At 38.9% G+C, this 72,089-nt stretch overlaps 3 protein-coding genes across 3 annotated transcripts; 1 reads left to right on the forward strand and 2 right to left on the reverse strand.

Moving 5' to 3' along the window:
* Positions 1-2,997: 2,997 nt before the first annotated feature.
* Positions 2,998-21,269, reverse strand: LOC137281305 (trafficking protein particle complex subunit 14-like). The gene is made up of 12 exons (XM_067812478.1): positions 20,897-21,269; positions 19,760-19,982; positions 18,339-18,425; positions 16,752-16,860; positions 15,501-15,648; positions 14,909-14,988; positions 12,547-12,624; positions 11,865-11,965; positions 9,050-9,128; positions 8,009-8,078; positions 6,986-7,284; positions 2,998-6,445 (listed from the first exon to the last, which is right to left on the reverse strand). Exons 1-12 carry the CDS (start codon positions 21,257-21,259, stop codon positions 6,310-6,312), a joined length of 1,773 nt encoding a protein of 590 aa, XP_067668579.1. The 5' UTR covers positions 21,260-21,269; the 3' UTR covers positions 2,998-6,309.
* Positions 21,270-24,514: 3,245 nt separating this feature from the next.
* Positions 24,515-38,976, forward strand: LOC137282285 (PCI domain-containing protein 2-like). The gene is made up of 15 exons (XM_067814020.1): positions 24,515-24,570; positions 24,889-24,930; positions 25,893-26,014; positions 26,510-26,575; positions 27,827-27,923; positions 29,843-29,946; positions 31,217-31,292; positions 31,602-31,696; positions 32,508-32,554; positions 33,641-33,741; positions 34,202-34,275; positions 34,828-34,953; positions 35,168-35,237; positions 36,555-36,611; positions 37,391-38,976. The coding sequence occupies exons 1-15, from the start codon at positions 24,535-24,537 to the stop codon at positions 37,478-37,480; spliced, it is 1,203 nt and encodes a 400-aa protein (XP_067670121.1). The 5' UTR covers positions 24,515-24,534; the 3' UTR covers positions 37,481-38,976.
* Positions 38,977-44,051: 5,075 nt separating this feature from the next.
* Positions 44,052-51,827, reverse strand: LOC137281306 (SPRY domain-containing protein 7-like). Its single transcript, XM_067812479.1, has 5 exons — positions 51,690-51,827; positions 50,640-50,756; positions 48,324-48,484; positions 47,154-47,256; positions 44,052-46,573 (listed from the first exon to the last, which is right to left on the reverse strand). Exons 1-5 carry the CDS (start codon positions 51,799-51,801, stop codon positions 46,476-46,478), a joined length of 591 nt encoding a protein of 196 aa, XP_067668580.1. The 5' UTR covers positions 51,802-51,827; the 3' UTR covers positions 44,052-46,475.
* Positions 51,828-72,089: the final 20,262 nt, after the last annotated feature.

Consider the following 72,089-nt stretch of genomic DNA (forward strand, 5'->3'; position numbering starts at 1 on the left):
CTGTGTAGATCTGTTTTACTGTCCACCCTATAGTCATTGTCATTTGAGCTCCAAGCCGTGACTGATATCTCGCATACATCTTATCAATCTCGTCAGCAGGCATTTTCTGATGTGTTATTTGGAATGATATTATCACCAAGGTATTGTTTGACCTTGCCGTCCACAGCCAGCGACACCAGTCTGTGTGGCTTATCTTCCGACACCTGTTCGAGCAGCTTGTTTCACTCCATTGTATCATGTAATGTGTGGGGTAGATCAATATGCATATATACCATACAACCTTTCTTCATGTCGCACAATATTCCCCATATATGGTCAGGACCAGACAATCCAGTGATAAACAGCATGAGCATAGGCCTACACAGTTGGGGTGAGTGAGTGAGTTTAGTTTTACGCCGCACTCAGCAATATTCCAGCCATATGGTGGCAGTCTGTAAATAATCGAGTCTGGACCATACAATCCAGTGATCAACAACATGAGCATCGATCTGCGCAACTGGGAACCGATGACATGTGTCAGCCAAGTCAGTGAGTCTGACCACCCGATCCCATTAGTCGCCTCTTACGACAAGCATTGTCGCCTCTTGTCGCAAGCATAAGTTGCTGAAGGCCTATTCTACCCTGGGACCTTCACGGGTCTCTACACAGTTGGGATACCATAACCAAATCAGCGAGTATCACCATCCAATCCTGTTAGTCTCCTCTGACAACAAGCATGGGTTGACGAAACCAGCCCTAACCCTGATCTTCACAGGTATCCGGAGAGAGGTATGGTGGTGTGCTTCATGCTTACAGAGGGTGATTGTCACAACATAAACAAAACACAGACACTAATTGTCACATAAATACATTCTATTAAGAGTCTTGTTCCCCTGGTAACATTAACATCAACAATACATCTGTTGAAATAAATACAACATACTAGAAACAGAGCTGCAGATGCGCTGTAACCCTTGGAATGTCGTCACAGTAACACTCACAATGTAACAAGTTGTAACCAATTCTTTCATGAATACGACGAGATCTGTCACAAACACACAAGATTACCAAATGATCCCTACAATAAAGTTCAATATTAGCATACAAGCTCACAAAAGCTATAAAAAATGTATGACAGCTACAATAAATAAGTAATTAAATTTTCTCATCAATATAGTATTTCTCATTTTGGTTTCCATTTCCTATGGAGTCCATTTTCATCCATAAAATGGGAATTATCTGGGATTTCATTCAAAGATGACATGTTTGAAAAGGTAAAATGTTCCTAAATCCTGAGATATTTTAACCTCAGAAGGAGCTGAATAATATTTAAAAAAAGCTCATAAAACACTGTTGCTTTTGTTATCGGTGAAATCAATGTCACCTGTACATGACAGGTATGAAAACTGACAGAGTTTGATTTTCAATTTTTGTCAACATTGAGCAAATGATCCAAAAATTAACAAAAACTGTTCCATGTCTTTAGATAATCAAACACTATCTCATTCAGTGTGTTCTGAGGTGGTCATGAGCAAAGAAATCCTGAAACATGAAAATTAAAGGCACACTATCACATGACACTTCTCTAAAAATCAATATTGCACTTATCTCATTAATACTATCATCCCCAAGCAAAGCCACCCTCTTATTTATTCCAGAAAAAAATACATATTAAGATAACAATATTTTAAAATTCAAAAGTTCGAATGATCGTTGCATTAAATCAACTTTTACACCCTCAACCAATTGAACTTTACTTCAACTGACATCCCAGAAATATGCCTTAAAACGGACATGCACATCTTGAGACAATCTCAAAACATAAGCATGTTCACAAGTTTCATACAAATAATCACTGTTCATTGATATGTGAAGGTGGCAGAATGTGGAGTGATTTGCATTTTACACTGCTTTTAGCAATATCCCAGCAATATCATGGCAAGGGACACCGAAAATGGGCTTCACACATTGTACCCATGTGGGAATCTGAACCCAGTCCTTCAGCGTGACAAGCAAATGTTTATACCCCTGGGCTACCCCAACCTCCACAACAGAATGTGGAAACAGGTCAACCATTTCAAAACACTGTTGCACCAAAGCTAATAAGGGCAAAAATGGTTCAATAAAAATGTACAAAAAAAACAAGCAATAAGCAAAAATAAATATGTCATGGCTGAATTCTTGATGATAAATACTTAAACATATGAAAAAAACTTAAATGAGCAAAACATAAAACAAGCATTTGTTCTTTGCGCCACACCTGAGATTTTTCATATACATGCATATTGGAGGTGTTTTTGTAAACCTTGATGTACTGTACTACTGTTCTCAACAAATTTGGTTGCACCTCACCAATAAATGTTTGATTTGCAATAACCAACATCAGAAACACCTTTCTTCTGAATGATATCCAGCAGAGTATATTTATCATAAATTCATGAAGTGGCACAGATAAAAGACAGGTGAAACCCTAAAGCAGAGGTATGATGCCAAAAGAAAAAGAGTTAAAACTGGATCAATTCTAGGATTCCTACCCTCAATGAGCAGATACTTGCACAGCCAGGGGAGGCAACTTGAAATGTGTCTTCTTGCAGGGCCCTCCATGCCCAAAAGTGCAAAAGGGAAATGGGAGTATAAGCACAAGCACAAAGACAAAAAGATGGAGAATACTGAAACAATGTGGAGATTCAGTTTAAGGTTATTTCCTTCACACTGTGACTCCTCACCACTAGTGTCTGGACATATGGGAAATATAAAAACTGGAGTATTCCATAAAAGAGTAAATTGTTGGACTCAAATTATTTCTCAGCATAATCAGTCATTAACTCATACCCTATACTTTAGTACATTCCCTGCATTTGAGGGGATTACAACCTGAGTAAAAAATGTTTGGGATATCAACTCCTACTTTTGTGAAACACAATGTTTAGGATATCAACTTCTATTTTTGTCAAACACAATGTTTAGGATATCAACTTCTATTTTTGTCAAACATTATGTTTTGGATATCAACTTCTATTTTTTGTCAAACATTATGTTTTGGACATCAACTTCTATTTTTGTCAAACATTATGTTTTGGATATCAACTTCTATTTTTGTCAAACATTATGTTTTGGATATCAACTTCTATTTTTGTCAAACATTATGTTTTGGATATCAACTTCTATTTTTGTTAATCACAGTGTTTTGGAAAACAATTTCTATATTTATCAAACATGATGTTTTTGAGTTCCTCATATGCATCATAATCAATCTCATGAAATCCTACCATCTACACCAATACATTGAATTTCTAACATCCTGAGTTAAATTTTGTTAGATATCAATGTCCTTAATTGTAAAAACAATAGTTTTGGCGTTAAATCTTACATCTTCTACAGTGGCATTGAGAGTTGTCAACTACAACTTGCAACTAAATGCAACATCAACTTATTCTTGCACCAGATTACAGACGCCATTATGACATTATGAATCCTGAACCACATCACTGAACTGAGAAATGAGGACAATATCAACTTTCTATTTTTACCTCATAAATTCTGATAAAAACTCACAGGTTAGGTCCGATGTTTTGAGTATGATAAGCATTTCATTGAGGACTATATGTTTATTAGTTTTTATGTTAGATCGCAATTCATCTGTCCGCTTTTGAGCCAAACGGAGTATACGTCCCAGCAATGTACAGTCAGCTAATCCAGGCCATTTAAGAATAACCCGTCCCCACTCTCTAGCTTTTATCATTACAATCGTCAGTAATGTCAACATACTGTACGTTAACCTATTCCACTGGATTTACTTAAATACAAATCATGTATATATTCTCCTCGCGCATAATGTTGTGTAGCATTTACATAATAACAGTGTTTGCATCTACACCATCGCAGTATAGAAGTTGACTATCCATACAACGTTCCTCTTCATAACACCAGCTTCTAAATGTCACTTAAAGAGTGAGTAACAATTACTCATATCTGAACTCTATATTTGAAAAACTGAACATAAACAGACAGTTCCTAATGCACATTATAAAGGTCTCGCCATTATGTTGGGGATACAGTATATGGGTACCTATATTTTTTTCTGTGTACCCTAAACGGTTGTCCTTTGTGTAAAGTGTACCATACTGGGGAAAATTTCAGATTTTGATGGCATTAAACATGTTACAGATACATAATTACACCATAAGAATATACTTCACACAAATAAATTATAAGCTTTACAGGATAGTTGACAATGGGAATGATCATTTGTAAATACATATTTTTTTCAAAATGTATATTGCACAAGCTGTAAAAGAGATTCAAAACAAGAATTACATCACAAGAATATCACCAACACAAACACTGTCATTTACAGACTAGAACAACACTAAAACAGCACTAGAACAATAAAACAATACCAGTGTCGATGTACATCAAGACCCAGAAATGGCCGACTGGAATTGACAAGTTTCAGATTCGTACTAGTCTTTGTTCCAATAGCAAATAAATAAAAAACTGATTTTTCGAACATCCAATAAAAATGAGCTATTTTATTCTAAAATTTTCAACATCTATGTTATTTATCTCTAGATTCAGCTGCTGTTTGAGTGAATTCATGTTTGATGTCATATTGGCTATACATGTACTACATTTCAACTGTACTATAATGCAAGCTATTATACTGTAAAAATCAGTAACATTTTACAAACCTTCACCTGACTTATATGCTTGATGTTGTTAAAAGTTTAAAAAGAAGGGTTAAAAGGTGCTGTGTTTAATTCTCAAACTGTGACCAGAAATCCTTAAAAGTGGCCAAAGACTTCCTTTTTCCCACATCTGACCAATCTAGAGAACCAGGGTCCTGTTCGTTAAAGCGATGGTCATGCTATGACTGTCATAAATCTATGTGACAGTTACAATCAGTTTGGCGCTAGGATAGGTACAGAATCAGGAAATCAAAAATCATGTCACCTCTCACCAGTGAAGTGAAATACATTTAATCATTTCTTTCAGACACTTATGGCATTTTTGCTGAAAGTATAGTCTCTGTTATTTAACAATAATCAATCACTATTTACTTATGGATTATCAATGCGTATGATCAATATAGATAAAGTCAGCCCTTTTAACACTAAAAGACATTGATACAAAAATGCTCCTGGTGTACACCACATTCTGATGTGTAAATGACATAATACTATTATTCAATCACTATAAACATAACAAAGGACGAATATATATTAAATACTTTCTTAAATACCTTCTTTACAATAAATAATTCAGCAAAAATACTGACAACACATATTCACAACCAGCCAATCACAATATCTTCAAATAAATATCACATAAACAATGGTGAGATTGTTTATCATAAACTATGCTAAAAACAAGGACAAAATTGATTGCACATTTGTTTAAAGTTAAAGCCTTTAAACAATACTGACAAGTACTTGAAAACATGTCTAGTGATCTCCATTTGGAAAGAGACAAAGTCACTTCACAATAACTGGCAACTGCTAATTTTGAAAAGATGAAAATGTAAATCACTTTGGGATTCAAATTTTAGGTCAGATTTGTGGCATTTTTTACCCAATTCAAAATGCCTAGGAACCAATTCCAAATGGGCTTTGAAAACCAGATCTATCTGTATCCGTCGTATTCTGTATTATGCTGGTTTGCCATTTATAATGGTTTTCTGTTTGACAGTCCGACATGATGATGATGATGATGACGACGACGACGATGTTGATGATGATGTTGATGATGATGATGATGGTGGTGGTGATGATGATGGTGGTGGTGATGATGATGGTGGTGGTGATGATGGTGATGGTGATGATGATGATGATGATGGAAAAGAATTATCAGAAAGTAACATTCGTGATGTTACATGAAGATACACAGCAAATCCCATGTGATGATGAGAAGAGTGAGTGAGAGAGTGGCTCGGTGGGTGGGTGGGTGAGTGAGTGAGGGAGTGAGCAAGGGGGTGAAAGAGTTTAGTTTTACACCACTTTTAGCAATATTCCAGCAATATCATGGCTGGGGACACCAGAAATGGGCTTCATGCTTTGTACTGATGTGGGGAATCAAACCTGGGTCTTCGGCATAATGATCAAGCACTTTAACCACTAGGCTACCCCGCCTAGTCATGATGGTGATGATGATGATGATGATGATGATGATGATGATGATGGTGGTGGTGGTGATGGTGATGATGATGATGATGGTGATGATGGTGACAGTGATGGTGGTGACGGTGATCGTGGTGGTGGTGATGGTGGTGGTGATGATGCAATTAAAGAAGTGTCGGAATGTAACATCCAAGTAACTTGATGATACATGAAGTCACGGTACATAGATCTCAAAATTTTTCTTCAGGAAATTTGCTGGATTTGTGACATCTCTTTCAATCTGCGTCAAAAGACGTGGAGGAGGAGGTCGAGGGGGAGGGACTGCTGAAGAACGCTTGATTGTTTTAAATCTGAAAAATAAAATGGAAATGTTTACTATAAATTGTATATTCATAAACTTATCCTAACTCATGCCCTATACTCCTTCTTCAATTCAACCTGCTGACTGGAAATGTATCGCAAACAAAAACCTAAAAACCTTCGTTTGACGGTTGAGGTAACTCCTGGGAAGCATGCAGCATGCTCCACTACCTGCCAGCATGACAAACTCATTACTTACAGACCACTCTATATATAGCTGGAATACTGCTGACTGGAGTGAAAAATCAACTCACACACTCAGTGCCTGGGGACTTGGGAAGTAAGAAAGGAGGTGAGTATGGTTTCAGCAGTATTTCAGCAATATCACAGAGGGGGACACCAGAAATGGGCTTCACACGTTGTACCCATGTGGGGAATCGAATCCATGTCTTTGGCATGACGAGCGAATGTCTCAACCAAAAGTTTTCTTTCAACAATCAAGGAGCAAGCCCGCATTCACTAAAACACAAATATTTCACACTAGTGGCCATTGAACTCAACACATGCCTCTCACAACACAAACCACCTACTTGATTCTCTGAGCCTCATCTGAATCTGTTGACAGAGTGGGTCCAAGATCTCCAAAGGAGTAGGACTTGGTGGCGAAAGTCTTTCGTCTCTCCTCTGCGGAGTGTGTTGTAGGAGTGTGGAGTGAGGAAGTGCTTCCGCTCCGGTCCCGCCATAGCTCCTCTGATGCAGCCAGCTGGTCCTCCGCAGATAGAGTGGAAGGAGTGTCAATGGAGACAGGAGTGCCGACTGAGTCCTGCTTGAGAGTGCTCTGGGAGTCTGGGAGTGCATAGCGAAGATTCACTTTCATCATCTCTCCAAACTGAAATATATTAGCATTTTCTTACTTCTTTCAAGTAACAAAGATTTTAAACTCCACATGCTATGTTAACCATTTATGTCAGTTTTTGACAGGTACCCCTTCTCACTGACCAAGTAAATAAGGCAGAAGTAGTGTAGAAATGGTGAAATCAGTTTCATCTTATATAGATCAGTACTGCATTCCAGAAACTGTCAAGTCAGGAAACTTGTCTAATGACAGAGTCCATCCAGGCCATCCAACAACCAGGGGAGGTAACTCTAAAGGTACAACCAGCCTTCTGGTACCTATCAAGTCACAAAACCTCTCCAATAATGAAATCTATCAAGTCCATCTTCAACCAAGGGAGATAACTCTAACTAGGTACAGCCTGTCTCCTGCAAACTGACAAGTCACAAAAGCATTCTAATATTGCAGTTATTTAGTCCCTGCAAGAAGCAAGGGAGAAAGGTCTTATTAAATAGACAGGTAAAGCCTGCCTTCTAGAAACTGTCAAGTCTCAAACATCTCTGATGGTGAACTCCATCCAACAGCCAAGGGTGGTAACTCTAATTAAATAGATAGGTGCAACCAAATTTCAACAAACTTTCATGTCAGAAAACTTCTCCAGTGATACAGTCCATCAAGGGAGGTAACTCTAATTAACACTTCCAGTTAGGTAAGTACATACAGAAGGTCAACAGTGACCAAAGTTTTGTATTTCAACTATGTATGTCGTACATCTCACCTCGTAAAGTCCTGTCTTCAGCAACTGGAAGGACACACTGACTGGCATGGTACAGCCTCGTGGACAAGCCCTGGAGAGGTCAGCATAGGTCACGTACTCATTTAACACAAAACAGAGAAGTATACAATCTGTTGATCTCCAAAACCTTCTGTCAGCAACTAAATGCTAATAGCTGAATCTTAATTTGTTTGCTTACTTTTTGATGCCACACTGTTCCATCCATATGTCAGAAGTGTGTACACAACCGAATACAGTGATCAACACCATCAGCATCAGTCTACACAAGTGGGATACGGTGACATATTTCAACCATGTCAGTGAGTCTGACCCCACACCCATCTTTCGCCTCTAACAAGTATGGTTTCCTGGGGACAATTCTGAACAAGATCTTCGCAGGTCAATTTGTCATCTTGACATTCAGGTGAGACTTTTTAAAGTGAAGATTAGCTGATCTTCTAACTGTGCAGCTGTGTCGGCTAGTATTACAATTACAGTTGAGTCAGTTGAGTCAGACATACAATCATAAGACACTGGCAAGTCCAAGGGTTGAACAATGAATAGCATTCCTTTGATACATGGGACAATGAATAGCATTCCCTTGACTCATGGGTCAAGGTCATGAGTGAGTGAATGAGTGAGTGAGTGAGTGAGTGAGTGAGTGAGTGAGTGAGTGAGTGAGTGAGTGAGTGAGTGAGTGAGTGAGTGAGTGGAATTTTTCACCACACACAGCCATCTGTAAATAACTGAGTCTGGACAATTAAGTGATCAACAGCATGAGCATCAATCCATACAAGTAAGATATGATGTCATGTGTAAACCAACCCAATGAGCCTGATCATCCAATCCTGTTACTTGCCTCTTACAAGCATGGGTTACCGAAGATCAGTTCCAACCAGGATCTTCATGGGTCAGGTCAGTTATTGGAAAAAAATAGCAAATGATGACTCTTGTTAATACAGTCATGCACATAAAATTTAATATTAAAAGTTCCTTGACAATAGTATGAACACTCCACAAGCCAGGCATGTAAGACCGACTTACCCCACATAAACATCTGGGTCGTGACACACCACAGAATTCTTCAAGTCTTCCAAGTGTTTCCTCGGCAGAACATCCTCTGCTGAGCAACGAGAAAAAACATATATGGTAGACCTTAATTCAGCATTACATTTACAGTCTTAGCACTGAGGTTGATTAGTATGATGACTCTGGGTATAGTTACCAACATAGGGATGCTATTTCACAAGCTGTACTTGTGGCAGTAGCCTTGAGATGTCTATGCTAAAAGAAGGAATTGTGTCCACACTGTTGCTGGTCTTCATACACCTTGAAATGAGGTGAAGAGATTTAGACTGACTCATCAAGATCCCTCAATGTGGATATAGACTAACCAACAACCCGGAATGTGGACACAGAGAGACTCACCAACATACCAGAATGTGGAAACAGAGAGATTCACAAACATCCCTAATGTGGACATAGACTAACCAGCATCCCTGAGTGTGGACACAGACTTACCAACATACCAGAATGTGGACACAGAGAGACTCACAAACATCCCTAATGTGGACATAGACTAACAAGCATTCCTGAGTGTGGACACAGACTTACCAACATACCAGAAAGTGGACACAGAGAGACTCACAAACATCCCTAATGTGGACATAGACTAACAAGCATTCCTGAGTGTGGACACAGACTTACCAACATACCAGAAAGTGGACACAGAGAGACTCACAAACACCCTAATGTGGACATAGACTAACAAGCATCCCTGAGTGTGGACACAGACTTACCAACATACCAGAATGTGGACACAGAGAGACTCACAAACATCCCTAATGTGGACATAGACTAACAAGCATCCCCGAGTGTGGACACAGACTTACCAACATACCAGAAAGTGAACACAGAGAGATTCACAAACACCCTAATGTGGACATAGACTAACAAGCATCCCTGAGTGTGGACACAGACTTACCAACATACCAGAATGTGGACACAGAGAGATTCACAAACACCCTAATGTGGACATAGACTAACAAGCATCCCTGAGTGTGGACACAGACTTACCAACATACCAGAAAGTGAACACAGAGAGATTCACAAACACCCTAATGTGGACATAGACTAACCAGCATCCCCGAGTGTGGACACAGACTTACCAACATACCAGAAAGTGGACACAGAGAGACTCACAAACACCCTAATGTGGACATAGACTAACAAGCATCCCTGAGTGTGGACACAGACTTACCAACATACCAGAATGTGGACACAGAGAGACTCACAAACATCCCTAATGTGGACATAGACTAACAAGCATCCCCGAGTGTGGACACAGACTTACCAACATACCAGAAAGTGAACACAGAGAGATTCACAAACACCCTAATGTGGACATAGACTAACAAGCATTCCTGAGTGTGGACACAGACTTACCAACATACCAGAAAGTGGACACAGAGAGACTCACAAACACCCTAATGTGGACATAGACTAACAAGCATCCCTGAGTGTGGACACAGACTTACCAACATACCAGAATGTGGACACAGAGAGACTCACAAACATCCCTAATGTGGACATAGACTAACAAGCATCCCCGAGTGTGGACACAGACTTACCAACATACCAGAAAGTGAACACAGAGAGATTCACAAACACCCTAATGTGGACATAGACTAACAAGCATCCCTGAGTGTGGACACAGACTTACCAACATACCAGAATGTGGACACAGAGAGATTCACAAACACCCTAATGTGGACATAGACTAACAAGCATCCCTGAGTGTGGACACAGACTTACCAACATACCAGAAAGTGAACACAGAGAGATTCACAAACACCCTAATGTGGACATAGACTAACCAGCATCCCCGAGTGTGGACACAGACTTACCAACATACCAGAAAGTGGACACAGAGAGACTCACAAACACCCTAATGTGGACATAGACTAACAAGCATCCCTGAGTGTGGACACAGACTTACCAACATACCAGAATGTGGACACAGAGAGACTCACAAACATCCCTAATGTGGACATAGACTAACAAGCATCCCCGAGTGTGGACACAGACTTACCAACATACCAGAAAGTGAACACAGAGAGATTCACAAACACCCTAATGTGGACATAGACTAACAAGCATCCCTGAGTGTGGACACAGACTTACCAACATACCAGAATGTGGACACAGAGAGACTCATTAACATCCCTAATGTGGACATAGACTAACAAGCATCCCTAATGTGGACACAGACTTACCAACATACCAGAATGTGGACACAGAGAGACTCACTAACATCCCTAATGTGGACATAGACTAACCAGCATCCCCGAGTGTGGACACAGACTTACCAACATACCAGAAAGTGGACACAGAGAGATTCACAAACACCCTAATGTGGACATAGACTAACAAGCATCCCTGAGTGTGGACACAGACTTACCAACATACCAGAATGTGGACACAGAGAGACTCATTAACATCCCTAATGTGGACATAGACTAACAAGCATCCCTAATGTGGACACAGACTTACCAACATACCAGAATGTGGACAAAGAGAGACTCCCTAACATACCAGAATGTGGACAAAGAGAGACTCCCCAACATACCAGAATGTGGACACAGAGAGACTCCACCAACATACCAGAATGTGGACAAAGAGAGACTCACCAACATACCAGAATGTGGACACAGAGAGACTCACCAACATCCCTGAATGTGGACAAAGAGAGACATACTGACTTACCTGAATGTGGACACAGAGACTCGCCAACATCCCTGAATGTGAGTACAAACAGACTCACTAAAGTCTCTGAATGAGGACTGAGAGACAAACTCACCAACATCCCTGTAGGCTGACAATTGGGTCTCCACGTTCCAGTACAGCTTCATACTTAGGAAATCCTGGAGTCTGTTGACGATGTTGTATGTCAGAGTGAAGCTGAAGCAGTCAATGGTGATGACACAGGTCACATTAAGCATGAGATATATCAAACTGAGTATTCAGTCCTGAATATTCAGGAAATGAACTACTGGCAAACAAGGATGCAAATGTAGGCTAGTGCAGGTGCAGTGCATGATGATGTAATTGACTGCACACAGCTGCACATGCCTTGCTCATAGGACTCTCACATGGTCTGTGTAGCTTCACCCATCGCACTACATTTGATGGCAGACAACCTGGGGCCCCTCACTCACAATGGCAAGTGCCAGAGGGCGGCACTCATAAATGCAAATGCAGTTCAATTGTCAGGTGAGTGTTCAACTTATCCAGTTTGCCAGTAGTGAAGATTATAAATGTTTTAAGCACATGCAAACTGTACAGATAAGGATATGATACATCAATCACCTGATAAATTGGTCCTTTCATCCTGTACATACTTTACCCCAAAACACCATACTTCATAAAACATTAACAAAATAACCACATATTTAAGACCACAAATGTTGAAGATCATGAATGATCTTCATGTTTTCTGAATATGCCAGCATGGAAAAATCAAGTCTAATATTTCAGCCTACCTTTCCCCAACCTTGGGCTGGGTGTTGCCAGTTATCGACACTGTAAACGGGGCTCTTCGTATTCGCAGTTTGGGCAGGCTGGTGAGAAACGAACACACAAAGTATAGAAACATTTTCTTTATGTGACACTATGGTGCTATTTGTTGATGAAATAAAATGAATTATCTTCTGTTCTGTTTTCATCACCCAAACAGATACAAAGGAGGAGGTTGGTCAAAACAGTATCAGATGGAAATGTCAGATGTGCAAACTACAGAAAACAAAATATTGATATATTAAAATGGCTGTGATCTGACTTGTGCAAATGGTAGACTAACCAAATCTCTTTTTCACAGATCCAATTTAAGTACCTAGGTTGTGACCAAGTTCATTAGTTTTGCATAATAAGTGAAAAGTGCATGTTTCTAGTCTCAAGTGAAAGTCTATGAGAATGTTTGTTGTAAGTTTGCAACATCTTTAGCAGCATCTTTAGCTACATCGTCTGATACTAGCTGACACACTGATACTAGCTGACACACTGATACTAGCTGACAGACTGATACTAGCTGACAGACTGATACTAGCCGACACACTGATACTAGCCGACAGACTGATACTAGCTGACACACTGATACTAGCTGACAGACTGATACTAGCCGACACACTGATACTAGCCGACACACTGATACTAGCCGACAGACTGATACTAACCGACACACTGATACTAGCCGACACACTGATACTAGCCGACACACTGATACTAGCTGACAGACTGATACTAGCCGACAGACTGATACTAGCCGACAGACTGATACTAGCTGACACACTGATACTAGCCAACACACTGATACTAGCCGACAGACTGATACTAGCTGACAGACTGATACTAGCCTACACACTGATACTAGCTGACAGACTGATACTAGCTGACACACTGATACTAGCCGACAGACTGATACTAGCCGACAGACTGATACTAGCGGACACACTGATACTAGCCAACACACTGATACTAACCGACAGACTGATACTAGCTGACAGACTGATACTAGCCGACACACTGATACTAGCCGACACACTGATACTAGCTGACAGACCGATACTAGCTGACACACTGATACTAGCCGACACACTGATACTAGCTGACAGACTGATACTAGCTGAAAGACTGATACTAGCCGACTGACTGATACTAGCTGACAGACTGATACTAGCCGACACACTGATACTAGCTGACACACTGATACTAGCTGACAGACTGATACTAGCCGACACACTGATACTAGCCGACACACTGATACTAGCTGACACACTGATACTAGCTGAAAGACTGATACTAGCCGACACACTGATACTAGCCGACACACTGATACTAGCCGACAGACTGATACTAACCGACACACTGATACTAGCCGACACACTGATACTAGCCGACACACTGATACTAGCCGACAGACTGATACTAGCCGACAGACTGATACTAGCTGACACACTGATACTAGCCGACAGACTGATACTAGCCGACAGACTGATACTAGCTGACACACTGATACTAGCCAACACACTGATACTAGCCGACAGACTGATACTAGCTGACAGACTGATACTAGCCGACACACTGATACTAGCCGACACACTGATACTAGCTGACAGACCGATACTAGCTGACACACTGATACTAGCCGACACACTGATACTAGCTGACAGACTGATACTAGCTGAAAGACTGATACTAGCCGACTGACTGATACTAGCTGACAGACTGATACTAGCCGACACACTGATACTAGCTGACACACTGATACTAGCTGACAGACTGATACTAGCCGACACACTGATACTAGCCGACACACTGATACTAGCTGACACACTGATACTAGCTGAAAGACTGATACTAGCCGACACACTGATACTAGCCGACAGACTGATACTAGCTGACAGACTGATACTAGCCGACACACTGATACTAGCTGACAGACTGATACTAGCTGACAGACTGATACTAGCCGACACACTGATACTAGCTGACAGACTGATACTAGCTGACAGACTGATACTAACTGACAGACTGATACTTGCTGAAAGATTTTCAGATGTTTAAGTAGAAGAAAACTCCACATGAAAACCTCTGTCAGGCTTTCAGACATATTTTGAACTAAACACAAAATTCTAAAGTCAAACTCTGTCCGTAATAATAGATTCCATTACTAATTAATCTGCTGCTTTGGTAAAAACTGGACCTACCATACCTGTCCTCAGAAAGACAAATATCAGAACAAATATCAGAAAGACAAACATTCATCATTATTACTATTAGCCTCTGTAATGCGTCATCCTAAAACATCTGCACAGTTATATTGACATGACAAATGAAGTGACTTACTTGAACACAGTTATTATTTCGGGTTTTTCACCAATCACATCTTTGTGACTCCACTTCAGAAACCCTTTCAAGGTAAGTTCCTGAAACATAAACTGAAAGATCAATTGTGTACTTCACTTTCAACCTTGTTATACACATCAGAAAGTGAGTTTAGCTTTACGTCCTTTTCAACAATTTTGCAGCAACATCATAGTATGAGACACCAGAAATAGGCTTCATACATTGTAACCAATTAGGAAATCAAACCCATGCCATGTCATGCTTGGCATGACAAGCAAACGCTTTGACCAACAGGCTAAAGTCTCCCTTGAACCCTCTCCCACCAAAACATTCAAATGAGTTGCCATGACTGTCACCCCCTTCGTCATTGCTCATTTTATAAAAAATTGATGGCTCTGAAGAATTTTTAGGACAAGCTTCATGTGACATGAAAATTGGATATAATATTTCAATCTCATTCTACAGAGTACTTTCCGTACAAAAGATATTTCATCTGAAGTGTGACCTCCACTTATTTGTTCCATTACCTCAGTGTCAAGGTCATCAGTTGAGAGCATATATGCAAGGTAAGCTTATCCTGACCTCCACTCACCTGCTCCATGACCTCTGCATCGAGGTCATCAGTTGACAATGTATATGCTAGGGACAGTTTCTCCTGACTCAGCAAAGTGACGGGGAAGGAGACTGAGTCTGACGACAGTGGGGAGATCAGACCACACCCACTTTCCCGGGAAAAGGGGCTGAAATGAGAAGTGAATGAGTGTCATTCATGGCTGTTCTAAGCAATATTCCAGCAATGTGCGGAGCACCCACGACATGGGCTTCACATTCTACCCATGAGGGGACTTGAACTCGGATCTTTAGTATGACAAGCAAACACCATGACCACCTCACCTCCCTATTAAATGAGATGATGAATCTCCCCCAACCATCGAAACAACTGTGTCTTGTTTTATTTCTTTTATTTTATAAAACAGGCAACCTTATTTTCTTAAACAATATATGTAGGTACAGAAATGAAAATTTGTTGAAAAATATTAGCTGACAAAATAATAATAATAATAATAATAATAATAATAATAATAATAATAATAATAATAATAATAATAATAATAATAATAATGTGAAGTGTTATGATGCACATATCTCCATGCAACAAAGTATGTTCAAAGCGCTAACAAACTGATCATCATTATTACCCTGGATAACCCAAGCTGCCTGTTAGGCGTCACATGACTTTTATCTCACAGGTATCCATTTTCTGCTTATTGAAAAGAGGCAATTTTTTAACAAACTCAATCGCAGGACCGACGTCCTAGAAACTCTCAGGAGCCAAACTGCCAAACACAGCCACCCATTCAAGGACTGTCCTAGCTTGACGGTGCTTAATTTCAACAGATTTGTGACCTGAGCACTACGCACAGGACCACTCACCACATGACAATCTACGATAACAAAAGTGACTTCTAACTGAATCCAAACCTGGCAATGAGGTCGCTGATGTATCTATGTTTACCAAGAAACCTAACTGTGAAGATTAGGTGCCTGATTAGGTTCTTGTAAGCCTAGCCCATGCTCATCACAAGATGAGACTGCCTTGGTTTTCACATGCTGTATCCCAATTGGTTTATCAATGATCATACTGTTGATTACTGTCTTACTCGTAGCTGGTCTAAACTCAATTATTCAGAGACCAAAGCCATAGAGCTGGAATATTGCTGGGTGAGGTGTTGCTGGTTAAACATCAAACAATGAATTAGTGATGTTGACATCAGCATGTCACTGGTTCAAAATAAAACCATAGACTACAGAGTATATTATATACAATGTAAGAGATGAATACTTTTCATTATCAGTGGAGTCAGAGTCGGTGGCCTCAGGTTTATCTTCCTTCTTGTTAGGGAGGATGCTGCAGTCGTGGATAAGGAGGGATTTCCCTGTCGTGTTGTTGACTGAAACCAAAATCAGTAAACGTCCAGGTTTCCTTAAAGATAATGCCCATAACAGGATTAACCATAGAAGGGTCTCATCCTCGATAATCTCCATTTGTACATTCCAGTAAATCTCCACTAGTACCCTGGATGCTTGTACAGCTCAGCCCACTAATTTTGTTACCTCCCTTTGCTGGCATTTTATACAATCAGGTGTCTATGCTTGAAGTTGAGCATGCCAATCACAAGGCTCCTAGTATCACTCACTTCTTCTACTTTTATCTAACCAGCTGAACTTGGCCACACAATTGTTTGTGGCGGAGTACTAGGAAGTAGAATGGGTTCTTGCATATATTTTTTTATGGTTTCAGACCTGTCTGTATGATTTTTCTCCCTAAATCTGAGCAAACCTACATGGTTTTGTTGACACTGAAGCTCAGTTGTAACAGCTCATTTCACTGGCTACTGTGAGAATGCTGAGCCAGCGAAGGGAGGTAATAAAATTGCCGTAGATGTATCCGGGGTACTCGTCGAGATTTATCTGAAGGTATACCCTGGAGATTATCAAGAAAGAGAGGTATGTGTGTAGGCAAAAGGGCTTGAAAGTCACATACAACATGATTACATAGTTTAGGTGGGCAAAATAGGTTGAATGTCATGCAAGAGTATTACATAGTATAAGTTGGCAAAATGGGTTGAATGCCATGCAAGAGTATTACATAGTGTAAGTTGGCAAAATAGGTTGAATGTCATGTGGGATTATTACATAGTGTTAGTTGGCAAAATGGGTTGAATGTCATGCCAGAATATTACACAGTGTAAGTAGGCAAAATGGGTTGAATGTCACGTGAAATTATTACATAGTGTAAGTAGGCAAAATCGGATGCATGTCATATGAGATTATTACACAGTGTAAGTAGGCAAAATCGGTTGAATGTCATGCGAGATCATGACAAAATGTAAGCAGGCAAAATGGGTTGAATGTCATGCGAGATCATGACATAATGTAAGTAGGCAAAATGGGTTGAATGTCATGTGAGATTATTACATAGTGTAAGTAGGCAAAATCGGATGCATGTCATATGAGATTATTACACAGTGTAAGTAGGCAAAATCGGTTGAATGTCATGCGAGATCATGACAAAATGTAAGCAGGCAAAATGGGTTGAATGTCATGCGAGATCATGACATAATGTAAGTAGGCAAAATGGGTTGAATGTCATGTGAGATTATTACATAGTGTAAGTGGGCAAAATGGGTTGAATGTCATGTGAGATTATTACATAGTGTAAGTGGGCAAAATGGGTTGAATGTCATATCAAAGATTCTTACACAGATCGAAGCTCATGCTCCTGATCACTGAATTGCTTGATCCAGACTCGATTATTTACACAATGAAACCATATAGCTGGAATATTGTGGAGTATGGGTAGGAAAACAAACCAACTTAAATCCCTAGGGACTCTTGTTTAGTGAATGAAGGTAAAACTGTGACTTACCCTGTAGAAGGAGCAGCTGACTACCCCCGGCCGGAACATGCTTCATACCAAGGACTGGCGGATTGATGACTGTCAGCTCCTTGCTCACTGTAAATATAACACAGATCTGAGTGAGTGAGTGAGTGAGTGAGTGAGAGAGAAAGGGAGTGAGAGAGAAAGGGAGTGAGAGAGAAAGGGAGTGAGAGAGACAGAGTGAGAGAAAGATGGTGCTGGGAAGCCCAGCCAAGTCAGGTAATATCAGGAGCTAAACCCACAAAAGTCTCGAGCATGCCCATGGAACATGATCCTTGGTATCTCCAGGGTATAGTGGAGATTTATCAGAACATTTACCAGACGTATGCTTCAGACCGATAATTTCATTACCTTCCTTTCCAGTCACAGCTGCAAAGGTTTGTTCACAGTGCGGCTCAGATTTTGGGGAAATCATTCAGACAAATTGACAGGTCCAAAACTTTTAAAAAAATATACAAGAACTCCTCCTTTCACAGTACCTCTGCAACCCGTAAAAGCCCATGGTAGATAAGTTCTCAACAACCCATGCTTGCTGTAAACAGTAAAAGGCAACTCAGCAAGAGGTGACTAACAGGATCAGGTGGTGAGGCTCGCTGACTTGGTTGACACGTCATTGGTTCCCAGTCGCACAGATCGATGTTCATGCTGTTGATCACTGGATTTTCTGGTCCAGACTTGATTATTTACAGACCGCTGGGTTATTTATAGCTGGAATATTGCTGAGTGCAACATAAAACTAAACTCACTACTTGTGTAGCCAAGTAGCCATAATAAGAAAGTATGCGCAAGTTTCCAGCATAGACATCTGACTGAATAAAAGGAGTCTTGTGACTGGTACGCTCAACTTCCCTGCGTAGGTACCTACTTGGTAAAAAAGCCAGCAAAGGCAAGTAATAAAATTATCAAGCCATAGATGCATCCAGGGAATAGTGGAGATTAACCAGAATGTATACCCTGGAGTCCTGGAAATACCAAGGATGGTGGAACCCAAACAATAACAAAATACATTTTTTTCTATGTTTTGACCATTACGGCAATCTAAATATATTGTGACAATAACCAGTGAGTACATAAGTGTCAAATTCAACATGCAAGAGTATTGATTACTATCATGTTTGACATGGGTACACGCTATTTTGCATATTTCCCTTTGAATAATACACCAAATTCAATCAAGAACATTCAGGAGTCAAGCGGCCAAAGACAGTCACCCATCCAAGGACTCTCCATGCCAAATGATTTGTGACCTGAGCTGCACAGCACCACACACCACCAGAGGTCAAGGGCCCTTCCACAAAGCAGTCTTAACACAGAGACAAACCTCACTCCCACTCAATACCACAGGCAGTGATAGCTGCAGCATACTTTAGAATTGACTCTGGATCGAAAATGATTGTGTTTTAACCAACCTGTTTTCTCCTGTACCGTTTTACTCTTCAAATTGACAAAACTGTTAAGCTGGAAGTCTTTCTTTGCTTCCTGATCTGGTGTCGGCTTTGCGGGTGATGCACACAGCCAGACTGTGACACTGAACAAAACCTTCTGGTCATTGCACGGAGTGGAGAGATTGTTCAGGACTGTTTGTAGAGGGAGGATGAAAGTGTTGTCATTGAAGAAATATGGCTTAACAATCTGAAATAATTGGTGAAGAAACAATGATTCGCATGATTAATACCATGATTATAATATATTAATAATAATTAATATTCCCATGTAACAAATAAGGGAACACATGAAAGTACAAAAGTTTCTTTATTCTTTTCCAGGTTTCTTCACAATGCATGTATTGCACTGTTGGTCAAATTCTGGATATAGATGAAAGAACATGTGTACTTTCAATTAATGTGTTCCCTTATGTGTTGCTATGAGTATATTTTCAAAATATATTTTCTCTTGTAAATCAAGCTACATGTGCAATATCTGCAACTATAGGATACTGTTTGCATTGTTGTTTGTTTTCCCATAAATATGATGGATTTATTCATTGCTTTTTTTTCTTTATCACCTATATTTCAGCTACATAGTGATCGTCTGTCAATAATTGAATCTGAACATGATAATCCAGTTATCAACAGCACAAGCATCAATGACATGTGCCACCACGATGAACTGAAATAACAGAAAGACTTCCACTTGTATCCCCTCTTAAATCTGATTCTAGTCAAATCATATCGACTGAATACATAGTACTCATTTGATAAGGATGACTTTTAACATATTTCTGTACTTGTATCAGGACACACTGAAAAACATGTCCAACTTCTAAAAATGCCACTCAAAGAAAATTTCTCTCATGGTTAAAATTTAGGGGGGAAATCAGATGAACTCATGAAGTCTTACCCCTTATTGTTATTAAAACTAAATGAAGTCTGTGAAACTTAAGATGGTCGAAATTAACTAATATACTCTCTGTCACTCAGACTGACCATAAGGTAAGCAGAGAAAACTGCTTACCCTGGGTAGCGATGTCAGAAAGAAAACCAAATTTCGTAGTAATAATCATAATCATACTAAACAGGCAGAAAACGGGGCGAAATACTACTCACCAAAGAGCTGGTCGGTTGTGCCGATAGTGGCTGCCTGTTAAAAATCGCTGTGTTGTATGTGGCAGAAACTGAACATGTTACAAATGAATCATTGCCATTATTTGATTTCACAGCTGTTGTCTTTTTGTTAGGGCTGTTATTGATCTGCCCAAAACAGCAGTGGCCGGCGAGCTGTGTTATGCGTCGTTTCCACGCTTCTTTCTGATTTTCGTTGGGGCACGTGACAATTATTGCACTTTCAACTGCTTCTCCTACATATATTGCTTTCTTGTCGCACAAATCTTCCAGGGTATAGTTTTCGATATTGCCATTTTGAGGAAAAACCAGTTGCACGTTTCTTAAATCCCCCTCCTCATCCTCCATTGTTGTGACCGGAAGTGGAAGTCTGAAATAGAACTTTACATAAGAGAGTCATATTTGTTAACACCATGACACGTATTCGAATGTCTGTAGTCAAATGAATTTTGAAGGGCTTCAGAACTAAGCTACAAAGTCCAATAATATTGTAATTATGTAACTATGGTAGGATATTTTATGTATGACATCTTCTTTATTATATCACGATGCACCGTTTCGGTATAGATTCATATACAGTTGTCAAGAAAAGGTGACGTACTGCAAGATGATGACGATGATAATGGTAATGATAATGACGGTGGTAATCATGCACAATGATAATGATTTTAAGGTTTTTCGAGGCCAGTAATAGGGTATGTATTAAATATGATGGTGACTGAGTGCTGTTTGTCGCCGCACCAACAATCTTGCAAATATTCCTGGTATTTGCACAGACGGGCGATAGCTTCGACGAAAGCTTCCTCTTAATTGTTTGTTATGACTAAAAGTGTGTAGTGCATAGACACAGAAAGGATAAAGAAGGAGGAATTCGTGTATCAAAGTACATTTCATAACATCGGATGTCAAATTATTCCCAACTCCCTCCGTGTCCCCCTGACAAATACATTCACAAACTTAGTCACATTTCATGTGGTTTTGCTGTTAGTTCTTCTCGTCAGCCAGGCAGACAGAAATGTAATTAGTTGTGTAGATTCTGTACACCATTATTGATTCAGTAAAACGTGACATTCAATCATACATTGACGTACGAGACACTAAAACAGTTATATATGGAATGGTGAACTTGATACAGTACATGCTAAAAGTATATTACACACACACACACACACACACACACACACACACACACACACACACACACACACACACATATACATACACCCACATATTAACAGGGAAATACGTACCGAGTTGTACTAATTCCGATATATCAAAAACCACCACACCAATGATTCACAAGTCAATACCGCTGACGTGCCACTGGGACTAGGTGGGACTCCAAGACGAACTAAACCTATATAGCAGCCCTTTCTCAAGTACACAAACAGACATATAAGTATTTAGTCATTCATCTAACTTAAGCAGACAGGAAGTGTGGTGTTTTCTTTGTGTCTAGATATCGTGTCAAGTTTTTTTCGATCTTCAGGTATATAAAGTGTGAAGTAAGAACTGAGCATAACGGATGACGTCATAAATGTCATCGATCAAAGTGTTGACATTACTGATCGACTTAATCCCCGATTGTACAAACAAGTGCAGAGGGTGGCACGGCCGCAAAAGTTAATTTTAAACTGACAGCAAGCGTGACGACCTATGGCTCTAACGCTCGCCATTAGCCTGTAAATACTATTCCGTGATTAAATATTAGATTTATTTAGAAATATATGCCATTTATCGCTGGTTATAAGTGCACAGCAAACTCTTGTGACATTGCTTGACCCAGGATACATAGAATGGCCGATCTATCTCAGGTATAAATGGCGCGTGTCATATATTATAAGTAAATATACCCACAAATTCACGGTAAAGTGTCTTCAGTGAAGATTTATAATGCAGAACATGTTTGACATATATTTCGTGAAGTGAAATAAAAATTTGAAGATTAGAATATGACTTAAATCTACTAAACAAAACCGCGGGTATTATGAGATGGATATGGTTTAAACATATTTTCATTCTAAAATAATCTGGTTTGGTGATCGAGCTGAACTTTGCTTATGTCAATATCTAATCGGTACATATGTTATCAAAACAAAACACACCCAAACTGATTACACAAAACGACAAATAAATCATGCATGTGCGTTGTATGTGCTTATGAACCTTAAGCTTGCAGTTACACTGTATTAAGTGTTTACATATATTTGTTTATAATAACTTATCAAATCGTTTAGACTTAAAAATGTTTTGGTGCAGGGACTCTATTATGCTTTTATTGACATCGTTGTTAGGTGAAGGTATTCCGCATAACACAGTTTGGAGACTATGGACGTAGAAACAGGTATTATTTCTAACAGCAGTATATAACTGAATGTAAAAAGATGATAAGAATGAAGATTTTTATTTACATCAACTTCTTTATTGTGGTGATGAAGGAGTAAGCATTAACTCCGAAACGTTGTGTTCTCATAATAAATAAGTTGATATTCATAAAAATCTTCATTCTTATGTACTTCACTTCTAAATGCCCTTCAAGGACGTAAAAAGGTGATGAACCGCATCTCCACTGTGGTATCCACAAGCGCGGGGTCGGTGTCGCATTCAAATCACCACAGCCGAGCTCAAGTCGACAGTGCACGATCTGACAGATCCAACTGCCATAATTCAGTTCAAAATAATCTTTTATTCATCATCTGTCAGCAGAGATTTGGATTCACTGATTGAGCTAGCAAATAAGATACTGTGAGCTAATGAATCCCACATTTTAATTGTGTCAGGTATTATCGATTGCTCATATTGCCCTACAATTTCTTGCTTGTAGCTTAAATTAAATTTATCACGGAATTTATATTGACTGTTTTCGGAGAAAAATTCAGGAACAAGGTCAAAGAGGTAGTCACATGCGAGATTTTTACGCATCTTATGAATATGTATTAGCATAATGTCGCGCCTTGTTTATTTTAGTGGTTTAGACTTTGTTTGAATATATAACCTATGATGAGTGGCGCCACGAACTGCGCCCATGTTACACACGAAGTGACTAGATGTTGTGCGTACGTATTCGCTCAAGAATATGGGACTGACCATTCGTACAATTATTCCTGGCATGGCAACAATAGTCACATATTGGCATCACAAACGATTTGTACATGAATTTGTACAATGGATACGGAACAGTTCTTCCGAAGCGTATCAAAATTGGTTCAATGTTTGTAAAACAAGACTAAATTAAAACCAACATTTGTGGTGAAGACACGGAGAAATCGTTGTTTTGTCAACAAAAATAGTCGATTTATTCAACAAAAATAAAACAAGAACAAAATCAAAACAGAAATAGTTGGTAATTAAAATGCAATCTGAAACAAAACAAACGAAAACAGGATTTAACAACCAGAAGTTATTCTACACTTATGATGCAAAAATGGAATACAAAGGTGATCAGTGATCGAATGAAATCAGATGGACGGAGAAATGTCTTTACTCGTTATCGATAAACACTTTACTTTAATTTCATTTGTAGTCACATGGAGAAACACACATCTTGTTCGTTTGAAGCGAGCCTCTGACGTACACTCTGTAGCTATGAGTAAGTATCATCCAAGGGAGATAATTCATACAACATGGCGCACGTTTCCTTAAATTCGTTTTTACAGTCGGTAAGATTATGTTTTAGTTGTTGACTCAGAGGACTGTTTTTGTAGTTTTGAATTTGTCAAGGCTGAACTCGTAAAGGAGCGTGACTTCCTCCAATAGTTAAGAATAGAAAAATCTCCTTAACATTTTTATTCCTATTTTCATGTGCATTTGTCACGTGCACTAATGCCTGCGACAGAAAGCAAGCCAGTCGGGCCTAAAGAATCCATTACGCAGAATAGGGCTTTAGCACTACCTTGCATGCTGAAATGGAAGAAACAAAACTTGCCTTGCAGTTGACAGCTTGTTAATACTCATTGTCCAAGTTTGTTTTTTTCCAGGTTGACTATGCTCTACAAAACAAAGATGGGCTATCAGCGGGGGTATGTATAATATTAGACTTTCATAAGTTAAGAAGGAACATACATACATATTGACAATTTTTAAAACCATCACAGTTCTGCTAAAGAAAAATGTAACTAATTTCTGTGCATATAAATTGTAGATAATCATGATCATAAATGATTATATAGACTGGACCTTAAGTTATGTGGCAAGGTGTAGAGTGACCGCACGGATGAGTTAACTTTTTTATCATGTGGGTAAGACATCTGATCTGGGATGATTCCAGCGTTATTCACTTCCAGAAACCACATGCCTGTTGCACATACCTAAAGATTTATATGTCCTCTCATAACTGTGTTTGTTTTAGGCCAAAGGGGAATTGTGTACACAAGGTATTTTACTGAAAGATTTATCGTGCCTATGTACCAGGATTTAATGGGACAGTGTGCATCCAGTATGCACAAATGTAGAGAATGGATGCCAAAAATAAATCACTGCGTCCATAGGGACGCCCAATATTATTCTCTGTACGTACTACACGTGTTACTTAACCAAGTGTTTGGTTGTTTCTGTCAGAGTTTTCGGGCGCATCATTTCATCCATCAGTCCACATGATCAATGATTCATTCAAGGTTCTGAAAAAATGATAAAAACAATTCTCTATGCTGTATTCATAGGACCCTGATATAGTCCCCAAGGACCCAACTTATAAGTAATATACCAGTGAAGGTATGTGGTTGAAATCCTAGAGTAGGTCTTCAGCAAAACATGCTTGCTACAAAAGTCAACTATCCTTGTCGTAATAGGTTACTAATGGGATTTTGGTGGTGAGGCTCACTGACTCGGCTGACACATGTCATCAGCTCCCAATATGCAGATAGGTACTGATGCTGTTGATCACTGGATTGTTTGGTCCAGACTCAGTTATTTACAGACCACCACCTTATAGCTGGAATATTGCTGAGTGTGATGTAAAACTGAACTCACTCACTGTTCACAGGAACTATTGTCATTTCAACATGCCCACATTGCAAGTCCTCGGTGCCAGTTGGAACACCCAGAGTCACAAGTTCAGAGAGTCCTGGATCCCCCCTACGATGAAATGGTAGCAGCCCACATCAGGTAGGGTACTGTTATAACTGTATGCTTGTCATTGTATTGTGGTCATCACATGGTATAAAAGTATTTAAAGTATATAAGAGTAATGTATCGGGATATGCAGGCAACAGTTCACGTGTCATGTGTATTCCATTACTGCTTGAATATCAGGTAGCATCACCACAAGCTTCATCTTTGAACTAGCTTCATCAAAACATTAACATCAGTAGTAGTCTGAAAATCAGGGACCAGATGCACAAACTCTGTTTCAACACAAACTTACAATGATCACAGAACTGTGATCACTTTGAGCAATGGACCCTGGCTTGCAAATATAGCATGCAAGTCTTCTCAAATGGACAGAAGTCATGTATTCATAACAATAAATATTATACATGAACCAGTGGAGAACAGTAATTCATAGTGAATGAGTTTATTTTATGCCATATTGTGACGTTGTTGGAGATTTTGTTTTGTTTCAACAACTGTTTTGTGAATAATGATGCTTATCTACTCCAGATGCTGTTGGGCCGTTGCCAATCATGATTTCATTGAGGCGTATGGCTGTCAGGCTGTGGTTGTACAATATCCTTTACTCACCTGATATTTCAAGTGTTCATGCTGGCATTTGTCTTGCCCCAGATATAGGGCTGAGTATTGCAGGGAATTTCGTATTGCGATATTTTGCAATGTGAAAGCATATATTGCGATATGTATTGCAGTATATTGCATAAAGTATTATTAAACAAAAAAATACTTATAATCAAGTTACTGCTTGATTTACAGCACAAAAAGAAAAAAGAAAATCACTATGCCTCATGAAGTTTTTATAACAACTTTTAATCACCTAATCACCCAGGTGAGGGTGCGGGTTCGAATCCCATCAGCTACTCAACCGAAAAAGTACTAGAATTTGTACTTTAGTTAGAAAATGAAATCCCAAAGATGACATATGTTGCATTTGACCATTTTCTAAACGACATTATGTAATGATGGTCTGTAAATAATCGAGTCTGTGCCAGACAATCCAGTGATAAATAGCATGCACATTGATCTGTGCAATTTGGAACCGACGACATATGTCAACCAAGTCAGGAAGCCTGACCAAATGATTCCACAAGTCGCCTCTTACAACATGGTCACCTTTTATGGCAAGCATGAGGTGCTGAAGGCCTGGTCTACCATGGACCTTCATTTGTGTATTAGAAGTGAAGATCTGGATGACTGTCAAGATTGGATGGTCAGGCTTGATAACTTGACACGTCATCGTATCCCCAATTGTGTACATGAATGCTCATGCTGTTGGTCACTTGATTGTAAAGACTTTATACAGACTGTTGTCATACATGGAATAATAACTGACAGCAGCTTAGAACTAAACTAACCTGTGAATGTTTAAATATCCCCCAATGTAGGAAAAATGAGACCAGAAGGACAAGTGTTTGCTCCAGTTTGCTTCTCACAAACACATTTGTTCAAACCATGAACAGTAATCTAAAATGTCACATGCTGCACTGCAGATTTGCCTCCCTTGGATTAGTCAAACTCTTGTGATCATTGTTTCAAATCCTAGTTACTGCAAGTTCTGTTTCTAGTTGGCCATACCCAAGCTAATGGGTTTTTCTAAACTCACTCTTTTCGAATGGTAGATAAATCTGAGTTTTAATTTTCATATGATTATTATCATGTAATAAATTATGAAGGGTAACTGTCCTTATCCACTAGCATCTCTTAGTTTATTACTAAGATGTATGTCAGATGGTTGTTTGGCCATTACTCTATGTGAACCTATTCCAGGATTCATTATGCATATACACTGACCTTGACCTATAGCACAGCCTTCACCAAGGCCATGCAGAGTCAGAAAGAAGAGAACTGGTCCCTGCCCCTTATGTTCAGCGTGTGTCTTGATCTCCGTCGGTTCGCCATCAGTGTGAGTACTGTACCTTTGTATTCCAGGATGGAAAATTTGCATTTTGTCTTTTAGAGAAGTTTTAATCTTTCAGCAGACAGGAATAATCTGAAAGATATCTTGATGAAACCACAGGCAAACTGTAGCGCAAGTGGGGTTGCCCAGCGTAGAGAATATGACCAGTCTTCATAGTTCTTCAAAGGTTGGCAACACACTTCCCTCGCTTCGGTTCAAAAGGTATTTTTCGTGTCAAAATAAAATATCGCCACCATCAAAGGTACACTCACATTTCCTCACCAGGTTGTGATCTCCGATTTTCAACCCCATATTTGATAATTACTAACGTGAAATATGTTCTATTCAACATTTTAAGCGCCACTCGTGGTATTCAGTTCGTTCTTCGCCTCCATTACCCCTGCCAGCTTCCGGCTCAACGGAGTGAAGGAACAAGAATAAGCAGAAATTATAAAGATATACCACATTGCCTAAATTTATCATGATTCTGTTGGAATGTATTTGTCTTAAGTGTCGGCGTTGTTGTTAGATCTTTTGTAACATTTATTCTACAATAAACACACTTCTGGCGCAGCGGGCGTATGAAGCATGGGAGGTAACTCTTTATGTATTCCACTCGGAATAATAACTTGTTCCTTCACTGCTTTGAACTGGAAGCTGGCAGAGGTAATGGAGGTGAAGAACGGTCTGATGTACCACGAGTGGCGCTTAAAATGTTGAATAAAACATATTTCACGTGAGTAATTGTTAAATATGGGGTTGGAAATCTGAGATCACAATCTAGTCAGGAATTTGGAGTGTACCTTTGATGGTGGTGATATTTTATTTTGACACGAAAAATACTTTTTGAACCGAAGCGAGGGAAGTGTGTTGCCAACCTTTGCTCGCTTTGCTCGCATATATGAAGACTGGTCATATTCTCTACGCTGCGCAACCCCACTTGCGCTACAGTTTGCCTGTGATGAAACCTACTGGCACTACCCACTGGTGCCTGCCAATATCACATGATGACACTTCAACAGACACCACACTCCTACTGACGTGATGCCACCCTTCCTCCGGACAAGACCTAACAACCCCGTCATCTTCACATCCACCTCAAACCCCCTTCACCTACCCCTTTCAAAACTTCTTGACTTATAACCACTCCTGGCAAGTGGCAACCTCCTTACACACAACTCCAGCAACCCTTTACATGCACCCACTGACAAAATCTCTCCCACTGATATCTACCCCTGACAATACCATCTCCTGAAGGCCCACCCCTGACAATCCTGCTACACACAACAGTGGCAACCCGTGTCATCCCCTTCTGAAGACAACCCCGACAACACTGCTTCTTCTGACAGCTACCCCGATAATCCTCCTCCCCCCCTGGACAACCACCCTCACAACCCTGCTCCTCCCTACAACCACCCCGATAATCCTCCTCTCCCGTGAACAACCACCTGATAACACTGCTCCTCCCCACAAGCACCCTGACAACCCTACAGTCTCCTGACAACCACCCCGATAATCCTCCTCTCCCGTGAACAACCACCTGACAACCCTGCTCCTCCCCACAAGCACCCCAACAAACCTGCTCTTCCTGACAACCATCCTGATGATGCTCCTCCCCTGGACACCCACCCTGAGAACCCTGCTCCTCGTGAAAACCACCCCGATAACTCTGCACCTTCTGACAACCACCCCGTTAACACTGCTCTTCCTTACAACCACCCTGACAATCCTGAACCTACTGACAACCACCCCGATCATTCTACTCCTCTGGACAACTACCCTGATAATCCTGCTCCCCTGGACAACCACCCTGACAATCCTTCTCCCCTGGACAACCACCCTGACAATCCTGCTCCCCTGGACAACCACCCTGACAACCCAGCCCCTCCTGGCAAGCACCCTGACAGTGTGTATGACTGTTGCAGGCTGATGTCCAGGCGGTGATGAAGAGTCGAGGGAAGCCTGGGGAGAGGATGGAGAAAGCAGCTGAGCTACTTATGGGCTGCTTCCGTGTCTGTGCCAGTGACAAGTGAGTCACTTTTCTTTGAAAGGCATTTAGAAGTTATATAGATTAAGGAAACTAAGTTCTATGGATAGTCAACTTCTCTATTGCAATGGGTGTGACGTTTCAGTGTCATCACTTGCTTGATAGTGGTGTTAGTACCTACACAGAAATGTTGCTCCCTTTGCAGTAAAGAAGCAGACTATCCATAGAACTTGGTTTTCCCTCAAGTATGTCACTTGTCTGTATCTAGAGGAAACTGTGTCACTTTGTAGATATATGGCTGTATTTAGTGTTGTTCATTCTGTCCTTTTAATCAGTGGCAGACACATCCAGTAAGTTACACTGTAACAGCAGTTCACTCAAGATATTTCAACTGACTGATGGCAGTTGTTGAATCTTCAAACCAGTTACCAATTATCAGAAGTGTATACACACACAAAGCAACTTGATGTCAGTCGAGAATTATTCAGTGCTAGAAAACGAGGACATACATACTTTTATCATAGTCTGAGCTCTCGGACTCAGCCTTCTGACTGTTTGATCATTGGCTTCTGATTGCAAGGTGATTGTCTTCTGACTTATAATTGTCTCCTGACTCTTTGATCATAATCATCTAAATGCTTGGTCAATTGTAAACCAAAAGTCAGTGTAATCTGTAATCTGATTGGTTGAAAAACATGATCAAATGGTATTAGATGTCCAGAAACTGCAAGACTATTAACTGCGTATTGACACATTGAAACCTCGCAAACAATTGTTTTGTTGTGTCATTAACAGTGGTAACGTCATTCAAATCATATTGTGACATAAAGTTAGAATGACATCACAAATGAGCTGCTCCAGATGTTGCCATGGGAACCAGCTGAAACGGCCTGCGGATGACACTTCACTGCTGTACCCGTACTCGATGTAAACGAGTGCAGACAGTAAAACCCTTTGGTTTACTTTTGTGTCTACAATGTTGATAAACATCATGTGTTGGCCGATTTCCGGGTGTTATTGAGTATTTGAAGCACAGGAATATTTCATTTGAAACCTCCGGCTGATGCTGTTGGTTCCAAAATGCATTCCTGTACTTCAAATACTCAATAACATCCGAAAATTGGCCAACACATGATGGTTATGTCCTAATGGTCTTCTGAGCGTTTCATAATATTCTTCTTGGTGCTTGGTGAATGTCTTCTGATTGCCTTATGATTGGTCTTTGTCTTTTGAGTCCTTGATGATTTTTTTGTCTGAGTGTTACGTTTATGAAGGTTTTCTATTATTGCTGTGCAAATTTATGTTAATCCAGTCGAGCTGCAGTGGAAGACTCGAAGAAATGGGGAATGTTGAATCTTGTCAACCAGCTATTCAAAATATACTTCAAGGTAGGCTTTCGTGAGTGAGTGAGTGAGTGAGTGAGTGAGTGAGTGAAGTTTTACATCGCACTTGGCAATTCTGCAGCTACATGGCAGTGATATGTGAATAATGAACTCTGGACCAGACAATCCAGTGATCGACATCTTGAGCATTGATATACACAGATGGTATGTGTCAACCACGTCAGCAATATCTGACCACCGGATGCTGTTAGTTGTATGATTAGAGAACACATGCATATAACCCTTTGATCATCTATTGTAAGGTGTACTTTTTCAACTATTTGTCACTTCTACTATTTGTCACTTTTACTCCAGATCAACAAGCTTCACTTGTGTAAACCTCTAATTCGGGCCATTGACAGTCTGGTCATCAAGGATCGGTTCAGTCTCTCCCAGCTCATCACATACAGGTAGGTCTTTCTGTCTTTCTCTCCCAGTTCATGACATACAGGTACAGCTGTCTGTCATTCTCACCCAGCTCATCACATACAGGTTGACATGTCTGTCTCTCCCAGCCCATCACATACAGGTACAGCTGTCTGTCTTTCTCTCCCATTTCATCATGTAAAGGTAGATCTTTCTGTCTCTCCAAGGACATCACATACAGGTACAGCTGTCTGTCTGTCTCTCCTGGTTAATCACATACAGGTAGATCTGTCTGTCTGTCCTGATTAGTCACATACAGGTATATCTGTCTGTCTGTTCCAGGACATCACATACAGGTAGATCTTTCTGACTCTCCCAGAACATCACATACAGGTATATCTGTCTGTCGCTCCCATTTCACCACATAAAGGTAGATCTCTCTGTCTGTCTCTTCTGGGTAATCACATACAGGCAGATCTGTCTGTCTGTCTCTTCTGGTTAAACACATACAGGTATATCTGTCTGCCTCTCCAGGTTCATCACATACAGGTAGGTCTGTCTCTCCCAGCTCATCACATGCAGGTAGATCTCTCTATCTGTATTTCCCAGCTCATCACATACAGGTAGATCTCTCTGTCTGTCTCTCCCAGCTCATCACATGACGATATATCTCTCTGTCTGTATTTCCCAGCTCATCTAGAGCCAACTAGAATGCCTGGGATTTCAAGGATCTCAAAACTAGTATCACTAGATGCATGCATTGAAGGTGCAAGGTCTCTTTCTGGCAGATGGATCAGATTGTATGTTCTTTGTATTCCTTGATGTACATTACAAAGGACTTGCTTCTGCTGACAGGTACTATGTGGGGAGGAAGGCGATGTTCGACAGCGACTACAAGGCAGGTATGTGTTGATGTGTACACACTCCATCATTCTCTGCCCACAGAGTTGACTCCTGTCATTTCTTCCTATGTAACTTGTGTTCTAATATGCCCATATTACCCATTTCTCATAAAAGCCCCAAAGGCCAAAAATGTTAACTTGAATTATCTCCCTTCTTTCTGTTGCCTCTGATCACATGTTACATTGACTTAGCTCCATTATGGCATGGAGTTAGTTGATCAACGTGCAATGGATAGATTGGGTATTTCATGTTTAACTGAAAATCAGAAACCAGTGCAATATAGAGTGTAGGATTCAAAGGACAAGATGTATTTCTTTATGTGACACTTAAGACATTTAAAGGCAAATGACATTCAAAGAATTGATTTAAAGGCAAGTTTGTTGGTTGTCAACAAGGAGGGTGGAGACGCCATTGATCCTGTCTAAATGAAACGTTTGCACATCATCATTGGTGAATGAGCCGTTTTGAAACAGCGTCGCTGATTGCACAACTTAATCTGATTGCATTCAATCATGACTCCAGAACGTGTGCACAATGAAAGGGCCATATTTGAACAGAGGTTACATAGGAAGATATGACAGGTGTAACCTTTGTGGGACACTTGACTAGATGTAGCAGCATGTGGGAGTTCAGGTAGAGAAGGTCCCTGTGTTCAGTTCTCAAGAAGATCTGGATCTGTGGGGAAGTCCAGAAGTTTGTATTTTTTATGAGACCCCTGAGTATTACCCGTGCTTGTATTCCTCATCTGTCTGTTGAAAAAACATCCTTAATCCACTCTTTACAATGTTATAAATCCGTTCCTGACACTGTCGATAATCCATGCTTAGCACCGTTGATATTCTCACAACACTGTTGATAATCCTCTCTTAATAATTGATAATCCTCTCTTAACACTGTTGATAATCCTCTCTTAACATTGTTCATAATCTCTATTAACACTGTTGATAGTCCACTCTTAACAATGTTGATAATCCATGTTTAACACTGTTAATAATCCTCTCTTACCACTGTTAATAATCCACTGTCAACACTGCTGATAATCCACTTTCTGTACTTCTACTATTTGTGTTTTGTGTTGGCTTCAGCGGAGGAATATCTCACATTTGCATTTGAGAGGTGTCATCGGCAGTGCAAGAAAAACAAACGTCTCATCCTCATCTACCTCATCCCGGTCAAGATGCTGCTAGTGAGTGTTACCCATGAACATCTGGGTTAGATTAGGTTAAGGAAAGACCACGAGTTACAGGATCTGGTGTTCACACACACCAACTCAAACCCTGACCCTGACCCTGACCCTGACCCTGACCCTGACCCTGACCCTGACCCTGTGGTAATTTGGATACGAAGATAAGTGGCTGTGACCCTGATGCTGGTCACATGTCATCATATGCCATAGATTGATGCTCATGCTGTTGATCACTGTATTGTCTGGTCCAGGTTTGATAATTTACAGATTGCTGCCATATGAGTTTAACATTGGTGAGTGTGGCTTAAACACACAAAAGTCTGTTTGACTCTCCAAGAGTACATGTCCCTGCAGTGATGGAAGACAATCACCCAATCTGTTACGTCTGTTACTAACTTTCATATACTTTGTTCATGTTTATGAATTCATATTTATTGGACCTTGTCTTCTATCTCTTCAGGGACAGATGCCAACGTTCAGTGTTCTACACAAGTACAACCTCAAGCAGTTTGCTGATGTTGCACGGGCGGTGAGGTAAGGGAGATAATGCATTCACAAAGTCATGAGTTGGCAGGGACCAGCAATTCCTCCCTCTCCACAAAACCATTTCCCAGAGGAGCATTTCTATCTAAACCTTGGACCTCAGGTGTGATTTCTGTGCACACCTCCTGATCCAAAATCCTATGCCCTTATTCTTGAAAAGTTCATAGCCCTAAGAATGCTTAACTTTGACCGCAACCAGTGTGTTAAGAATGGGCTTAAGAAGTCTGTGAGGCTGTGAACACTGTCATCCCTGCTTAAACACTGCTATGATGCTCTAACACTGTCATCCCTTCTTAAACACTGCTATGATGCTCTAACACTGTCGTTCCTTCTTAAACACTGCCATGATGCTCTAAGACTGTCATCCCTACATAAACACTGCCATGATTCTCAAGCACTTTCATCTTTGTTTCCAACACTGACATTTTTAGTTCTTTCATCCCTGTCTCTAACACCGTAATCCTTGTCTGTAACCTGTTTATTTAAAACACTGTTTCTGACTCTATCATGACTATCTCAGACACTTCCCTCTGTGTTTCCCAGTTCAGGCAACCTACTGCAGCTGAACACAGCTCTCCTGAAACATGAAGCGTTCTTCATCAAGTGTGGTATCTACCTGATCCTGGAGAAACTGAAGATCATCACTTACAGGAACCTATTCAAGAAAGTGTAAGTCAGACATGAAGCATCCAATCATATAGCCACGTTGTTAAAGTGTTGGTCAATGTCACGCCAAGGAGCCGTGGACATTTCCCTATGTGGGTAGATTGTGTGTCTGGTATCTCCTGTTGGAATACTGCTGGAATATTGGTTGTTGACATTCACAACATTCACCTCCTCTGTCACATCACCATGGTGATGCATGCATCTGTGTTTGTTACAGATATTTGATTCATCAGAAGAACCATCTCCTGCCCCTCGAAGACTTCACAATGGCCCTGAGACTCATGGATGTAAGTTCAAAACATATTCACCTATTCTAGTGTTACGGTTAAGAATTTTCCGTGACAAACTATGTAAGAAACCCCCTGTTAACCAGCAAAACAGTAGATCAGGCGTTGACGGATAAAACGTTGGCATTGTAACTAGCCTTACATTTTCAGTCGTTTCCTAAAAGTACGAACACTTACTGCCATCGCCAAAACTGTAGAATGCCCTCAAAACAATGTCTCCCGGAAGTAAACAAACAGGAAGTCAAGGGCAGATAATTCCTGTACAAGCCTGCTGCCAAAATCCTAAGAATGCAGATCATCTATTATACGAAATGTGACCCATCATAATTATTTTTCAAAACACTAAACGTTGTGACCCAATAATAATTATTACTGAATTAATAACAAAATATACAGAAAATACACACTCGTAACACTAGTAATATCATTATGCAGTCACCTCTACTTACTTGTATGTAAATACCAGTGAAGGTTCAGGTTAGAAGTGATCTTTAGCAAGGCATGTTTGCCATGAGAAGCACTGACAGGATCTGGTGGTCAGGTCATATGTCACTGTATCCCATTTACGAAGATCGATGCTCATGCTGTCGATCACTGAATTGTCTGCCCCAGGTTTGTTTATATACAGATCTATGCTGTATACCTTGAATATTGCTGATTGTAGCACCTGTGAGTCCTTGCAACCTTAATATGACTCTAAATGCTAGATACCGCTGCCGCAATCTCAACAATCAAACCTCTCATGCCAATATTTGTTAGCTGCTAAACAAAAGTGAATATGGGTTAGGACCAGCGTCGATTTACTTGTACTTGATGCAAAAGTTAACAAAAGTTGCCACAACGTCCATCGACCTCTCTTTTGGTCAAGAGTTGATGGTCTAGAGTGAACGATATCAGGTTGGTACTCATACTGTCAACAATTGGATGATCTGTCCCGTGTGACTGATAGTATGAGCACTGATTTCATATAACAATAAGCAATATGTGGAGTTTTGGTCTTGTTGTAATAAGACCCATGAATATCCAGGTTTGGATTGATCTTCAGTAGCCCATGTCTGTCGTAAGAGGAGACTAATGGAATCGAGTGGTCAGGCACTCTGACCTATTTGACTTATGTCATCGGTTCCCATTTTTGTAGATCGATACTCATACTATTTATTACTAGATTCTCAGGTCCATTCTCAATTATTTACTGACTGCCCCCATATATCTTGAATATTGCTGAGTGTGGCGTAAAACTAAACTCACTCACTCACTTGTAATTGTCTTGCTTGTCTGAAGTCTGTATATGTCATATGTCTGTTATGTTTATTCCAGGTTGAAGACATTGATGATGATGAGACACAGTGCATCATCGCTAACCTTATATATGAGGTGAGTGACGTGCTCAGTAGGTTTCACCTAGCAGGAATTGGGGCAAAGATGGGAACGAACTGCATGGCCACAATGGCCCCTGGTATGGACACCAGTTGTATGTCCTCATGTTGTAATCACACATGACTGGAACCATAAACAACTTACTAGCGGTATAAATGTTGATACAGATTCCCATACAAAACGAGACGAATGAAAGGTGACATATTCAATGTTTGAGGATGGAGGAGATCCAAAACAAAATACAAAATATTTTGTAATGGTAGATCAGTGATGGGTACTTGGGTTCTCGAATCTGCGTTCAGCTGGAATTGAGTTCAATTTCTATGCATTAAGTACCCAGAAAGGGAGAGAACTCTGTAATAACAAGAGCAGATAATAACTTTCCTTCACTGACGTAAAACACATTTACATCATTGGTGTTAATGGAGGTTATTATTAAGGACTGTAATATATCTGCCCAAGTACTGTGCTCTAATGAGGAAAACAAAAGTAAATGAAATAGCCCCAGATAGGTTTTAATGTCTTATTGCCATCTTTTCTATAATTATCTTTGTCAAATAGTGACTGAATAGTAAGAAAGTTGACAGTGGTCAGTTCTTTATATTTCTGGGTACTCAATTCCTATTCGGGTAAGTACATGCCCGTCCCAGGCATAATCAGTGGTAATAATAGAACTAGTGCAGTAAGATCCCATGTAACAAATAATTACAGAAAAAGTATAACAGAAATGATTCTTGGACCATTCTGTATTCATACATGGATATTTTATGTTTCAGAACAAAATCAAAGGCTACATCTCCCATCAGCATCAGAAGCTTGTCGTCAGCAAACAGAACCCATTCCCTGTTCTCTCAACTGTGTTATAGCTCATCACAGCAACATCTGTAACATTTCTCATCTTCATCATCATTGACGTCCCTAATAATCTCCAGGGTCTACCTGCCAATAAATCTCCACTATACCCAGGATGCATCTGTGAGGCAGCCTGTTGAATTTATTACCTCCCTTGGCTGGCTTTTTATCCAATCAGGACCCCGTTTCACAATGCTCTCATAACTTTTCTCATAGCATTCGTTCCACCTGTACTGTAACATTGAGGTACGAATGCTGCGATAAAAGTTACGAGATCTTAGGCTTAAAGAGAACTTTGTGAAATGGGACTCAGGTGTCTATGCTGGGAAGTTGAGTCCACCAGTCACAACTCACTTTCACTTCTTAAATAATCTAACGGATTAAACTTGGCAACATAACACAAATGATGCAGAGGTACTCTGAAAGAGGTAGAAGGAGTTATTGCATATATTGTAGGTTTGTTAAGTTTCACACTGATCAATTTGTCCATAGGATTTCTCCCAAATCTGAGACACAACCTTTGCAGCTGCGACTGCTATCTTTGTAGACACTGGCAAGCTTGGTTATAAAGGTGGCTTAGCTGATTGGTTACTGTGAGAATGTGGAGCCAGCAAGGTTAGGTAATAAAATTATAGATGTATCCCAGGTATAGTGGAGATTTATCAGAACATATACCCTGAATATACCACATCATTGACGACCTTAAGGATACAGCTGTACATATTCACAGACCTTCCAATGCATGAAGTACTCCTCATCAGTATCATTTTGTCATCAAAGGCCAACTCCCTGTCTAAGGTTACTAATCATTCTACATAAATGGCTTAAGTTAGGGTTGTTTCTATGTACAGCTTGAAACTTCGTTCAAGCATTCCTAACATAAGACACTTGACTGGAAATTGTATAACATTCAAATGTCTGTCCTTGAGGCTTGCACTGTTGGATTGTAGCTTCAGTTATATTTCTTTCATTTGTGATATTTAACACATGTCAACATGTCTTCATCTCAGTACATCTGTAAACCTACACATCATACTGTCGTTTTCTTAAACTTTCAGTGTGATAAGTTTAATGTAACGCAACAGTATGTGTATCCAGTGGTTACTATGGCAACTGGGTTAGAATTTGTCTTTGGCAATCTATGCTTGTCTACAGAGGCAGACTTGCTGACTTGGCTCAGGTGTCATCGCATCCCAATAGGGTAGATCGATGTGCATGCTGAAGGTAGGAATTAGTTGAAAGTTTTTACGCTTATGTTGACAGTAATGAAGCAAGGTGGCAGACTGGGAAACCAGAAACAGGGTCCTCACAGTGTAGCCTATGGGGAACAGAACCTTGATTTTCTTTGTAATGATGGTGATAGTGAGACCTGGACTGACATCAGGTATTGATAACGTAGGAGGAGGCGTGTTTCACAGCTGTCATGTAATCCACATGTACATATTCATGTCAGTGTTCATGCTGTATGTATCGTATACATCTCACTGTACAAATAAACATCAAATGTGAATGTTTCTGTTTGTACTGTAAACAAACTAAAGCTTGGGTGGTTGAGTGAGTGAGTGTTTGTATACCAGCAATATTCCAGCAATATCACGGCAGGGGACCAGAAATGGGCTTCCCATATCACACCCATGTGGGTAATTGAACCCAGGTCTTAATAATAATATGTGTATTTATAATGCGCTGAATTCCACACATAAAGCATGCTCAAAGCGCTACATTAGGTATTTTCCCTCAATCACCGGATGTCAATCTCAACAGCACATCGTATTTCAATCTCAACTCCCTGGGGAGTATACAACTCTTGCTGCCACTAGGCGCACCGAGTTTATTGTGGCTCTCTCATCCTAACGAGGTACCCATTTGACAGCTGGGTGGACTGGGACACATAGTCACAGCACTTTGTCCAAGTTTACTGCACGTTGCTGTACCCGCAACTAGGTGTATGCACGTGTTCATGTGGCCACCATCTGGTCATATGCCAACGGATTCGTGGGTTCTTTTAAGTGCACAGGGTTGCGTACTGTACACTAGGGGTTGTGACAACACTGAAAGAGTCTGCACACAAAGTTGACTCCAAGGTTTTTACACCCGGTCACAGGTGGGCTCGATCCCGAAACCTCAACCTCGCTGGATCACTAGCCTGGCGCCTTAGCCAGCTCGCCCACCATGCCCCCAGGTCTTCAGCATGACGAGCGAACGCTTTAACCATGATGCAGCCCATCACCCTGTTAAAGCTCTGGGTTTATGATTATGACTAAAAACAAATAAAATAACCCATAATTGTTAATTTAGAGACGACGAAGATCCTGGTTAGAGTTGGTCTGCAGTAACCCATGCTTGTCGTAAGAGGCAACAAATATTGCTGAATGTGGCATTAAACAACAAATATTGCTGAATGTGGCATTAAACAACAAATATTGCTGAATGTGGCATTAAACAACAAATATTGCTGAATGTGGCATTAAACAACAAATATTGCTGAGTGTGGCATTTAACAACAAATATACAAGCTGTAGACTGACTGTAAATATTTTATTGACATGTTGCGTACTGACAATACATGAACTTTGTTGATACAAGAGCAACATGGAGACCATTAGCCACAGAACAGTAAGAAATGGAGGAATGTTTTTTTTATGTTTTAAGTGATATCACATTAATGGTTTTTCAAGCAAAGCTTCTGACAGTGCAGTGGGCATGTATTCAGCATCTTGAATAATATGATTTCAATGATATTTTCATAAAACTCATTTTTTGCTTCACATGTTTACAGATCTTCAAATGCTGTCAGAAACATCAGTTCTAAACCATTCTCTTCCCACAGATGTTACTTGTCATATCTTCCTGCAAACCTCTGTTCCAATGCAGCTATATTTCCCAATGATCTTAAACTCCCTTAGTGGCAAAAAATCACAACATGAATCATCTCCCTTATTTCTATCCAATCAGAACATGTGTTACATTGACTTTGATCCAACATGACTAATGCAAGCAAATATGGAGCCACAAATATTTCTCCTCTGCCGGGGACTTGTGTCTCTTGTCACCATTACATGACTATGTTCTGTATTGAAGAAACGTCTGCACATCGTGCAGGGGAAGAGGTTCTAGATTTCTCAAAACATGCAGAAATTATAACGCCTTGAGAAGGATCACTTTTGACACAAAGTCGCTGATTGCACAACAAAATCTGATTGCAACCAATCATGAATCCTGTACACTGGCTCCATGAAAGAGACATATTAGGACAGAGGAATGTAGGAAGATATGACAAGTAACCTCTGTGGGAAAAGAATGGTTCTAAACAAGCAGTGTGTGTCACATGTTTATAAATATGGAACATTATGCTAAAACTACTTCTCAGTCGATGTCAGCTGACGCTGAAAATGACATCAAGTCTAGGAAAATGTTGATATGACAATGTTTTGGTTTACTTGATGAAAACTGTACTCTACCCAGGAGCTGATATTGGTAGCAATATTTAGTCCATATCTGTGTGTATATTTAGCACTCAGAGGAATATTCATGTGAGCAGATTTAGGTATTGAGTTTATAATTACAGAACAAAATATATATTCTGGGGAATTTTTGTATGTCAACAAGACCAAACAGAAATATTTCGAAAAAAGAAATTGATAAAAATATTCACATTCCAGAACTTTTTGGGGGTTAATATGTGCATTACTGTCCAGATTGATCTTGTTAAGTGCTATTCATAATTTAATTGGGATACAAAGTCTTTCATACAGTATCATTAGTGAGTGAGTGAGTTTAATTTTTAGTAATATTCCAGCAATATGGTGGGGGACACCAGAAATGGGCTTCACACATTGCAGCCACGTGGGGAATCGAACCTGTGTCTTCTGTTGGCAAGTGAACACTTTAACCACTAGACTACCCCACCACCCCCAACTGAATCATGAACACCAGACGACATGTTACAGTGATGTGTACTTATATGCTTAAAGATAAACATGGTTAGCACTGCATTCTATTTCTTCCCCAATACGAAGTAACCAGCATGATTTACTCAAGGCCATGAAAGGAAAGTGTTAACATTTTACTGATGAAGACAATTTTATCATAATACACTTAATAAACCATCAACATAACAGAAAACAAACTTCACGACATACTTGCACAACATACAGAGATGTCACATTGCTGTCACCAAGTTAAAGCTTATCTGTGCCATGGAGCAATCTTGACCCTTGCCTATCCACACTATACGCGACCTTCAACCTTCCCTAACCACACTCTGTAAAACATTACCAGTGTCCTTGCAACTTTGATTTCAGGGACTAAGCGACTTTGACCCTTTGTAACTCACACCCTTGATTTATCTCAATGTAAACTCAGCGACTACAAAGTCAAAGTGTGTATGAAAGGGTCAAGGTCAGTTGAGAAGGGTCAAGCCAGCAGGAAAGGTTCAGTTCTCAAGTCAGCGGAACACAGTCACAAGAAAAGCAGTAAATCACTTAAAATATAATTACATATCAAACTTGGGTCTTTGGATAGTTGGCATGTTGTTTCATGCTGCACTTAGCAATATTCCAGCTATATAGCTGAGGTCTGCAAATAATCAAATCTGGACCAGACAATCCAGTGATCATCATAATGAGCACATGAGCATCACCATCTACACAGTAACAAATTTTACGACAAGCATGGACTACTGAAGACCAGTTCTAAACTGGATCTTCTGGGGTTGTTGGATAATAGCTACAAATATGATATGGAATTTATGCAAACATTTTCAAATTTCATGAAACGTGTGCCTGAGAAATGTTTTTCAGAATAAGAAGAAAAGATTAACTTGCTGTATTCCAGGGTTTTCGTTTTTAATCAATCAAGCTGCAACTTCACACACATCCATTTCACAATCTGAAAGCTGAACTGTTACAAGGGCAAGAGTTCAAACAACAATTGCAGATATATTTCTTGGCCCTAATTTCTCGAAAAATAACTTAGTTTTTACTCAATTTTCAAACTGAGTTTGACAATTTAAAACAGCAAAATTTTGAACAAATGCATTTTTAAAACAAAAGCAACAACTTCAGAGATCTATCCCCCAAACTCACATGGCCTAGTTTGAGTTTAGTATCAATTTCATTTCAACCTGGGAAATGCTTTTTCCTGCATTTTCACAGATTTTGAGCAAAAATTCAAAACTCAGGTAAGACTTAAGTTTGTTTCGAGAAATCAGGGTCAGAAATAAATAGCAACAACTTGACGTCAATGTTTGCCATGAAAGGCAACAATGCATAATACACAGATCCACAAACAGAAAATCTGTCTGATTCTAAATACCGTAATTACTCTATTGAGTATGCCATGACCAACTTCAGTTGGTAAACGTCATTATGAGTGCAGATATGAAGAAAATTTTATCTACTCCCAAAGATGCAACAGAGTATGTTTGGATATTTCACTGCTTTGAAAACATGTGAAGTCTTTGCCTTACACTTACCTTTAAAAAACCTTTGTTTAAATTTAACTATTCTATAGTTTTAATCGTCCAAACTAAACATTTTCTTTTTATCAAGTTGCTGGGGTCAACCAGTTTAATGGAAAAACATCTAATGTTATTATACAATCATCAACACATTTCCATTCAGTGATAATGGTATGTAGATACTGGGAAAATGCTTGAGCAGCTCAAGGAGTTTGGAGAAATGAGGGGTGGAGGGGTGTACATTAATAATGAAGACCAAAGGCTAGGAGGAATTGGTCCCATGGAGAATTTTTTCTCGGGAAAGGATGGGTGTGTTAGTGCACAGCCCCACACCACCCCCTCTGGATCCGCCCTTGAAACATATATATAAATACATGAGGGGAGGTCGTATAGTCAGGAGAACATTGTCTCCGTAACTGATTTTCTAAAATGACAGGCTTCTTTGGTTCTGTCACAAAACACAAAACTTTGTGTGAATAAGTGACAGCTATTTAGAAAAGAACTACTTTTATCGATTTTGAGTATCTAAGATACATAAAACTGAATTGGTTGTTGAACTCTGCATTCGGCAAGTAACTACGCTAGATAAGAAGGATCTGTAAACAATGGAATTCGGACAGACAATCCAGTGATTGATGTAAAGAGCACTGACTCATGCAATACAAACCAAATCTCTGAATCTGACCTGATTCTGTTGATCATGATGACATAGCTTAGAAATGGTCTTAAGTAACCCATGCTGTTGCTGATGTTTTGACATACATATCATTGTATCCCATTTGCATTGAATGGAGCTCATTCCGTTGATCACTGGATTGTCTGTCCAGACACAATCACCACTGTCATATACCTGGATTATTGCCAAGTGAGGCATTAAACAATAAACAGACAAACCTGATCTGCCTCTTACACCAGCATTGGTTGCTTGGCAACTATTTTAACCCTTAGTTTCCAAAAACAGGATAAACAACAACTGAAGTAATTCATTTGGAATAACCATAGATAGATAACAAATGTCGAGATTTTCTGGAATCAGTAAAGCTTTGCAAGAAGTGATGTCAATTTCATGCAGTCACCAAGGCTACAACTTTTTTGTCAGATTTAAAAAGGATAACAAAAATTAATAATAAAACAAAGGTTTTTATTATGCACAACAAAGGAAATGGTAAAACATTTAAAGAACATTTACTCAGACTACACCATAACACATTTTCACAAACTATGTTTTTTGAAACCTGACAAACATTGAACAAATAGTTTTCAACTTGCTGATCAACAGTTTCATCAATAGTGAGATGCAGTTACAAATGCAGTTTACTAACATCTTATGAATACAGCCACTGTGAAGATCTGGACATTAAGATCATACAAAACATACGGTGACACTGAACACAGTCTAGCTTCACAACATCAATACAACTGGCGATACATATAGTTGCCTACAGCATTTTATCATACAATTTCTTCTCTTGTCTTGTTCTCACCTTGTATTTCAGGATTTACTATTTATCAAGAATGAAAAAATAAACCAGTAGTTTCTGGGGTATTTGTTTTCATATATATTTGACATGGACGGGCGGACTGCTAATATTTATATGAGAAAGTGTGCAACCCAAATGAACTAACATACACTTCTCTTCTGAATCCAAACCATATTAATTTTCCTGTCGTAACCGAGAAAGTTCTTTACCTATATTTCAAGCAGCAGCATGCAAAACGTTAAAAAACTAAAAGGGTCTGTCAAAGTTGAGGATTTATTTCACAAACTTTATCATTGATATTTTTAGAAAGGCACACAAATAAAATAATTAAATCTTCATATTTCTCAAAATTATTAGACATAACACTTCTCGATAAGGACTATATGTATTTATTTGCTACATGGCAGACATGCTTCGTTTAAGTCAATGGAAGGAACAAATTATCCGCTAAAAAAAAAAGTGGATTTCAAATTTATTTTATCAAACAAGTTCAGGGAAAATTAATAAATATTACTATTTTAAAAGGGGGAGGAAATAAAACATAGTAATGAACTGCCATCTTTGAAGTGATTGTTTGGTGGAAGCATAATTTCTGTCAAAAGTCAAAGGGAGGTAATTATGAAAAAGTCTATTATGAAGAAGGGGCATAACTCTATATTAACCATGCATGAAAATTCACTACTAATGACTCAACAATTCAGCAGAAATAGTAATGTCAAATTGAGAATTACAGGGTTCATACATGATTTTTGAACACTGAGTAATCTAAAAATAATTATGTGAGCATGCCATATATCAGTCAAATATGGATAAGAGTACTGGACTATTTGGACTATTAATTATCAAATTTTGAAGAAAACATGGTTAAAAGATTTGTGATCTAAGAAATTTGACATAATGGCTTACAAAGAAAACACACTGGTCTGGCATTAAAAGAGGAATTATGATGTTATCATGATAACTGATATTGACAATATCTTTTTAAAGTATTTATGTCCATGAAGCCGATCTCATAATGTTTTTCCACTAACAAAATCTTCCCAAAATGGTGAGTATCATGCCTTTACAATGAAGTACAATATTCTGGAAACATACGGACATATTTGGGCAATATGTTTTTAATGCAGTTCACAAGAAAAGAGAGTGTAAGTTCAAATTGGACATTTTCTCCTCAGACTTTGGATAACAACCGAGCAAACTTAATACCAAGTTACACCTTACAAGCAGCATGAAGCTCACTATCTATTTCTGTTAATAATACACTTCATAAGCCAACACAGCGGATATACAGAGATTAAATCCAGAATATTGATGAAGTTGGATTAAAATTAGCACATATTTGTTTGGCTATGCAGAAAGCATGGTTAGTTACTAAGGATATAATGAGTGACCATTTAAAAGCTTGGGTTTGAGAGACCACACAATGACCTCTTTGTCTTTAATTTTGACTTCAGACAGCAAGCTATATTTTCCGGAACAGGAAAGATTCTATATAGTCTGAAGTTCTAAATGATGTCACAAAGTTTCATTGTAACATGATAATAATGGGATTGCCTTTCACCTTTTTAATTAAAAACACATTTTTCTAATATACTGCTCCAAAAAATGTAACAGTACATCAGTAAATCAAATAACAACACATAATCTGTCACTTGTCTCACTCTTTGTGAGAAGTTTATATCAGAACTATAGCTGAGGAATGAGATAAATAGTAATATGAATAATATCAATAACTTCATAAAGAATAAGTTCACATATAGTTATGTTGATACTTCAGTCACATTGTCGGAGGCTGTTAGTTTGGAAATGATCTTGTAATGTCTTGGTTCCGTAGAGTGGGAATTGGCAGTTGCAGATATTTCAGAGATGGTTGCCATCCTGGTTTTCATTTCTCTAAAGCAGTCAGTCTCCCTGTGCCATGGGTCATCATTTCCTGGTGATGTCCAAGACAAACAGATTCCTTTCCCTCCCATCAACACCTGTGGTAACCATAGCAAAGGTTGCCATAGCAGCAAACACAGTTTCTCTCTCAGCCAATCACAGACAAGAAGTCATCACACTGACCAATCAGAGCAGTGATTGCTCTATCATGATGCTGTCATAGCCCTCTGGTGGTTGGTGGTAGAACTTCTCGAACTGGACATCTAAGACAGCACCATCGTCGACTTAAAAAAGAAGCAAATATGTTATGTGTACAACTTGATAAGATCTCACACTTTTCTATTTTACAGGTACAGAAAAACTGAGAAAGAAAAGAAAGAAAAGAAGCAGAGATAACATAAGGCCAGACCAGTTTTATTTCTTGTTTTACGGCCATTTTTTTTCAAGAAAGAGAAAAAAAATAAAAATTAATTTTCCCCGCTCAAAAATTAGAATCCTAATGTTTTCATCTGCTAAAAAAAGTAAACTCACAAGAATATACTTGTTAAGTTGTTTTTTTTTCACCCATATTCATTTCATAAATTGCCAAAAGTAAAATATTTTGAGTATTTAGAAGGAATATTACTTTGATTTGAAATTTTATTTTTATTTTTTTTTTTCACCTGCCTTTAGGTTTTCAGAGGACAAAAATCTGTAAAACAAGAAATAGAAGTGGTCCGGCCTAATGACGGTTTAAAAACTTCTGTGTGTTCTGTTAATCTTTGTTTGAATTAAAACTTAAACAGACACCACAAAAATCAAACAATAACCGAAGTGTTGTTTTTATAATAAAACTACTGAAGCAATTACTTGTATGGACCATACCATAGAACACTGGATACGTTGTGCCTCGGATGCCTGTGAATGGGACATTGACAGCATCCCCGTTGACGTAGAAATTCATCTCAATGTGGTTGTATGTGATACCCTGAAACAGGGATGTGTTTGAGGGTTAGGCCCTGAAAGTGAAACAGTGTTTTTGGCCGTGGAACAGGTGAGAAACTGTTTTAGCCCTGAAACAAATGTGCAAGTGTTCTTGGCCCTGAAACAGATGTGCTAGTGTTTTCGGCCCTGAAACAGGTGAGCAGCTGTTTTTGACCTTGAAACAAATGTGCTAGTGTTTTTGGCCCTGAAACAAATGTGCTGGTGTTTTTGGCCCTGAGACAAATGTGGTGGTGTTTTTCGCCCTGAAACAAATGTGCTGGTGTTTTTGGCCCTGAGACAAATGTGGTGGTGTTTTTCGCCTTGAAACAGATGTGCTTCGTGTTTTTGCCCTGAAACAGGTGAGCAACTGTTTTTGGCCTTGAAACAAATGTGCTAGTGTTTTGGGCCCTGAAACAGGTGAGCAACTGTTTTTGGCCTTGAAACAAATGTGCTAGTGTTTTGGGCCCTGAAACAAATGTGCTGGTGTTTTGGGCCCTGAAACAAATGTGCTGGTGTTTTTGGCCTTGAAACAAATGTGCTAGTGTTTTCAGCCCTGAAACAGGTGAGCAACTGTTTTTGGCCTTGAAACAAATGTGCTAGTGTTTCGGCCTTCAAATAAAAGTTCTAGTGTTTTGGGCCCTGAAACAAATGTGCTAGTGTTTTTGGCCTTGAAACAGATGTGCTTGTGTTTTTGCCCTGAAACAGGTGAGCAACTGTTTTTGGCCCTGAAACAGATGTGCAAATGTGGTTTGGCCCTGAAACAGATGTGCAAGTATTTTTGGGCTCTGAAACAGAAAAGAGGTTGTGTTATGCCCTGAAATGTTTTGTGAATTATAGAGTAAACCCTGAAATAGAAATGTGATTGCATGCTACGCTTCACATACAAAAGTCAAATTCAGTTACAGTTTCAGTTACACAAATGGCTAAGTGCAAACTTTAAGCAGGAAAAACACAGAGCACTATAGAAAACAGTTTATAACACCAATTGTTTCTGGACAGTGTATCAGGTGAATGAAATCTCTGAAATCTTGTCTGGAACATACCAAGATTTGTCTGCACAGAACAACTCACCACGATATCTCCTTCCTGCGCTATCTGTGGCACCTTGCCGAACTCCTCGTTGTTGTGGTACAATGTCCCATCATGCCTCAATATCCATGAGTCAGGGGTGTCGCCCAGAGGAACGACGTTGATGTTACATTTCCGTGTGGCCAGGCCCACACCCCACACACCTGGGAACAATTACAGCATACTTCACTAAATGATGGTTACCACATATTTCTTCCCACAAATAATAAAGTTGGAAGTACTGGAGGGAAGTGTGGTGAAATCAAGTTGTCTCCCACCCAAGATTATTCCACTTAAAAGTGTTTATAATTGGCTGTTCATAGCAATACATACTTCGATCGAGAAAGAGGGGGAGGGAGGGAGGAGAGAGAGAGAGTATTGAATTCAAATCCATCTATGTTTCATCACCTTTCATGATTATTCCAAGATTATTCCACTCAAAAGTGTTTATAATTGGCTGTTCATAGCAATACAGACTTCGATCAAAGAAAGAGGGGGAGGGGGGAGGGAGGGAGGAGAGAGAGAGTATTGAATTCAAATCCATCCATGTTTCATCACCTTTCAAGATTATTCCAAGATTATTCCACTCAAAAGTGTTTATAATTGGCTGTTCATAGCAATACAGACTTCGATCAAGAAAGAGAGAGAGAGAGAGTATTGAATCCAAATCCATTCGTGTTTCATCACCTTCTGCCAGTCACAAGCACAGGATTGGTCAAAGGATCCAGCCTATGCAGATATTCTTATAAACCACTGAACATATAGGTACTCATATCTTACCTTCATGTCAACATGATTAGGCACTGACAGTTTTACTTGGGATTCAGTATATTTGTACTCACATAGGTTTTGTAAACTGAGTTTTGAAAAATCACTCTGCTTCTTTTATTAGATAATTTCTATTTGGCATCTGTGTTCTCACTAAAGTAATTCACACGTTTAGATGAGGAGTTTCATTACCCAGTGCTATGTATCATTCACAACACAGGGTTCGATTTAACATTTTAAGATATGTTAACCTACTTGCACCATGTGCAACCTAAGATAAAGACCTAGTTACACCAGTCAAATTCCATTTGCAACACAGTGTGTTGAAACATCTGACGTTTCGGTGCATATAAACACATTTCCATGACGTAATACCCATAGCAAGACAGAGACACAGCTGATCCCTGTTTACAAGACCTGTCATAAGTGAGAACTGTCTATGAATAACAATACTTCACCTGCACTTTGTAATATTGAGTTGCACCAGTGCAAGTAACAAAGCACTAAATCGAGCCCTGCAATATGTACACATATCAATAACTGGAGCTCAGTATTCAATCAAAAATCGATTGCAATACCACATGTTTTGCCACGATCAAGGTGATTGTGTATACCTCCTGTTTACTTGCCAGTTTTAGGAGTCAGAAAAATATATCAATTGCTTTTGCTTTCTTGAGTTTAATTTTATGCATGTTTAGGGATCACTGCTGTTATCATTTGGTACGTCTTTTGTACATAATCTCCTAAAATCACCATACAACTGTGAATATGCACTGCTTGTAATGATTCCCTTGCAGATTTGTTTCAGCATGGGAAATCATGGCTAGATATGGCTAACAGTTTCTGAGCATACACAGTATGTTGTTACTTATGCCAAGTTATGGTTTTTAATATTTATATTTCCTTAACGCACCAACATGACACCCTTGAAGAACCATGTTAGAATTGATCCTCAGTAACCCACGCTTCATTGCTTGCTACAGGCAACTGATGAGATTAGGTGGTCAGACTCACTGACTTGGTTGACACGTGTCATCAAATCCCAATCACGTGCTCATGATGTTGATCAATGGATTTGCTTGTCCAGACTTGACTCTTTACTGACAGCTGTCATATTATTCCTTAGTGTTTCATAACTAAGACACTTAATCACACCTCCAGTTTGAAACTTGTGGCACCCAGTTTTTAACAAGGGCCACCTCAATATAAACATTTTTTTTTCAAGTGAATCCCTCAACACTCAACAAATCTTTATTTACAGATGGATCCAGGAATGGTGGCATGGTTCCACTAAACACTAAAAGACGAATGGACGTCCTGAAAAGCATCTCCCTTCTTAAGTTACATGGGGTTGCCTAGAGATTAAAGCATTTGCTCATCACACCATAGAACTGTGTTCAGTTTCTCACATTCACAATGTGTGAAGCCCATTTCTGGTGTTCCCAGCCATGATGGAATATTGCTAAAAGTGGCATAACTAAATTCACTTGTACATGTCTATACAACTTCTCTCAACCTGATTATATGCCACTTTTTCAGTTTGGACAATACCTGAGCTCTGTATTTTGATTTCAAAATATGCTTTATTCTGTACAATTGGTGCATTGGCAAGAGCGGCTCCTGTTCCACATATCCTCTTCCCACTCTTCACAATTACAACGTCATTTCCTGAAACATAATAGAGAAAAATGTAATCCTCATTATTCATAATAATAATAACATGAAAAGCACACATAATTATCTGCTGCAAGTATACTTTTTGTTCCTGCAGTGTGTGTGACAGTGGGTGTTTGCTTAACATTGCTTGGAACAATATTTCTTTGAGTTTTCTCAGAATGCCTCTGAAACTATCCAATAATAAAAATAATGTAATGGTTATATGTTCTTTCGGAAACTGTACCATTCACAGTGTAACTGGAATAATTTCAGTGGAAGACATCACAGTTTTGATTTAACTGGGGATGTTGAGCCATTAGAAATGAAGCTGTTCAGAAGTCCAAATTTTATAATGAATAGTTATATAGTTTCTGAATAGATGAGACATATTGAGTGGCTTTGTTCAAGGGCTTAGCATTGCAGAAAGGGAAGCTGGACTGAAGGGAGAATAGTGTGGCTGAGGGACCCACTGAGAGTAAGACAATGATGGGGAGTGAGTTTTGGCTTTAAGGTCTCTCCAATATTATGGCAAAAAATAAGGTACATACTTTTCGCACAGACAATTTTGAAACTTCCATACACACTGAAAACAACTGCCACCAAGTTCAAAAGACTGCAATCGTTACAGTTTTTGTTTTTTTTTCTACGAGAACCATTTGTCATGTTTATCCCACTGTTGTTATCTGAACCTGATATGTCTCATCACAGGTCGGCAGTACCGTGGTGCACTAACAACTGACACTGAAAATGCACAAGCTCAGGGCTCAGGGCTGCTACTGACATATCGAAATGCACCTCACACATTTAGCATGCTTTAATTCGTGTCAAAATGTAACCAACCAAACCCCCAAAACAGTTACGTCAACCGGTTTCGCCACATTCCGTTCACATTTGATTCAATTTACCATACTCAACACGTTTTGCATGGAAAACTCGAAAACGAACCCATATGTGTTGTGTCTAATTTCACTATCGGAAGCTCCTGTAATTTGATGTGTCCCTGCCCAAAGCCTGATCCTGGCCAACAACAACGAAAACAACAGAAACACGCAGCCATCTTGCTTTCGGGACATACCCGGAAGCGGATATGACGTCAAAGGGAATTCCCCTGGCGAGCTACAGGGTGTTTATTTATAAATCCATAACTCAAATGAGTTCGCTTTTTCATACACTGTACAGTGTATGAAAAAGTCACTGGTCCGCTAGCCCATGGCTACTAAAATTCCAGTCGGGTCTCCAAATCTATGCAGTCCTTGGCCCGACTGACAAGTGAATTATCATGTGGTCATTTTGTAAACAATATATCACTCTCTCCAACTTGTTATGTTACAACACTCTTTTAAACCGTGCTTGATTATGGCTTAACAAAAATGTTCATTATTTAAGCAGCTTAATGAATTTAGATGGACTATTGAAATGTTTTGTGGACTTGTACCTCTCAGGTATAGCTTGACCGACTGGTTATTCAAATTTGGAATCTATTCTATGATTAATGCGTATACTTTTCCTTCTAAATAAAAGGAAAATGTGTACAATGGTGGTGGGAATGTTTGCGGTGACATTTAGATTCAACTGGATTGTTAAGTTTGAAGATTGTTCGGTTTGAAGTCGTGTTCTTAATGTTCAATGGTTTAATGGTTTCACAATTGTTAGTTTAGTTCTTTGGGAGTGGCTTTTGTATTTTTTGTTTGTTTGTTTGGATTTTTTTTTTCTATTCAGAACTGGTCACTTTTTAAAAAAATCCAGTCCTTGTACAGGCCGCATTTTCAAAACTATTTTATACACTGGCGGACCGTAGGGCCCATCTTTCTACTTTTTATAGCCGAGGACCAGTACAACATAGTCATGATTGGCTTTTCACAAGTGCGTCCCTTCATGATTACCACATTGAGTACAATTTTACATTTTTTAAAATAGAAATAATTGCCCTATGACAGTTAATCTAAGTATGCCAATAAAACACCTCCAAGAGCAATGGACATAACTCTCCCTAGTGGTTTAATAAAATAAAAGTATGGCCTCCGACTGCCCCAGGTCAGTGACGTCACAATTCGAAGACAACGAAATTCAGCTACGTAATATGCGTAACCAGCAACGCACTCTTTAGATGTCGTGTCTAACTTGTCAGACCATACGAAACCAATTACACTCTGCAAGTCTTCGTGCACGACGTTCTTATGTTAGGCTGATTCCGAAACATCGACGCTGCGCTGGAAACAGAGACAATGGAACAGGGCTGTGTTTAGTAGCGAGTGACGTTCTGCGATGGAGCGCAACGTTGAACGTCACGCTCACTTCAGCGTGACGACAGTGAAACGGTTTGGGGAGGTACCCGCGGTAACGTAATTCTCGTAATTCCTGGGAAGCACAATTCAGCGGGGCGTCGTCAGCATGTCCTTGGCACCACAATGGGCTGGTGCTCTTCATGTCTGCTTATGATCTAAGCCTCAAATTCCAACATGACGACGCGACTCCACACCCATCTGTTTTGAAACGAAATTTATGTTAATAAATGCGGCGATTGACGGCATGTAGGGGCCACTGAGATCACCTGGCGAATACCCATGAGACGTCGATTCCAGAATGCTCAAGAACTGGGCGCCATGTCCATACAGCTGCAGTGGCGCAGGTTCCCTCATGTTGTGATCACGCAGACAGAGTGAAATAACGTTGTGCCCTGCCCTTGTGCAAAGTTCCTATATAGATGGTTACAAATGTCGGTGTGAAATAAAAACAAATGACTCCAACGTGATTCTGCTTTATTTATTTATTTATTTATTTATTTATTTATTTATTTATTTATTTATTTATTTTGTGTGTGTTTGTGCGCGCGCGTGCGCGTGCTTGAGTGTGAGGTCAGGACAGGAAGCACAGCAACCAATTACATTAATGTAACTTACGACTCAGCTAACTTTTCAAGACGAAACAGCCATTGTCCGTTTAACTTTTAACATGTAAAACCGCTAGAATGTTTGTGTTATTTATCGAGCTTGAAAATCCCCTTCACACGATCAATATTAAATATATTTATATATCAGCTATCTGTGGTGCATTTCCCTGATGTATATCGGTGTTATAGGTGTATACTTACTATGTATGAATACACGTTTATACTTTGCATCAAAATACACTTACACTTTGTATCAATATGTATCAGTATAGTTTTATACTGTGTGTCAGTATACGTTTATATTGTGCATCAGTATATAAATTTGACTTTAACTTACGAAATTGGGCAGAAATGGGCACACATCGATCCTATCCACGTGGGGAACTGAATTTGACGGGCGAACGCTTTAACTGAAAACCACTGGGCCAACTTTAGTCAACAGCACTCGATGGCGGTGTGGTGTGTGCACATAAATCATGTCCAAAGGTCAAGGGGGAAATGCTCCCTCCTCGGGGATATCTTTTCGGGTGCGGCGTTTGAACTCGTCTCACTCACTCACCAAGTGACCATTGATTTCGGGGCCTTATTTGTTATTACGTACCATTTTACACAATATTCATTCATTCATTCATTCATTCATTCATTCATTCATTCATTCATTTATTTATTTATTTATTTATTTATGTACGTATGTATTTTTATATTTAGTAAGTTAATGTCAACCATTCTAATGTAGCATTAACGATAGAGAAATCCATTACCCTTCGCCATCCAACCGCTCAGGCACATTTAATATGTGAAATTAACTCATCACATGAAATGCACACCTGTCATTACGCGTACTGAAATGAAAGAAATTGCATTTCGCCTCCGCAATACGTTATCAGATAAAATCTATTAACCCATTATAGAACCAAATATCCTTCATTACGTTGCCTCGCTAAATCGAGTCGGATGCTACTTGTATTATTACGACTGTTATTCAAGTATTTAGATGCCCAGCTGAGAATTATTCCAACTTGAACTGAAATTGACACGTGTCGATTTCACTGTGATCTCCACGTGCCACGAGACCCAGGTGAGCGAAATGACATGCTTAGCAGGTGCTCCTTCATTAACAGCCAAGAATAACGCCTTTCATTTACTTGCGTTTGCCGGGATGAGCAGAGAGTCGGGGCCACCCAACAATGCTCTTGGAAAGTTCAAGATGGGTATAATGCATGAAGCCAAGTTTTGAAGTTTCCAGTGCCATATTATATAAAAATTAACTTATCAAATTACACTAGATGTAGCATCAGAATGACACTTGAAAGATGATTTTCCCATATGACCTTTAAAAGTCACTTTGAACTATATTTTATATATTGCAATGCTCATGTTTGGTAACAAACAAACAATTCTGTATTGTCTTTGGACTGTAAGAAATTCAAGAGGAAATCAATGCATTACCAAACCAATGAATACTTTCTTCTTTCTCTTCTTCTTCTTCTTCTTCACTACAAATCTAATTAAGAAAAAAATATGAAGTGTATCTGTAAAGTCGTATTGAATTCGTTGGAACTCCGGGATGGGACCCAACCCAACAAAACCAGACTCTGTTCTATACCGAGGAAATACATTCTAAATCTAACCAGATGCTAATATGTGGTACAAATGTATAGTCCGTTTGGCTTCAAAAGAGGGCCGTTGAATCGCTATTGAACTCGAAACCTATTAGACATAGCATACTCAATGAAACTCTGATCATTACCAAAGCATCATACCGGGGTGTCCCTTTCTCTGCACTCCTCCCACGTGACAAATAGTGAATTGTGTAAATATTTTAGGAACAGATTGTTAAACAACTTGATTACTTTTAGGACAAAAATCTGCAAAATCCCCACAGAGTTGGTATGTTGTTTTGATTATGATCAGCATTTCATTGAGTATATTATGTTTAATAATTTTCGAGCTACATTGCAGTTTATCGGTCTGTTTCTGAGGCAAAAGGAGTATACAGTCTGTACGTGTTGGTCTCTGCCCGTCGCTCGGCATTGGTGGGTGCAAGGACTGGTTGGCTCCGGGTCAGTAGACTGTGTCTGAGTTGGGTACTCACGCATGTCATCTCTGTGAGCTAGCACTATAAAAGCAACCAACTAAAATTTGGACTGTGGTACATGAAGCCACACACACACGTGCATGTCGTCATATGAGCGAAAACTTCGACGTCATACCCATTTCAACGTAACCTAAATACAACATTAGTTTTGTTAAATTTAAGAAGTTGGTTTAACTTATGCTGGAAGTGGCAGTGTCACACGACAAACTGTCTGTATATCTCCATAAACTTTGTATTTGTTAGCACGTTGTGGGGTACACCATGTCTTGGTGTTATTTACTTACAAACCTACCTAGAAAGACGCCTGTCTCTGGTTGGAGCATTTAGCGTTACCTTTTTTTCAACCAGTTTAGACGAATATTGAGTAATCCCAAAATAAAGAGCTATTTTTCTCATCTCAACGATACTAATGACAGGACACGGCTTGAGTTTCATGTTTGATATCACCATTCTATTAGTTTAAGCGGGGATAACCTACCCTTCAAGAATGCCTGGTTTTAGTGTGACCAGGTTTATACTTCATTCGTTTCGAAAGACTGTATTTCTTGTATGGAATCAGATATATTTCCGTGTCCGTTTAAAACACACTGACAGAATATTCTGCTAACTTTTAAATTCAATTTGATAAAATGTCCAGAAAAATGAACGCTTGGAATGGAATATGGTCGTTATATTATATGTATGCTTCGAATATTAGCGCGTACAGTTACCATGTCTTTGTTGGGAATTTAATCATAACGAATCGTTTATAGAAATTTTTGTTTTACTTTCCAGGATGTTGTAACACCGTATAGCTTTGTTTGGGTTGCTAATAACGTTGAACATCACGTTTGTGTTCAAATGCGCTTTGCCACAACGTTAGCGAGAGTTATCTCCCTTCGATCATTCAGACATGAACAACTTTGTCTTTCGACTGCATTCCTAGTTCCGGGGGTCGGTGCAAAAGAGAATATTTCTAAAAATAAACTAAACCTTGATCAAATCGTTATGTTTTAAAGCATTTGGTGTGTGATACTAAGTGAGCCAAGACTGCTGATCAGAATCCCGGATGGACCGCGATGGCGAAATGTGATGTGATTGACGAATTGTGAATAACTAGCTCATAATTGGTTCTACTGTGTTTTGTCTCTATTTTACATTATAAATAATCTTGACGCTTTACACTTGAGTGTATATACTCATGATTATCACATTGACAGTGTGAAACAATTTGAGAAATTATTTCTGTACCAAGGATCTTCAGACTTCAGACTATAGTATTCACTTATTGAGAGATAGGATAGGATAGGATAGGATAGGATAGGATAGGATAGGAAGGAAAATAATAATTTAGTGACTCAATCGTTAAGAACAAAATAGTAATTTAGAGACTAAGTAGTTAATAAAATAGTAATTTAGTGTCTGCTAGCTATTCTCGAAACGTTCTTAGCCCTAAGAACTTATTATGCCCGTTTTTACTGCTTTGGCTATGGTGAAATCTAAAGAGTGTAAGGGCTACAAACGTTTCCAGAATTAGGTGTGTATTCGGTGCACCAATTCGAGTAATTTATGATGCTCTGGAAGAATTCATACTGCACAGCAATGTACACTCGTGAACTTGGTTACGGTGCATATCTTGTGCAGGCACACATGCAGGGCCTGTGTGTATCTCTGTGTCGTGATGTCTTCAGCTGTTGTTATTAAAGTCAAGCTATATTGATATTTCATCAAAATGTAACAATAAGACCTTATATTGAAGGTCCGTATTCGTGTATGTACATGGGATAGATTAAATTTATTGTTTATATTATTATATTATTTATTATAATAATCAAACAGTTTAAAATTGTCATTTTAAAATGACGATTTTCATTGTTGTTCTCCATCCTTTATGTCAGTGTTGCCATCTTGATCTTTCACCACTTTCTTCCACTGTCGATTGCTAAGCGCATCACAAACGCCATGATTTAATTCAAAATGTAATGTAAAACTTGCATACTGTTGACACAACCAAACTGGATTCAGTTTTCCAAACCAATGCAAATATATTTGTATGTCAAACAGACAAATATCTTCTATTGTGATTCTGCTCTTCCTCACATTTATCTTAATAGGAATAAATCTTCAGGAAAAATGCTACTGTCACAAACATTCGAGTTAGAATTGGTCTCTGGGTATTTGTGATCACTGCCATGGTTGATCAGTCATCGTCCGTCAATTCCATAGAGTTCGATGCTCATGCCATCAGTCTCTAGATTCGTATGTTTGAAAACCGTTGTCGTGGATGGTATCGAGTGCTACCAAAAAGTAATAAAACTAAAAAATCTTCTTCCAATAAAAAACATATTATTCTACATATTAGTTCCAATGAAATGACTGGACTGTCCTCATAAATCCGATAAAGTTACATTTCTTCCGGACCATTTTATGTGTCAGGAAATTTTCTGAACTTTCAGCTCAAACAAACTACGCTTCAATATTGAAACATAGTTCACTGTAATCATCTCCTTGCTGCATAGAGCGACGGAGGGGTGCAGTTCAAACAAGAAGTTGTTATCAAAGAAATCCTGCGCTTTGTTATTTTCTTTTACCCATCAACATCTGGATGACCGACCAACCAAAATAAATAAAAACATACTTATAAAGAATGAAATGGTTGGGGTTTTTTCTTTGAATCCACTCAAAAATTAATTAAAGTGATTCAAAGATTTTTTTCTGTTAAAATGCGGTATGATTACCCGCGTATCTCCTATTCGGGTGGAGTTATATAGTTTATTAATGCAACAGGACTTTAAAACTTGTGGAACATCACCAACTCTCGTTGTGCTTCCCTAAAGAAATCAAATATATACAGTGAGTCTAATTTTATTAAATTAACTTCAGCCCCACCCATCGATAGAATGAAGTCCTGCTACACCGCCAGATATTTATGTAACGGTCACGTGATTGAGAGACCCCCCTCGACCACCCACAATGCACTTGGACAGATGAAGAGTATGAAGGGTGTTCACAATCCCGTCTGTATTATCTCAGCAGGGGGGTTCCGTGGCAACTGTGATGCTTTGTGATTGGATTACGAGCCCAGCGGGAAAAAGTAGATTTTCTTGTTGACACCCCACAGGTGAATCCTACAAACAGTTTATCATTTCCAAACAGATGTGAAACGAGAAATTCAAAACACATTAAACTTAACGAAGTCCATACTTTTGGATTTTTATGCTTGTCGATTTTCACATTTTTACATGTTTTTGTTTATTTTATCACTGTTCGTTTACTTTTCATAGTTCATAAGGCCTCAACGGCACAGATACATAACTTGTACATATCTACTATTTGTATCAAGATGCAACAATAAAACTAAAACAGTCCAGATTTGTATCAATCACAAAAGTATTAGAGATAAACGTTCCCCAAAAAAGGTTTCGAGAATTTTAGTTCGTATTCGTCAGTGTCATTTTGAGCATTTTATACACATCCAATTGTGCAGTTCATATAATATTAGCACTTTCCTTAATGCCGCACCATGTGCAAACGTGTGGAAACAGCCTCATTTCAGAGACATACTTGCCAAACACATGTAGGTGAATATCGTGTTTCTTTTCAAACATCGAGTTAAAATGCAATTTTTCTTGTTGGGACCATGCAGTTATACCGATATATCCGGAAAACCGAGATATCCGGAATATCGAGATATTCGTATCGAGTTAAAATAGCTCGAAATATGTAAATCATGATGGATTTTGCCGTGACTGAGATGTTATATCGAGACAACACAGATTTCGAGTTATCAGAGATCGACACAACTTTGCTCGACTGTATTTTAGGCACATCTTATCGTTTCGCCGACACCAAAGAAACTTCATTCCAACACTGTATAGACGAAGTGTATATCGAACAGAGGGAGGTGTGTTTGCCAAGGCACGTAAATCAAACCCTGCCAATCCGGACAGGAGTTTTAAGCGATATCGTGGTTTTAAAATCCAGATTAGCTGATCCTACTATGCATTCATATCCGTATTGCTACATTTCCACGTTGTCCACGGTACACCCCTGACAGCGAGGTCACAACACATGACAGTTATATTTTGTGTGAACTTTGCCCCATGTTTGGGACTTATCCTTTAATGCGTGTTTCACTTGTCAACGACACAGTTTAAAAGTAGATTAAAATTACGTGACGTAACATATTTTGAAAGCAGAGTTTCCAAGTAAGAAACCAAGCGTGAAAATCATGTTTGTTTATGAAAGAAAACTGTCCCCATTTATCATCAACAGACCATCCTTGTCTTTCAATTAACACACAAACATAACGATTTCAGTTATTGGTTATGAACACTACCAAAATGGAATAATGCAAAACAAAATTCATCACAATAGAGATAAAAATACAAAGTTCCATTACTTTCTATTTTCACACTACAATACTATAAAACTACATGTTCCCTGTTTCAAACGTCCAAATAAGATTAGAATCACCGCGTTAAATCAAACAAAGTATGATTAGTACATATTTGAGAGCTGGCCTCCTGCCCCTTTCGGTGCCCTCCCTGGGTGGGGCGCCGTAAGATTCGCCCCTTCTGGTCTCATCTCCGAGCTCCAACACCAGACGGGGCCGGCTACTTTTTCCATTATTCATCCCCAAATCTATTTAATTCGGATCAAATTACTTCGCTTCCCAGGTATAAAGATATTTATCATTTATAATGGATGATTCAATTTCGGTTTGACCCTGTATGTATTTTTTATGATGTGTATTTGTCGCGTCTGGTTGACAAACAATTACTATTTTCACCGATTTCACTAGACAATACTCTAAAACATATTCAGATGGGGTCGCAAATCAGAGATTAAAAAAGCAATGACAGAATTGTGTTTTTTTTATGTTTCCAATTGTTATTGAAGTAACGTTAACCGGCATTCAATTACAATCGTAAATTGGATGAGGTTTGTAAAAAGGATTCCTATAACAGAGTATCAGCTATAGGTGAATTATTTTGTTGCAATAAACACGTTCTACGCGGATTAGCATTTGAAATGTCACTGTTCCTCAACACAGATGTAATTAACGCTTTTTGTCAAACGTATTATATGTCATGGAAAACAAAAACAGAAAAGGCAAGAGAACAGAGGCAACGTTATAGTTTTGATAAATCTCTTTGGATTACACGAGTAAATCTGAACATATTTGAATTCTTTGAATATTGCAACCAAACAGCAAACAAACAAAATCTGTTTTAACTGTTCAGGTGCACATGAAATTTGTGAATCCTCACAAAGCGAACATGTATGACTTTACCACATCGGAGATACGCCATTTAAGAATGAAGAGTTACGTTTCTTAGGAGTGTCAGGATCTACTCGTGCACTGTAGGCACCCGCCCTTGTAGAAAACGTAATCAACTATATTCCAGCATTATGGCGGCGGTCTGCAAACATTCGAGTCTGGACCAGACAATCCAATGATCAACAGCATAAGCATCGATCTGCGCAACTGGGATACGATGATATTTGTCAACCAAGTCAGCGAACCTGACCACCCGATCTCGTTAGTCGCCTCTTACGACAAGCATGGGTTACTGAAGATCAGTTCCATCCCGGATCATCACGGTCTATTATTTTTAATGCTTGTATGAATAGCTTTTATGTTGAAATATAACTACTGTTTTGTGTTAAAGCTTTAGTCATGATGACATTGTAAATACACTTGTTGTAATACTGCAATCATAAAATGATTTATAAATCAGAAAACATTTAATTCTATAATTTCTATTTGCTGTCAGTTATTACAATTATGTTCATGCAGAGGTACATGCTATTAATCAGATGTTGTATTTTCTGTAGAATATCAAGTACGCGTTCCTCGTGGCGAGGTGCTCACTACATCAATCACTGGACTGCCTGGTCCAGACTCGTTTGACCTACGTCACATACCTCTACGTTGTCGGAGGACGTTGCCAACCAGGCAGTCAGTTCTTGCCGAAGAGGCGACTAACGGGATCGGATGGTCAATCTCGCGGACTTGATAAACACACGTCTTTGTATACTAATTACGTAGGTCCTGGTGACAATCACTGGGTTGTCTGGTCCAGACTCGTTTATTTACGGACCATCGCTGTTATATTCCGTAGTGCGGCCCCAAGCAGCAAGCACGATGCCAAGCCTGAAAACGTACTCTATGAACTGGAATATGTTTATGGCCGCTCATCAAGATGCTCTCTGGAGCTCGAAGAAGTTCTACAGCAGGTTGATGGGCATTTCCTATCCAAGCAAGTGACAGACGGATACACTCTCACCAGATACTGAACGATATAGTAAAACTACTTGGATTCGTAATACAAGTTAGCCCGTGCTTCAAATGTTCATTTGTACGGGTAGCTTGTAAATGTAAAATGCAGTTTCAGGATGGTTTTGATTTCAGAAACATGAAATATCGTTTATTCAGTATTTCTTCACATTGGTCTTTTATGATTACGTTGTATTTCTAGAAAATGGTTTTGTTTCTTGCAGATCTGATTAAAACATCAGTGTAGACAAAAAAGTAAAATACAATATGTAAGGCACCTACCGGGTTCCCTAATGAAAGTGCATATACTTGCCGAAATATGCGTTAGTCCGTTATAGGCAGAGCAATGACTCGCTGATTCAGTTAGCTTCACTTATTACGATAACTCGCGATACTGGACATTTTGTTATCGACAAGTGTAGTTAAAACGGACACTTTGACTCAAGAGGAATGGGCGTGTAGTAACATTCCAGCAATACCACGACTGGAGACAGCACAAATGGGCTTCGCATATTGTTCCCATTTGAGGTATCGAACCTCGAACGAGTCCTCAGCGTTACTAGCGAACGCTTTGACCATCCAGCTACCCCACTGCCCGATTCAGGACAACCTCGTTAATCCGAACTGCAGTTTGCAGGTTTACACTCAAACGTGCCCTCTAAACATAACGAAGTTTCTTTATGTAATTTTCGATAACTCGCACTTCGGTGTGGTTCAATAAATGAAACAATATGTATATGGCCATATGCAAAATATAATGGTAAAATGGAAATCCGTCATGTTGTAGAAAATCGGTTAATTTTGACATACACAGTCCATAAAATTAAATTTCGTGTGTGATTCTCTAATCGGGATGCTTGTTTTGATTCTCTCATCGGGATGCCTGTTTTATATGCATTTTAGTGGGTTAATGATATGAACAGCATTGGATACATAGATAAAATATATATATTTGTCATTTTCTTCTTTATCTTCTTCTATTAATAACTGAATGTGACTGACAAACCAACAACATTGAAATGTGTCCTTGTGCCCGTAACTCATTATTTTTCAATATATGCAAAACCTGTTTGTCTCGCTTTTCTTCAATTTTTGTGTTTGTATGCAAGTAAAAATGAAAGGATAACGTTTTGATATTAATATTTTTTGTTCTGGTATTGTGCATCCTAGAAGTGTATAGCTGACACAGCAAATGAGAAAACTATGGCATGTGCATCACACGAATCACCATCCACTGAACATTTCTATTTTGTATCATTAACACTTGCATGTCCGGACTGTGGTGGTCATGTTCACAATGACGTTGCTGTCGATGAAGTTGTGACATTCCATGATATCACCGTTGGTATAAAAGAGAATGGTCGCAGGGTTGCTTTCAAAAGTTCACGAAATAGTTGGGTAGTAACAAAACTGTGAATAATGTACGGAACGAATAATTCAAGGTATGTACATTCAGATAAAAGCCGACAGGAGACAAAGACCAAATTGTAAAGGATGAGTGATATTTAGATCATGAAAACATTTTATTAACAAATGTCCCTTGGTAAAAATCAGTTCTTTGTGTGAATTTGAAAGAAATACCATTTCAAAACGGTAAATCAGTTGGAAGTCTGAAATTGATATGATAAAATGTTTTAACATAAATGTGTTATGAGAGATTGTAATCGCTCACGTGTGAAATCTTAATATACATACAAGAAGATGAATTAAATATGGTGATATAGTCTCAGTGTATAATAAAATCATTTAAGGGAACTGAATACGTTAGAAAATCGGGTACCAATTTGCATGGGAGTGGACTAAGGTGAGGCGACGTTGAAATATCGTATAAAAGGGTTCAGAAAGAAATATTGGGAATGTCGACGTTGAAATTTCATTTAGAAGATATATAGACGCCGTAGGTTTGGTAGATTGTGACTGCAATGCATGTTAAGTTTAAATTATTTGAAACTATTTTTTTGCACATAATTGAAATGAAACCAAGTAGGGTCAAGTATAAGAGATAGTACGTGGAAAAGAATATTTTGAATTCAGACTGAAAACAGATTACCGGTCAGCTACATCCCTCAACACTTTACCATCCAAGATATCTCACAATACAACAGAAAGATGTTTAAAAGTAAGACAAAGCTTAACGCACAGTCACATGAACCTAAATACACTGACTTTACTGGTATCCCGAGAGATTGGTTGAACCTACATCGATTGTTTTCTCATAGCAAACGTTCTAACCAGCTTAAAGGCATAAGAAAAGATACACCTGTTTTCACGGTGGCGGAAAGAAACAAGAAATAGTTATTCGATGGTGAAGTTCATGCATTTGATACAGATATCGCTGTTGTGTTTTAGATCCGTGATTATTATCAGCCAACAGATGTTTTGCTAACTTTTAAAAATTCTTTTTTTTTATCCAGGTTTCAAGAATTCAAATATTTTCTCTTTGCCCAGAAGTATTTTTGAGAGAAATTTTGTTCCGTCAAATCAAATTGTGACAAAACACAGACTGCAACAAATATTAACAAACACGCCATGTTAAAATGCTTAAAGATCATGACAGACGTTCTTTCTACAAAAAAAATGTTTTATAATCTCACCACGACGACCGATAAAAAAATAAACAATGGCAACGTGCTTTATCTTCGTGTTATCGTGATGTGCGTGTTTGTAAATACCCCCGCATCAATTGTTTAAAACAATGTCCGAGAAAGATTTCTGTCTTAAGAATTATCTTTAAAAAGTAAGGGTCGCATAAACTGCCAAATAAACAGTGTCACACACGTCAAGAAACACTAAACGAGATCTCCTTTCTGAATTTACACAAAACAATCAACTACAAAATCTTGTCATTGGCTTCCGAACCCCGGTGAGAATTTCTCGCACATTATTTACGTAAAGACATGTCGCCATCTCGTGCTACTTTCCGCTCTCTTGGAGGCCCGCCACCTACAGAGAGAAAAGTGCCGAAAAGCGACACGTTTCCGACGCGAGCCCGTAGATGTCGTTATTGTCATAATGTGTTGTAATGTGATTAAATGTGATGAAGGAAATGGACCATGTAATCTACATTTGTTTTGATGTCATTTTTATGTGTGTGTCATCGTATGACATGCATTCTATTTCATTTGTTGACACGGAGAAAAGATTTACGACTGCTAGACAATACCTAACATGCCGGGTTAATATACCTTTCAATTTCCGTGCATTTATATTTGATTACTTTAATCACTGTGATGTTTATATTTCAACATGCAGCTGTATCTCCTTACTCCCAGAATGGCCATCAAATAACAAAACAAAAATGGCGTGTGGATTCGAAAAATACAATATTCATGTAACTCTATTTGTCAGAATTATTTTTATTTGAAAGAATTTTGTAATAATGAATCTAACGACATTTGATTCATTTCTACTCTCGCAAAAATAAATAAAATACGTTTTATTGCATACAGTGTGTCGTGAAATATATATGTATATATATATCGGGTGTTATGAAAATCGTTGCGAGATATTCGATCTTAGACTAACGGACATTGTCGTAAATGAGTTGCTTCAATGACTTGTGAAAACTGGTACCAACTACAACACGCTGATGCTTCAGTGACAAGGTCCTGGTCTCGTGGCGTTTAGAGTAATCTCGCGTTGTCTGTAATAACACTTTGTCGAGTGTTGTGAAAGAAGGAACTTTGGGCCTATTACGTCGCCATCAGCGTACAATTAGTTGTCATACTTACAACACCGCAACACAAATCGCCTCAATTACAGCGTCATTCCTGTCTCCTTTGAAGGAACTCTTCACTTGAGAGGCACAATTTCTCTCATCTCAGGGGGATTCTAGGAGGCAAAGATTAGTCCAATAACCTCTTTGCGGCCTGTGCTCCTAGAGGGACTTCCTATTCTCATCAACTGCATTAATTTGTTGGTGAGCAAACGAGATGTCAAATTTACATGTCCAGCCACAACTTGCGTGTTTGGGGATCACGCGACATTCAAACAACTTGATTTAATTTCACCAAACATTAAAATGCAGCATTTTCTTTTCTTTTAAAATCTTTGACTGCAACTTTATGTGACGATAATTCAGTGACATCGAAAACATCGGAGGAAATTACTTGTTAGATGACACAAGTAAGTAAGATTGAAAACTGAGATCCAATGTTTGTATTTATAAAACATAATTATGAGTTTGAGTAATATTTTCATGAATATAAATTTCATCAACGGTAAAACACTAGTTTTTGTGTACATTGTATTTGTTTTAACTGTTAGCAAAGAATATGAATTCCAGACGATTAAGATAACTCCCGTCTGAAAGACAAAAGAACATAAAATATTTGCTTTACCTTCTTTATCGAACTTCAACCTCAAGCGATATTTATCTAAGTTTGTATCAAACCTCGCTTATAACCATTTAAGCATTTTTTCTGTTCTATAGCTGTATAACTACCCACGGCAATGGACTAAAATTAGTGGGACCTTTTAGTTTGTTATAACTGAAGAATGTCTGATACACCCCCTCCATAAACCCACCCTGCTCCTTAGAAACAAATCACATACAAACAAACAAATAAACAAACAAACAAAACTCAAAACAAACGAACGACAACATAATAATCGAGCACTGTGTTAGGACCAACACCGAAACATCGCATCCACTGCAACATAGAAGATGTAAATCCATAAAACGTGCTCCTCATAAAAAAATATACGTGAATTAAAATACATTTTCTGATGGTCTCACCTGGTACAGCTTGCATTCTATGGCGATATGAATGCATAATGATTATTTTAGATTACAATTATAACGATAAGAAAACATGCAGCTGTTAATTAATGAAAATGTTAAGATACTCAAAGGTGGTTCCGCACCCGAATTGCCTCCAATCCTAATCCGTGTAATCGACTAATCTGCCCAATTTCTCGGGAAAAAAAACATTACTTTCGTTTTTACTCAAGTTTCAAACTAAGTTTGACAAACTGAGACAGATGAATTTCTAACTCAACTGTAAACTAACAGAGCCCATACAAACTTAAGTAATCTATCTACCAAACTCATATTGTCTGCTATATTTGAATTTAGTACCGACTTCAATTCACTGTGAGGGATGCATTTACCTGAGTTTTCTCAAATTTGAGTATAAAATCCACCTTAAGTCATAACTCAGACTTAGGTTTGTTTCGAGAAATCGGGGCCAGGGCATTCGTTATTTCGAAACGCATAACATTGGAGGGTACCTTTCGGATTAACCGGGGTCTACTGTACACATTAAATACCACATACTTTTATAAATTCAAACACTCCAACAAACTATGTTCAACGACACAGACATCTTTAAGCTTGTTTGTTGCTAAATCCAAAAAGCATGACAGTTGTATTACAATATGCAAACATCAATGGTAAATTATTGTTGTTTAATAACTTCCGCGTAGTTAAGTGAATAACATGAGAGTCAGTGGTAAATTAGATAATTGTGAAACGTAAAACTGGAAATATGTCTGTGGTCAAGGAAGCCATTGTGACTTGTTTTTACAAAAGGGCGAAAAATAAAGCCCACAGTTTATGACGTCTGTCCATATTTGTTTAGTGGCCATAATGGCGGTGTATGATTTGTTTAAGACTTGACCACCGCTGTGATGTCATGGTCGTCCAAGACCCCCCGTCCAGGCTGGACAAACACCACTTGCTACTGACATCTCGGACTTGTCAGGTTCATGATCATTTCACTGAATTTAACTTCCAATTAGTTGAAGGTATTCTTCAGCTCTTCATTTGAATTCTCTTACTCCCAAAACCAAGTTCTTTGGGTCTAATGACCGTGGCTAGGAACCTGTATTTATGTTCCGGGAATACGACACCCGTAAACAGAATCTGAGTGACAGAAATCGACAAGGAAATCGACAGGGTGTAATGTCAGCTGACCTCGTGACATGGGCGCCAGGGAGTCATGCGCATATCTCGTTCGCGCGCGTATCAATATACCACGTGCTGCGACATCTTTGAGCAAACAGAGTCGACCAATCAGAATTGGCCTTTGCGACACGCAAGGGCGGCCATTTCAAAATGACACCGCAGGTGCACAGTCGCTTGTATTGTTAGTGTCTTCGCTATTCGTGCCGGGTACGACCTCGCTGCAAGTGCACGAGAGAGGGGTGTTATTTTACCGAGCTAGAGATGGAAGATAGCCCCATTTAAATAAAATATAATCAGATCAGCTGTTAATTTCCTCCGCCATGACACTTTCAACAGTTTGGTGATCCTCACAAGACTGACGTTGAGACTTGCCTTTTCATTCGACATACAGATTGTTCATCTAAATGTTGGACATATATATGGGTGTGTTGTTATTTCACTTATCTCAGGATATCCCGTTCCTATATGTTTAAAAACAAGTTACGTAACCACTGAAAAAAATCTTGAAAGAATGAAATTCAGCACTGTTGAAATTCTTGAGTATTCTGTAGGAGACGTTTACATGTATGTCTTGAATCATCGCTACCAGTCCCAAATGCTTTGAGTGGCACAAAATCCTTATGAACATCGTTGTAGAAGTTCTATAAAATTCGTGTCCAATAATGTCACTAATATCTGTAATAAATGCGACAAAAACATGACCGTAATTATAGGAAATATCTGTGTAAAATACAGGCGAATATACGGTTGTGCTTAACTATAAATCACTTCCAAACGGCGAGGGACGGTGGTGGTAGTCTAGTGGTTAAAGCGTTCGCTCGTCATGCCGAAGACCCAGGTTCGTTTCCCCATATGCATATACAAGAGAGCAAGTCAATGATATTCCTGGAATATTGCTGAAAGCGGCGTAAAACCACATTTACTCAAGTAGCATTGTTACCAGGTGTTCGTGTAACTATGAGTGCGTCCTGTTTCAGTTGTCGTGCCCGTTATAAGGAATTTTTAATAATCAATACTTCTAACCAGTTGTTAGATATATACAGAAGGTACGTTCCAGCGTTTTAGTGAATCAGAGGTGCATCGTTATATTGGTATATGACTAGTTAGATCGGTGGTCATGTCAATCACCGGATTGTCTGGTCCAGAATACATTACATTGTATTCACAGACCGAAGATGAACAGCTGTCAAACTGCTGTTTGCGGCATTACACAAACAAACAAGCAAAGACTTGCTGGTTCGAGTATAGCCAAACCTTGACACAAACGCTTACACTCTGTCTCGAAATACTCCAATACGAGTATATCATATAAATGCATTTACTGTCAATGCCATAAACCAGTATGATAATTTGGTACCAGGAGTAGATAATTATGCACATAAAGTCTCTCAGCAGCATCACCTGTTACTTCCTGTTTTCTCTAGGTTCATACGTGCCTTGTTTTCTTGCCCCAAACTATTGTGTAATGCTCCTAATATACAGGGTCCCTAGTGCGTGAGTGCGTCTGTAAACAAACTTGGCTCTCACTTACTCAGGAGTTACTACAGTGACAAGGAGTCTTGACTTTGATTGTTTCAAGAGTGATATCATATAGTAAACAAATTATATCTAAATGATTTCATGTCTGGAACATTATGACACAGCAGTAACATCATTTACACGGAACTCGGATTCGCGGTCTCTAACACACACTCACGCACGCACGCACGCACACGGACACGCACACACACATAAGAGACATGCTTATCTCACTCCCATGCAATGCTTAACCAAGTGTCCGTTGTTTTAATGTTTTTCGTGTATATATTTATGTATACGAAAGCGTGTAATGGGTTGCCAATATAACAAGGGCACACTTGGAAGCAAAATTGAGTTAAAGAATATATTTATATATATCGATCAGTTAATCATATTTTCTGTTTGATAAAAGAGGTTAAACATTTCTTAAAACCAGAAATGATATTTTAATAGTATTCAGGGACCAGAAACATTTCTTGATATCATGTTAGGTATGCTTAACAAAACTATGAACAATGTTTTAGTTAAAAAGCAAGTATTTATAGATGTACGTTTCTTTATTATAAGGAACACGACGTTTCGGAATGTATCCTTACTCCTTCATCAGGTGGAGGAGTAAGGATATACTCCAAAACGTCATGACGAGATTCATCACATGACGAAGGAGTAAGGATATACTCCAAAACGTCATGACGAGATTCATCACATGACGAAGGAGTAAGAATATACTCCAAAACGTCATGACGAGATTCATCACATGACGAAGGAGTAAGAATACATTCCAAAACGTCTTGACGAGATTCATCACATGACGAAGGAGTAAGAATATACTCCAAAACGTCATGACGAGATTCATCACATGACGAAGGAGTAAGAATACATTGCAAAACGTCATGACGAGATTCATCACATGACGAAGGAGTAAGAATATACTCCAAAACGTCATGACGAGATTCATCACATGACGAAGGAGTAAGAATATACTCCAAAACGTCATGACGAGATTCATCACATGACGAAGGAGTAAGAATATACTCCAAAACGTCATGACGAGATTCATCACATGACGAAGGAGTAAGAATATACTCCAAAATGTCATGACGAGATTCATCACATGACGATGCAATAAGAATATACTCCAAAATGTCATGACGAGATTCATCACATGACGATGCAATAAGAATATACTCCAAAATGTCATGACGAGATTCATCACATGACGAAGGAGTAAGAATATACACCAAAATGTCTTGACGAGATTCATCACATGACGAAGGAGTAAGAATATACTCCAAAATGTCATGACGAGATTCATCACATGACGAAGGAGTAAGAATACATTCCAAAACGTCTTGACGAGATTCATCACATGACAAAGGAGTAAGAATACATTGCAAAACGTCTTGACGAGATTCATCACATGACGAAGGAGTAAGAATATACTCCAAAATGTCATGACGAGATTCATCACATGACTATGCAATAAGAATATACTCCAAAATGTCTTGACGAGATTCATCACATGACGATGCAATAAGAATATACTCCAAAATGTCATGACGAGATTCATGACATGACGAAGGAGTAAGAATATACTCCAAAATGTCTTGACGAGATTCATCACATGACGAAGGAGTAAGAATATACTCCAAAATGTCATGACGAGATTCATCACATGACGAAGGAGTAAGAATACATTGCAAAACATCTTGACGAGATTCATCACATGACGAAGGAGTAAGGATATACTCCAAAACGTCATGACGAGATTCATCACATGACGAAGGAGTAAGAATACATTGCAAAACATCTTGACGAGATTCATCACATGACGAAGGAGTAAGAATATACTCCAAAACGTCATGACGAGATTCATCACATGACGATGCAATAAGAATATACTCCAAAATATCATGACGAGATTCATCACATGACGAAGGAGTAAGAATATACTCCAAAATGTCATGACGAGATTCATCACATGACGATGCAATAAGAATATACTCCAAAATGTCATGACGAGATTCATCACATGACGATGCAATAAGAATATACTCCAAAATGTCATGACGAGATTCATCACATGACGATGCAATAAGAATATACTCCAAAATGTCATGACGAGATTCATCACATGACGAAGGAATATGAATATTCTCAAAAAACGTCATGAAGAGTCATCACCTGATGGAGGAGTAGCAATATACTCAGCAACTTCATGTTCCTCGTAAAAAAATATGTTTACATTCATAAAGTCTCACGGTTTATATGAATCACTTCTGAACGCCCGACACATTTTAAATATTTCAGTTATTGCTTGGTGTTATAGTTTCATTCGGATTTAGCCCACAGTGTGATGCAGGTTGCCAGTGAATACATCATTTATGACAGTATGTGATGGCTAACGAAAGGTGAAAGTTCGACTCTGATATTCACGCGCTGTTCGAAATTTTGTACCATCAAATTGTTTAAAAATCATCACTTCAAAAGTCCCAAATCTGGACTCCGACACGACAGTGGATTCTCGGTCAGGCTTCACCCTCCCTAATATCACCCTGTACTTCCGTGTAGATTATATGATAAGGATGATGTCTAAAAGTCTTTTGTTACTTAAAACTAGTTTCACAAATTAAAAAGTCGTTACACGCTTTTTACCGCATTGCTGACAA

This window comes from Haliotis asinina, chromosome 4, assembly GCF_037392515.1.
Source record: "Haliotis asinina isolate JCU_RB_2024 chromosome 4, JCU_Hal_asi_v2, whole genome shotgun sequence".
Lineage (NCBI taxonomy): Eukaryota > Metazoa > Mollusca > Gastropoda > Lepetellida > Haliotidae > Haliotis > Haliotis asinina.

Coding starts and splice junctions, on each gene's coding strand:
- LOC137281305 (XM_067812478.1), bottom strand. CDS start 21,259: ATGGAGGATGAGGAGGGGGATTTAAGAAACGTGCAACTGGTTTTTCCT. Junction 16,861..18,338: donor TCAGCTGCTCCTTCTACAGG/GTAAGTCACAGT, acceptor TTTTGGTTTCAG/TCAACAACACGACAGGGAAA. Junction 15,649..16,751: donor GACTCCACTGATAATGAAAA/GTATTCATCTCT, acceptor TTCTCATTTCAG/CCCCTTTTCCCGGGAAAGTG.
- LOC137282285 (XM_067814020.1), top strand. CDS start 24,535: ATGGCGCACGTTTCCTTAAATTCGTTTTTACAGTCG. Junction 33,742..34,201: donor TCCCGGTCAAGATGCTGCTA/GTGAGTGTTACC, acceptor CTATCTCTTCAG/GGACAGATGCCAACGTTCAG. Junction 34,954..35,167: donor AGGAACCTATTCAAGAAAGT/GTAAGTCAGACA, acceptor TGTTTGTTACAG/ATATTTGATTCATCAGAAGA.
- LOC137281306 (XM_067812479.1), bottom strand. CDS start 51,801: ATGGCTGCGTGTTTCTGTTGTTTTCGTTGTTGTTGGCCAGGATCAGGC. Junction 50,757..51,689: donor ATTAGACACAACACATATGG/GTTCGTTTTCGA, acceptor ATTATGTTTCAG/GAAATGACGTTGTAATTGTG. Junction 46,574..47,153: donor AACGTATCCAGTGTTCTATG/GTATGGTCCATA, acceptor TTCTTTTTTAAG/TCGACGATGGTGCTGTCTTA.